This window comes from Gossypium raimondii, chromosome 3, assembly GCF_025698545.1.
Source record: "Gossypium raimondii isolate GPD5lz chromosome 3, ASM2569854v1, whole genome shotgun sequence".
Taxonomy (NCBI): domain Eukaryota; kingdom Viridiplantae; phylum Streptophyta; class Magnoliopsida; order Malvales; family Malvaceae; genus Gossypium; species Gossypium raimondii.
Window position 1 is genome coordinate 39124899 of NC_068567.1, and position 72089 is coordinate 39196987.

At 32.7% G+C, this 72089-nt stretch overlaps 2 protein-coding genes across 2 annotated transcripts in view; both read left to right on the forward strand.

Moving 5' to 3' along the window:
* The window catches only part of LOC105794247 (cytochrome P450 78A5), a 2091-nt gene extending 316 nt beyond the window's left edge, over positions 1–1775 (forward strand). Inside the window, exons 1-2 of the mRNA XM_012623327.2 lie at positions 1–771; positions 873–1775. The exon at positions 1–771 is cut by the window's left edge and continues 316 nt beyond it. Coding sequence (XP_012478781.1) covers positions 1–771; positions 873–1478 — 1377 coding nt within the window. The 3' untranslated portion in view covers positions 1479–1775. The remainder of the gene's footprint in view (positions 772–872) is intronic.
* A 12177-nt stretch (positions 1776–13952) lies between these two features.
* Positions 13953–45683, forward strand: LOC105794245 (serine/threonine-protein kinase 1). The gene is made up of 18 exons (XM_012623326.2): positions 13953–14819; positions 14987–15075; positions 15168–15275; positions 15428–15535; positions 15890–15980; positions 16875–16927; positions 17483–17545; positions 18284–18328; positions 18691–18726; positions 20738–20793; positions 38960–39041; positions 42646–42774; positions 42938–43088; positions 43855–44011; positions 44190–44394; positions 44817–45017; positions 45108–45193; positions 45283–45683. Exons 1-18 carry the CDS (start codon positions 14081–14083, stop codon positions 45380–45382), a joined length of 2499 nt encoding a protein of 832 aa, XP_012478780.1. The 5' UTR covers positions 13953–14080; the 3' UTR covers positions 45383–45683.
* Positions 45684–72089: the final 26406 nt, after the last annotated feature.

Below are 72089 nucleotides of genomic sequence, written 5' to 3' on the forward strand. Positions count from 1 at the left end.
CTGGGGTTACTCACAGTGTTCAATGGCTCCACTCCTCACCGTATCCTTGCTAAGCTTGCTAAAACCCTCAACGCTGTGAAGTTGATGGCTTTTTCTGTCGGATTCACTCGGTTTATCATTTCTAGTGACCCTGAAACTGCAAGGGATATTCTCCACAACTCAGCTTTTGCTGATAGGCCAGTTAAGGAGTCAGCCTATGAGCTATTGTTTCACAGGGCAATGGGTTTTGCTCCTTTCGGAGATTATTGGAGGAATTTGAGGCGTATTTCAGCTACCCATTTGTTTAGTCCCAAGAGAATTGCTGGCTTTGAAGGGTATAGGCGTGAGATTGGTATCAAGATGATGGATGAAATAAACGGTATAATGAAAGCAGGCGATGAGGTCCAGATTAAAAAGGTTCTGCATTTTGGGTCGTTGAACAATGTGATGGCGACTGTGTTTGGTAAGAAGTACGACTTTGAGAAGGTTGGCGAAGGGTACGAACTTGAGGAGCTGGTGAGTGAAGGGTATGAATTGTTGGGGATATTTAACTGGAGTGATCATTTCCCTCTAATTTGTTGGCTAGATTTGCAAGGTGTAAGGAAACGGTGCAGGAATTTGGTTTCAAGAGTTAATGTTTTTGTCGGGAAAATCATAGAAGAGCATAGGCTGAAAAGGCTTAGTGAAGGCTTGAACGATGATAATTGTAATGTTGGGGAATTCGTTGATGTTTTGCTTGATTTGGAGAAACATGAGAAACTGGCTGACTCCGATATGATTGCTGTTTTATGGGTAAGATAAGAATACAACACTTGCCTGCCTCTTAAATGAATTAGCTTTTGCTTTATTTTGTCGCGAGCTTTGCATTTTCATCACTCTGCATGGTTTTGCAGGAGATGATTTTCAGGGGTACTGACACTGTGGCGGTCTTGCTTGAATGGATTTTGGCGAGAATGGTTCTACACCCAGAAGTTCAAGCAAAGGCTCAAGCTGAGATTGAATCTGTTGTTGGGAAATCAAAGCATGTCTCAGACTCGGACATTCCTAATCTGCCTTACCTTCAGGCCATTGTGAAAGAGACTCTTAGGGTGCATCCACCAGGGCCTCTTCTCTCATGGGCTCGCCTTGCCATCCATGATGTTCATGTTGGTGATTATTTCGTTCCAGCAGGAACTACAGCAATGGTGAACATGTGGGCAATCACTCATGATGAAAAACTGTGGGAGGAGCCAGAAAGGTTCAAGCCAGAGCGCTTCATGGAAGAAGATATTAGCATTTTGGGGTGTGATCTTAGGTTGGCCCCTTTTGGTTCTGGTAGGAGGGTTTGCCCGGGGAAAGCCATGGGTTTGGCCACTGCTCATCTCTGGTTGGCTCAGTTGCTTCAACGTTTCAAATGGATTCCAACTGAAGACAGAAACGTGGACTTGACTGAACATTTGAAACTGTCCTTGGAAATGAAGAACCCACTGGTTTGCAGGGCAATACCAAGGGTTCCCTGAACTCACTTTTGGTTTGCTTTGGCTTGGTGTTTACTTTTATGCTGTGTGATGTTTCGTGACAGGATAGATGTTTGTTGCATTTAGGGTTTCCTGTTTTAGCTCTAGATAAGTTTTCCTGGAAGTGGACTTGAAACAAGGTGTACGATCTCGTAGTGGCAGCTACTATTTTATCTTTTTTATGAACGTCGTTTGGTGTGAAAGCTAATGAACAATCTTCTGCTGTTGTACACGTCCGTTGTTATGTTGCTTGTTTCACGTTGTAGAATGTTAATATATATGCACATTGCTAGTTTGCTACTGGTTTTTGAAAGGAATTAATATCCATGCATCTAAGTTTCGAGGACCTTGAACCATAAATAAAATATGAAATGGTGGTCTCTTAATATCTATTTATATTTATTCTATCATAGACATTAATGAAGTTTTTTATTTGTTGTAACTTCCCTTGGTGACTCTTTCTTTGGATTGCATTAGTTGAATTAAAAACATTTATACTAGCACAGAGAAATAGCGTGTTCCATGTTCTTTTAGATTACATTAATAATATAATATAATAACAAACATCAAATCAACTTTTATTACTTTTTATTGATTTTCGAAAATTTGAAAATTTATTGTTTTTATTATTTAATTGAGTTTATTTTATATTTATTAAATTTATATTTTACATTGTTTTTACATATTGTAATAATTTATTTATAAATAAATACATCAAATTAAATATATAATAGTACTTAATTATTAAGCTAGAATATTAACAGTCATAAATTAAAAACAACCAAAGCGAATAGATATTTCTAATTGTGTTATAAAAAGAAAAAAACAAATATTGAATAATGATAAATTAGCTTCCAAACCACAATTAGTACTACAAACTAATAATATTATCCAAGTGCATAATTAGTAGTACACACATGATGACTACAATATTGTCCAAGTGCATTACTAGCATTACTAGTATTACACCATATAATTAGTATCACACCACATTAAAACATCAATATCTTTAACCTTGAGAAAATTTTTGAAGCCAATTTTTTCTATACTTCGTACTTTTAGCAAAGAAAACTTTGACCTCGAATTCACAATCCACAAGATAATCAAACACACTACAAAGGAAGTCGTTAACAAATCCTTCCACCTCCATTGACACCACTTCTCCGTAAAGATATGGTGTCTTATCCTCAGTAAATTGTTCCAATGCATTAGCAATCTTATCAAGTTGTTCACTCACAAATTTAATTTTTTTCATCAATGACACTTTCTTGAATATTTTTTCTTTTATTTTTAGATGTGCCAAATGAAGATACTTTTGTTCTTACCTCCTCAACCTCTTCATTATCGTAGTTTACAAGCATTGAATCTCGGTTACCATCATCCAAGTCTGTGTCAGCAAATGTTCTGGCAAAACTCCCTGTTTCCATATCTTTGCCAACAACCAAATCCATTTCATCATAATGATCAATGCTTTTATTCAAAAATGGTTCATACTTCTTGTGTGCTTGCTAGATATTATACACAATTAGAATAATAAGTAAAAAATAACTAAAATATATTTAAAATATATATGTATATTACCATCACTATTTTGAAAGTGTTAGAAAACTTATTTACTTTCTGGACCTTCTCTGCAAGAATTTCGAGAAAAAGATGTTCCATTGGTTTTGTCCACCCTAATTACTTTATTGTCCCTTCTTTGTTGCCCTTACCCATTCTACATCAATAATCTATATTATCAATAATTTCAATATCCAACAAGCTAATTTCAATATCAATATCTAACCAACATTAAAAAAAAAAATACTAAAACATACATAACATTGAAACGTTAACCTTAAGCCCTAAACCTACCTAATGTTTTTAGCCATATAATCAGTCCACATAGTTTGTGCAATTTCCTCTCTCTTAGTAGACCATTCTCTTGCTTCTTCTCTTTCTTCTTTCTCCGTAAGAGTTGGTATTATCAAATCCGACTCAGGCTTATCAATAATCCTTGATTAAGTAAATCATTAGGATCAACTCTCATTATATGGTTATGAATGATACAAAAAGCCAACACCATATCTACTTGGGTTTGAAAATTCCAAAATGGTTTAGCATCTAACACACAAAACTGTTTATTCAAAATCTCAAAAACATGTTCAACAATGATTCACAATGATGAATGACGAAGATTAAATAGTTCCTTTGCATTTTCTGGCCCTTAGTCACTGAACTCTTTTAAATGATATCGAACACCACAATCTGGAGTAATATATCCATTTTGGATGCCATATTTAGCATCAGCAAGATGATATTTACCTACAATTTTACAAAACATAATTATTACTAATAAATTATGAGCTTACTTGAACTATTTGGTATTTAATGTTAATTCTTACATTCTGGAATTCTTAATCCTCCTGGGTGTGCAAGTGTATCACTTAAAATATGAGAATCATGTTCACTACCTTCCTAACCAGCTAGAACATAGGAAAATTTCAAATCAAATGTAATGACAGCCAATACATTTTGCGCCGTCCCCCCTTTACGGCTACAAAATCTTCCTTGAATGCTAAGTGAAACATATGCACAAACATGAGTTCCATCTAATGCCCTAATACTATCTTTAAAATAAGGATAAAACCTTGGATTGTTTCTGATATCACTAGGAGTTGATTCATTAGGTAATCTAATAACTAGTTTATACAATTTCAAAATCACTCTTAATACAACTAAAGTAATAACGAATTGTTTCAGTTGATCTATTATTGATCCAATCACTCGAAACCTTACATTATGACCAATCATATGTAAAAATATAACTTCTTGCTCCCTAATATTCACCAATTTAGTTTATTGTAACAAATTGTTTGGACTAAAAATGTCTCACAAATTTAAAAAAAAAACAATCAGTCTCATCCTTATCACATCAATACAATGTTGATCACCTCTATATAAAATACTATTAATATAATTTTATCTTTCATAATCTCGATTTACATGAGGGTGAGAAGAGATTTCCTTCCTAGTTTTTAATTTTTTAATCCAAAGAGCCCCAAAAGCTAAAACTGAAGTCACAACCCCAACAATTGCATTATGACCTTAATTACAGTCTATCTACACAAAATAATGTGACACAAATATTTAATTATTACAAAAAATAATGTCAAGTTGTGTTTAAGCTCAATAACTAACAAAGCCAACATCAACAATAAGCAATACAAACCGAATAGATTTTTGAGCTCTGCAACGAGTTAAAACTTCATAAAAACATAAGTGAGAAACTAAAAACAAACATTCAACTGAAAAAGAATGATAGCAAATCATTCAACTAAAAAATAATCATAAAACGGTAAAAGAATTAAGCAACAAAAATAAAAACTTGGGAACAATCGACAACTAACAAAGATATGTTTAGAACATTAGCCAAATGTCATCTTACTATGTGCGAGATACCTCAAAAGTAGGATTTTCATCAGAGTGATCTAATTTCATGCTAATGGGTAACCATAAATCTCTAAACTGATTTTTATATTATTTATCGTGATGTGAAGTTCTCATAGTTATCATTAATTGATTGAGCCTTAAACAATTTAGATTTTTTCTGGCTATAACAGTACAACATCATGTATTGTTATTGTATGATGCCCTTTTTTTGAGAGAAATTGTTCCTTAAACCCCAGTGTCGTCAGAAAACTACTAAAAAAATAACCACAAACTTCGGTTGTTTTTTTGCCAAAATTGTTTTATGTTACTTGTATATACTGATAAATGATATGGGTAAAAAGTTGAACATATTACTGGCAAAACCATAGACTTAGACAGGCCTAAGATCCCTTGATTTTAAGACTTAAATATTAAAGGATAAACAAGTGGATTCACAAGTTGATTCAGAAATAGATTCATAGAAGGCAACTAATTCAGAAATGAATCAAATGATGCAATTGTCAAACAGAAGAGAGATGAGTTGCCTTGGATGGGGGAATCCTTTGAATTAGAGGGATTATAAGCAATGATGGAACAATAAGCAATGAACTTGGGACAAAATATTTTTTAACATATTTTCTTGTTGTTCTTCCTAATTGTTGCTTTTCTTTTTCTTTCTGCTGCTTGAGAAACAACTTTTACGTGAGAGTAAATTTTACTTCACATATTTTTTCAGCCAAGCTTAATTAGAACTTACAACAGGTCTTTTGTTCTTCTACCTTGAATCTATAGATGAAACTAGAATCTTTATATAATTTTCAAAACAAACACTAAGCTACTCAAACAATATTTTTTTTATAGATACTTATAATCTCTAAATCTTGATAAAGATGAAATTTTTAACCTTATTAAGTATAATTTGATAATTATTCCAAGTTGTCAAGTTTATAGAATGCAATTCATTTAAGAATCTTCTTGTACTAGATATGAATTTATAAATTGGTATATCTCATTGTACTCATTTTGACATCTCCTTCTAAAGTGGTTATTTCATAACTAAACTTGTGAAAACAGAAAGGTTTATGACCGGCTCTCTAGAATATAAGACTAAGCATCTTCTTTTATAAGATATGAAAATAAGTAATATTTGAAATATGTTTATTATATGCACAAAACTATTGGGTAAGTCCAAAAGAATTAGCAACCTTTTAGCACCTAATTTGAGGAAAAATGTTGGGAACGATTAGTTTCAACTCAAAAATTAATTCATCATAATATGAGAAAAGTGATACTTTGAATAACAGGTCTAAAATCCCTAAGCTTAGACACAAACAACTAAAAAGTTAAATCAAACTGCATCAAATTTCCCATTTCCTCATTATCCTAATTTGATCATTCTATAATCAAGCTTAGGGTTTTATAAAATTCCAAAAGCTAAAACAAAAAGGCATGATCTTTTTCAATTCTAACCCTCCAAACCATACTAAAAACCAAAACTTGAAACAACCCAAATTAGAGACCATAAACAAAAACCAAAGCAATGGATCAAAAAGGGATTTTTGATTAAACATGGACCCAATATAAAAAACATTGCAAATTAGAGGTAAAGTAAAACTAACCTATAAAATAAACAAGGAAAGAGAGTGAGCTGCTGAAGAGTGGAACCAGTAAAAGACCAGCGAGAAAATCGAAAATAGAAAAATGTCTTCTCCCTCAACTTCTTGTCGAATAAACTTGTTTTGAGACGATGGGATACTAAATCACGACACAGGCAAAGGTGTGTTTGATACAGAGATGAATCTTGGGTCAAGGTAGCAACGAAGGAGGAAGGGGAAGGGGAATGGGAATGGGAAGAGGGTTTAACAAAGTGTTGGGATAAAAAGAGGAGAAAGATTGGAAAATATCTTACGGAAACAAAAGGGTCAGACATTTTCCTAAAAAAAGGCACCATTTTCTCGTGTTTTGGAGAATATTTTATGGTAGGAATTCACTTTTCACTAAACAAACATCTGAAAATGCTGAAAATATTTTCCGTAAAAGCTTTTACAGGTACACGAAAGGACCATTAATATATTTTTATATAAAATTTTAAAATAGGTTAAACTACATTTTGGGTTTTAAACTTGACAAATTTTTTTATATTAGGGCTGAACTTTTTTTTTTGTTTAAGTTAAGCCTTAAACTTGACAATTGTTTTCACATTGGAGCTTAATTTTTTTTTGTCCAAGTTAGGGCATGAACTTGGCAGATGTTTCCACATTGAGACTTGAACATTTTTTTGTCCAAGTTAATACTTAAAAACCTTAAAGTTCATGCTCCAATATGAGAACAATTGTCAAGTTCAAACCCCAAAGTAAAAAAAATTGCCAAATTCAAGCCCCAAATAGTGATTTAATCATTCTAAAATTATAAACCCTAAAATCCTAAACTGTTAAAATTTAAATATTATTAAATCCCAAACCCTAATCTAACACTTTCCATAAAATTATAAATTTTAAATTTTAAAATTTAAAATTATAACTCATCATACCATAAATAAATAAATATAGTTGAATGGAAAGAAAACCATAAACCTTACGTTACTATTACTATTAGTTAATTTTATTTAATTAATCAATAAGATTGAAATATTATTAAGGAGAATTGATCTTGTGTTAGAAATCCTATAATATTAATTTGATTTAAAAAATATATAAAATGACACAATTTTTTAAGAAAAGTGACTTTATGATCATATTAATATAATTAAAATCTGATATTTATATCTTAAATAATTCACATACAATTAAAGATAAAAATATCAATAAAAAAGATTATATATATTTTCTATAGTAGAGTATTTGATACATTAACAATGTACTCTTTTTTATTCCACAAGTAAATTTGGAAAATTGTCATGTATCTCTTTTCTTAAATATTCATTGTTTTAATATTATACTATATTTGTAACCACTCGATAGTTGGGGGTGTTAGAAAACATATTTTCGGGACTCTGTTTTCGTAAACTGGATTTGTAAATATTTAATTAAATATTTACGAAGTTAGTTGGGTAGCTAATTAATTTTTGGATTAGTGAATTTTGTGAAATTAGGAGTTCTTAAGGTATAGGGACTAAGTCGCGTAAGGGATAAAAGTTGAATTATAAATTGAAATAAACTAAAGGGGCTAAAATAACAATTAAGCCATTTAATAAATGGTTGTTTATAGGTGGCCGAATATGGCTAAGTAAAATGCATGTATATATATTATATATATATATTATAATAATAATTAAAATTAAAGTTATAGTAAAAGAAAAGAAAGTGGAGACATGCAAATTAAACAAAAGAAAAAAAGAAACAGAAAGAAAGAAAAAGGAGAAGAGAACGCACGGTACTAGGGGTTTGGAACTTCAAGCTCAAATTGGTTAGTGCAATTTAGTCTCTACACTTGTAAATTTTACATTTTTTGAATCTCAGTATTTTAGACTACCCGACTCATATTATAATTTTTAGTATTGTTCAAGATTTTATATGTTGACATTGTTGAATAGTTTAAGTATTAGGGATTAAATAGATAGATTTTAAGTTAGAAATGGAAAATGACTAAATTGTGAAATAAATTGTTGATTTTGAGCAATAGAGACTAAATTGTGAAAAATTAAAAATTAAGGAGTCGAATTAGAAAAGAGGAAGCTAAATGTGGTCTAGAGTGAAATTAGTATTAAAATATGAAGTCAAATGTGATGATTAAAATTAGTCTCGGTTTAGGAACTAAATTGAAGAATAAGCAAAATATAGTGTGAAAATTGAAATTTAATGTGAAATTGAAATGTGTAATATTAATGTGATTTAATTGTTTTATCCCGTAGCTAACGTCGTACCGAAATCTTTGAGTAAAAAGGGGACGGATAAAATCGACGTCAAATAGCTCAAAAATCATGGTTTGTGTTTCTATAATCCGAATTAAATAGTAGATTATTGCAAATATAATTGTTTGCATATGGTAAGCATTTGAGGTGACTATTTTGGTACTTGGGAATTGAATTAAATTCATAATTGAAATGAAATGGATTGATTTTGTATATTATGAAATATATTGATTATGAATATATGTGTATTGAGAAAAATGTGATTATTAAAAATTTAATATATGGTTATATGTGATGATGTATATTCATGAAATTGGATATTGGTTGTATTTGAAAAGTGAAATGAAACTCTATTAATTGTATCGGGCTGAGTCGGATATAGATGGCATACCATAGGATAGAAAGAGTTCAGGGATTACTTCGACCTCGAGTCGATGAGGCACTAGGTGTCAATTTGCTTCGGTTTAACCGATGAGATACTGGGTGTCAATTTATATAGCGTTGGGCGCAGTTATTACTTCAGATTTATCCGATGAGGCACTGCGTGCCAAATTGGTGTAATTGTTGGATCCGTGTATCCGTCCGAGTCCGTGTCGTGTTAATAGGGGAAAGTAAAATAATAATTTATGTGATTGATATTGAAATGGCAAAGATGAGAAATGAATATGAGATGAGAAAATATTGAAATGGCAAATATGAGAAATGATTATGAGATGAGAAATGAAATATGAAATGATGAATTGAGATGTGAAACTTGAATGAATTCAAGTATTGACAAAAGATATGAATCATGCCATTGTATGAGATGATGTATTCAAATGTTAAATGAAATGCCATTGATATATGCTTTTATATTTGAACATGTGAAAATCTTAGTAGTTGTGAATAAGGAATAAGCAAAAATTATACTATTGAATTGAAACACATGAACATAGCTTACTTGTTGCATTTTGCATTTTAAATACTTATATCAAGTTTATGTTATTCGGATTATAGAAATACCATTGAGTTTTACTTAGCGTGCGGTTTTGTTTTCCGTGCGCAGGCTAGGTACTGTTCGAATTATTGCCAACTCAGCATCAAATCACAAATCCCGAGCTCAAGTGTGTTGATATTTTATTTTGTAATGACATGTATCTGGGGAGTCATTTGTTGATATCGTTTATAAGATGTTGTTAACTTAGTTGCTAGTGAAATGATGGTTAAATGTGTATATGGTTGTGGTTGAGGCTATGTTGGTATGGTAGCCTAGTTTATATTTTGGTATGTGATAGTTTAAAGTTTGGTAGCTTAGCATAATGTTTGGTATGTGCTTAGCTTCATATTTGGCAGCTTTAGTAGTTTGAAAGTTAGTTCAAATATGGCAAGTGTGATATGAATGAAAGTCTTGAATGTTTGATGTGTTGTTGATGTATTTGAACATATAAAATGTGGTACCAATGAGGGTACATTGCTTAGACATATTAGGTGATGAATTTGATGTATTTTGGGCATGTTTAATCGTGTTTTGAATAGGTTAAACGATTGGTAATTGAGTTGCTTATTGTCCAAGTAAATAGGAAATGGTAAACTTGAGTTTTAAGGTACTTTTGGGTGCACACGGCCTGACCACATGGGCATGTGTCACACACGGGCAACACGCATAAGCGTATGACCCAATTTAGAGAGTTACACGGCTTGAGACATGGGTGTGTGTCTCAGTCGTGTGAGGCACACGGCCTGGCCACACGAGTGTGTGACCCCTGAAATCAAAATTTTTGTAATTATTTCCTAAACTTCCAAAATTGTTTCAAATTAGTCCTTGCCTATTTTTAAACTCCTTTTAGGGTCCCGTAGACTCGTAATAGAGGTTATAAGAGTAACTTTTACTATGAATTGGGGTGGATTAGCAAACCTAAATTAAGTGCATTCCACTAACATCATCGAAGATAAATTAAAAAGATAATAGTAGACGAAGTATAGACCAATACTGTGATGCTAATAATTGGAATAATCTTGTATGTATCCTAATTCTGACATTCAAGAAGGGATAAATAGTGATAAGAGTGTAGACAGTGAAAGACTAAGTTTAGCAATGTATAAATAGTGATAAGAGTGTAGACAGTGGAAGACCAAGTTTAGAAATGCATAGCATAATTTATTATTCGAATGTATAAGAATCTAGCATGAAAGTATTAGATTGTCGTGACTTGCCCCTGCATATTATAATGTTATTAGTTCGTTTATATGTTGGTTATGATTGAATTAATTGTTTGATTCGTTAGTAATGCCCGTGACCTAATCCAGCAACAGAGAGGGGTTAGGGGTGTTACAATATTATTTGTAGAGTCTAAAAACTCCACCCACAGTGTACTAAATATTTTCTTTTTTCTATTGATATTAAGATTTGAATGTTATCTTGTTTTATTTATATTTTGAATTTATATTTATAATTTTATATTAATATAATATAATAAAAAAGTATTTTAATTATATTCAATACAAATTATTGAATTAAATTATATATTAGGATTAAAACTAGTATATATATATTCATCTCCTCCATTCCATCAAAGCCCATTCACCTTAATTTATTCCTCGGATTGTCTATTTATTTTGTGCTTCATATGGTCAAAAGCATAGTTCCAACACCTTGCCCTTTCACGAATCATATCATTTAACTAATAAAAATTCTCCTTAATTTCCCTAATTAAGCAAAATTGTTAATGCAAGTCTTTCAGTTGCTCCTGGAGGATCTTTCTTCACTATTCCGGCAGCAAAAGGCTTTGGTGCCTTGGTTATTAAAATTTTTATTTTATTTTTGTCTTTATCAAAATTAATAAATATAATTCAAAATTTTAGTTATAACTCTCTGAAAGTTTATAAATTTATTTATATTGATTTTCTAACACAAAAAATCTGGAAAGAAAACAAGATTTGGTGGCTATAGATGTGCATCATAAAAAGATTTGAGCTCAATTTTTTTCATATAGTTAAAGTTGAATGAGGAGGGAAGGGGGGTCCATATTTTATTGTTCAATTCTTTCATGGGATTCATATATTCTTTTTATCTTCTACAGGGTTTATGCTTGTAAAAAAGCTTTCTACCTTTGTAAAGGGAGATGCAAATGGGTTTTGGATGTCCAAACCAACACTATTCTCATCTCTGTTATATTCTCCCACAAGGCCAGCAGCCATGGGCCATCTTCTTTTCCCTTTCAAAAATGTAAGAAGATATCAGCATCTTTTTAGTGGATGTTAAGATTGATTGGGACGTGCATACATCCATATATATATATATATCAATCATTTTTCCCTCATCCAACCTTGTGTTATCGACGTTGTATGGCAATAATTTCCACCAAAACCAGCAGAATGGGATGATAGAAGTGGACCCCCTCACCATTCAACTCCTTGTGCCGAAAGTTTCATTCACCCTATTGCCAAATTTAATCTGATTGAAATGTACACTTGAACCCCTGTTGTATCCTAGCTAACTCTCTCGTTTATATATCAAAAACAAGTTTTCATGAGTGATAATAAATATATTACTGCAGGAGATGATGACTAACATGGTGAAACCGCACGTATTTGGTATGCAAATCAATTAAGTTGGTTCGAATCTTATTAATTAAAGGTGGTGTTATAAAATATTCCTAATAATAATAATATATAAGGTATTCCATGATCACCAATGATCATTCAGAAATTATAGTGATTCAGTAAACAAGGGATAAAGAGAATGTATAGTGGCATATAATCATCTTTAATAAGTTTACTGTTTTGTTGATTTGAAAAGCAAATAGAAAATTTTGCTTTCATTAGGGTTTTATTTTCCAAAATATTTATCTTTTGTCATTAAGATCTCCAATATTTGTTTTAAAGCTCGTCTTCTACAACCATTGATATTGAGGTATTTGGGGATTTCGTACCCTTAACCTCTTGCTTAAAAAATTCAATATGGATATTTATTCTCCAAACTCTAAAACAAATCTTTTATTTTATTTGTATTTAACAATTAGTAGTCAAGTTATGAATTTAGTCAATTTTACTCTTATACTTTTTAAATTTTGAAATTTTAGTCCTCCTAATTTAAGAAATAGCAATTAAATTTGTTAGGTCAAATTTAGTAAGTGGTGTATTTAGTCTATATTCAATTTGATCATTTTAGTCCCTATACTTTTTGAATTTTCAAATTTTAGTCTTGGCTCAATTAGTGGCCGTTAAATCCATTAACTAAAATAACATGACTTTTTTATGAGTATTATGTGAAAATAGCTAGTTGACATATTACTACACATGTGATAATGTTTGCCGATGAGATTTTAGAAATAACAAAATATAATTTAATAAATTGTTAGTCTACCATTTGGGTCAGGATTAGACCTGATCATGGGTCGGACCATCTTCCCAAACCCAAAGGTCCGCCCGAAAAATGGGAGGGTTTAGTCAAAAATATAATCCCGAAAATAGGCTTGAACAAAAAATAAGACTCATTTTCTAAACAGGCCGTGTCTCGGGTAAGATTTTTTTTGCCTGGGCCCAACCTGACCCAAATTTGCCTAAATATTTTCACTATTGTTTGCTATTGTTTTGTTGTTGTTTACTGTCATTTTGAATCTTGATGTTGTTTTGCTACCATTTTGCTATTATATTACTACTATTTTGTTGTTACTATTTGGATATTGTATAAATATTGTTTTATTATTAATTTTGCTACTATTTTGGAGGCATTTGCTTGTTAAGTTGCAACTATCTTAATGTTATTTAAGTATAAAGACATTCTTTTAATGTTTTTTCAATTTGTTGGAGAAGATTTATTTTAATGTTTTTAGTGTATTTGATGTATTATATTTTTTAAATTTGTTTTTAAGTAAAAATAATATAAAAAAATTTAATACCGGCGGGCCAGGCTGGGCTCGGGTTTAACACTTTTATCTGGTCCAAGCTTAGACAAAATTTTAGTTCCATTTTTTGGGCCAGGCCTGAGTAGAAAACAAGTCTAAATTTTTGTATTGGCCCGGCCCGACCCATGATCAGGATTAGTCAACGACTAACATTTCAAAATCTGAAAAGCAAAATGCCAAAAATTAAAGAATAGAGGCTAAACGCAACTTAGACATTGTAGGACTAGTAGCAAAAATTGACCAGTATTCAAACTTATTTCATTTTTATTGCCAGAAACGGCTTATTTGGTATTCTTAGGGCCAATGTATATATAATAGGCCCAAAAATTACAATCCAGTATACGACACATGGCGGGGCCCATTAAATTTCCGATTTAACAAATTACAGTTATTCTTCTTCGGCGCCGACGGCTATCTGCGAATTCTGCGTTCACTGCTCTGAGCTCTCTGACTTTTTCATGCACTCACACTCTCCTACCGGAGACAGGAAAAAGAAAATGGAGCAACCGCCGACGTCTCGAAGGACCCGTAAATCTCAAGCGAAATCCGAGCTATACTCTACCTTTGTCATTCATTCCGGTTCTGAATCCGATTCCGATTCTGGCAAATCTAAACCGAAACCGCAACCATCTCGTGAACCGGACCTTTACGCCACAATGGTTTACAAAGACGTTGACGAAGAAGGTGAAGATGGATCTTCCATCCCTCCTCCCTTCAAATGTGCGCCGAAACTCTTTGGCGGCGGAGGCGGCACTCCTTCCGACGCCGACGATGGCAGTGGCGATGCGGGAGATTTAGGAACCATGATCGTGAAAAAGGATCATGTTCGTGAAGCTCGCGGTGGAACGCCGTCTTCGTTTAATCCACCGGCCTTAGCGGGGGTGATCCCAATTAGAGCAAGGGGAAATAAAATGGACGTTGAAGAGGAAGAGGATGATGAAGGTGAAGGTTTTGGGACGTTCGTGGTGAGATCAACGGCGAGGAACGAGAGAGAAGGGAGCGGGACGGTGGTGAACAGAGCGGTGGCGAGTACGGGAGAGCTAGGTTTTGGGAAACAAAAGACATCTACTTCGACGACGCCTTTGCAAGGGGAAGAGAGTCGGTTCTTGCAAAATAATAAGGTTTTGTCGAGTTCAGTTCCCGACTGCGTTATCAGAGAAGATCCTTCCACAAAATATGAGTTACTCAATGAGCTCGGTGAGTTTAATCGCAGTGATAATCATTATTATTCTCATTCTCATATAATTGTGTTTTTCCATGCTAATGCTAAATGAACTATATTTTTCTTTTAAGGAAAGGGATTTAATTGATTTTAGTGCCATTAAGACCAAAAGAAAACCTGATATTGAATTTTTGGGTGGCAGGGAAAGGATCTTATGGGGCAGTTTATAAGGCTAGAAATATAAGAACTTCCGAGCTTGTTGCCGTTAAAGTTATATCATTAAGTGAAGGGGTGCGCATGATTTTCTTGTTTGTATTTGATGTACTTGATGGCATTGGCTTGATTAATCAGTAGTCGTGATTGATCAAGTAATTTTTTTTTAGGAAGAAGAGTATGAAGAAATTCGTGGTGAAATTGAGATGTTGCAGCAATGTAGTCATTCAAATGTTGTCCGGTACTTCGGGAGCTACCCTGGGGAAGAATATCTTTGGGTTGGTGTTATAAGCATTTTTCTCCATCAAAATTTAGTTTCAATTTGGAGTTAATTTCAGTTTCTAGATTACATTGGTTTGTTAGTTTTTCATCTTTTGGAAATTTCCCTGATATTTTGTTTTTAGGGTAACTTATTTCAATGTTTGGGCAGATAGTAATGGAATACTGTGGAGGTGGAAGTGTAGCTGATTTGATGAATGATACAGAGGAGCCTTTAGAGGAGAATCAGATAGCATATATCTGTCGCGAAGCTTTAAAGGTTTTACTCATTCCGTTTAGTTTGGAATATATAAACTGGTTACAAGGAACCTTCGTATCCTATGTTTGTAGAGTTTATTTTTACAGCATCTAGATAACCTAAGTTACATTCGTCCTTGTAATCATTTTGCCATGCTTGATTTTCAATGGTCATGGGATATTAACAGCACTTACATGTGAATCCGTACATGCTCGCGTGCCATATTTTTGTGCTTATTTGTTTTCAAACTTGCCTTTTAGGTATGGGACCCTAGACAATAACAATTAACGTCTCCCGTAAGGATGTTCATGCATTGTCTAATTTGTATTTGCTTTCTAATTAACATGTTGTCTCTTTTGATTTCTTATTATGCAGGGCCTTGATTATTTGCACTCAATTTTCAAAGTTCATAGAGATATTAAGGGTGGTAACATCTTGTTAACAGAACAAGGAGAAGTGAAGTTGGGTGAGTACATTTGTCCTATATTTATTTAATCATACTCCGATACTCGGGACTCTACTGTAGGAAGTTCAAATTCTTGAAATTGGTGTACCCATGCTAATTTTAGTTGGATTGGTAACTATATTGTTTCACTTGAAAGATGTTATCAATATCATAATGAAGTTTCTACTTGGTTCACCTGTGCCTTTAGTGTTTACAAAAGAACGTACCCTAGAATACTTGTCAGACCCTTCATATGCAAGATAATGCTGTACAAACAACAGTGTTTCTCATTAAAAAAATGTTTTGAGATTCCTTAAGGTTGCTTCTTTCCTTATTGGTTGAAAAAGTTTCAATAAAATCTTTTAACGCTAATGCTCCTTGGGTTATCATTGATAGAAAACAAGCTTTCTTAGGTAATTGTTGCTTCTTGTATGCTTGTTAATTTGGACGTGAATTTTCCAAATATAAAATTTAAGAAAATCCCAACTACTTTGCTTCTTTCGTGGTATGGTTCTGCACATATGTCCTCCCCTAGACTCTGCAGTGCAGGAACCACTTGCCATAGGTTGTTCTTTCATTGCACTTGGCAAAGTGCTGAAGTATATCCTTGCTTAGTATATTAAATAAAAGGACCCTGCTAGTCATTTATGGTCCTACCAAAAGTGATTTCCTTGCAGGGTTTATAGGGAAGTGGTGCCACCCTTAAATTTTTTGCATGAAGTGGCTTCTCTTATGACTTGATCTGCCCTTGCACTTGTTGGCCTGAAAGTTGTCATATTCTGACAAGCATTTTGAACCATTGTGCCTCTCTTTAGTTGCATACTCTGAAACCCCAGAACTAACGAGACCAAAAGCCCGCATTTTTATGCTTGTAATTCATGCCTATATTTGTCTGTTATTTTGATTATCGAACAGGTGATTTTGGAGTAGCGGCACAGCTTACTAGGACCATGTCAAAGCGCAATACAGTATGTAGTATTCCCACTGCTTTGCTATGTCTGCAACTGTTTCTCTTCTTTCAAGTTATAGTTACTTTGATGAAGCTCAGTCATTCTGCAAATCTAGGCTAGAATACCTCAGGAAGAGTTTTTGAATGACATAACAGAAATAAGTGTCATCTTACAATTTCTTATCGATGTCAAAGTGATCAGCTGAAAAAATTGTTTACAGGGTCAGCGCTTTAGATATAATGTTAAATAACCAAACAAGGAAAACTCTGCATCTAGTTTACTCATCAGCCAATGTTTCAAGTCTGATAAGTTATACATAACAAGCAAACACAAAGTCTCCTTTAACTTCCTTTATTGTAGAACGTATGGTGTGTGGCACTTTTCTGGTAGCAGGGATAACTGTCCAGCAGATGAATTCTGCAGCCAACTTAGTAGTAGCTATCTTTTGCCTTCTTCATATTAAATGACATTGATGGATGTTTTTTGACTTGCATCATAATTATTTTAATCTCAATTACTGGAACTCTGTGTGTTGCCATGTGTTTTATTGTAGTATTCTTATTCTGTTTTCAGTTTATTGGCACTCCGCATTGGATGGCTCCAGAAGTTATTCAGGAAAGTCGGTATGATGGAAAGGTACCATTTTTGTTAATCTGCGTGGATTGATTGCCTTTTATGCTTTGTTTTTAGCACTTCGGCCTTTTTCTGTGATAGAACTGGAGAACAGATAAGTGCTTCTGTTTACGTTTGATTTTTTTTATCCATTGGAAGATGTGTTGGTTGGCAGTTGCATATACTTTTCTTAGAACTATCAATTTTTAAATAACAAGGAAAGTAATAGTTTCCTAAGTGCTTCTAAGATTAGTTACTAAAGCATTAATAGTACTTAGTGTGAAAGCAGACTTTTAGATATCTTATAAAACAAAAAGTATAAATTACTTTGCTCTCCACACGGTGGTCTAATCCTGAAGTATGACACCTAAAGTGGAGATATTAGTACTTGGAAGATGGGGCTTCCATGAAAGATCATGACAAGCTTTCTTGCACTGCTTTTTGTGTGTTCGGGGTATTTCATTTGTAGGGATGCATATGAATGAGTAAAAGTTTGAAAGTTTTGAAATTGCATGAATTGCTTGGAATATGAAACACATTAGAAAAATTATGTAAACGCCCAAATTTCAAGAAGATCTGTGGAAGACTGTGCCCTGTCAGAACATCTATTAAAAGATTTTCCTGCTAGCAAACATTGTTTAGATTTCTGGAAATTTTACTACAAAACGTTTATTGGATTCTTATGTGGATTTTAAATTTTACTACAAGTGGTAAAGTTGTCTGTTGTCTAACATCTTGCATTTTAAATTCTTTTACTTCCAGGTTGATGTGTGGGCACTTGGTATATCTGCAATTGAAATGGCTGAGGTATTACTATTAGTTCTGTTACTGTCTCTGTAGCTCCCAAAAAAAGCTGGAAATTAATGCATCATTTTGGTTCTCTTTGAACTTCTAAAAGAAGATATTCGGCCTTGTTGGGTCTGTTACTTGAATTGAACATATAACGCCAAGTAATTAGGATTTTTCATTTTTAGCTCTACTTGTTTTACTGAGGTGTTATACCCATTGAGGACAAAAAGGGGGAAACTCCCATTAAATGGTTGTTGTAACTCCTACTAGTAGTACTCAGGCTTGGCTGATTGACTTTTGAGAAAGATGGAAATATTGAATGTGAATGAAAATGATAGCCACCCTTAGCATCCTATTGACATCTTCCATTTGTTTTCCAGGGGGTTCCCCCAAGATCAGCAGTACATCCAATGAGGGTAAGTGGTGAAGGATTTGAACTTTGATCTTTTGATTGTTTTAAACTTGATGTTCATCCTGCCATAACCAGTCTCAATGTGAATTACTTATCCTTATTAAAGACATTAACTAATAATTAATAATATAGGGTAATTCTTCAAACTAGCGCCCCTAGGAATGGTCCTCTGAAATGGTACATATTAAAGCAATTCATCTTTATCTAGGGCCTAAAAAAGTTGCCTTGAGTATGATATTGTAATGCTAGCATGTTAAATTAGATGTAGATGTTATTGATGATAGAATCTTTATTTTTCTCTAGTCCCTTCGGCCAATTATTGAGTGTTTCAGGTTTATATTCTTCCTCGACTGTATTCAAACTTGTTGACACAACTGCTTTTTTATGGTCATAGGATGTGAGCGAAGTTCAAAAATAAGACCAGAGGTCAAACTGATATGGCCTCTGGTTATCAGTCAACCAGTTTGACCGGAGGGTCTGAATAAAATAATTTAAATGTTAAAAAGTAACAAATATAGTAAACAATTGATGATAGAATCTTTATTTTTCTTTAGTCCTTTCTGCAAATTATTGAGTGTTTCAGGATTATATTTTTTCTTTGACTGTATTCAAACTTGTTGACGGGGTCCTAGGATCTGAGGAAAGTTAAAAAAGATCGGAGGTCAAACTGCTATGGCCTCTGGTTATCAGTCAACCGATCTAACTGGTGGGTTTGAATAATATAATTTTAAATATTAAAAAAGTTACTTCATGTTAAATAAGTAACAAATGTAGTAAACAATTGATAAGAACTTACATATTCTTTAGATGTAAATCTTTAGATAAATCTTAAGAGGTTATGAGTTCAAATCATATCACTTTACAAAATTATTTTTGGGTGGAATCCGTTAGGGGTGAGCAAAACTCGATTTGATTCCAAAAAAATTGAAAAATATTCGAATTTCGAGTTAATCGGATTGAGTTATTCGAATAATTCGAATTATTCGAGTCAACTCGAATAACTTGAGTCGAGTTTCAAGTTCGAGTTGAGTTGAATTTCACAATTTGAATACTTCGAATAATTTGAATAACAGATTGGTGTAAATACCTTTTGGTTATTGTCAACTTTGAAAATAAGCAAATTGGTCTCTCCCAATAAAAATTACAAAAAAAATTCAAAATAATTTTTAAAATTCAAAATTTTTATAAAAATTCTAAAAAATATATAAAAAGTCAAAGATTTAAAAAAAAATTTAAAATAATAATTTTGGGACCTAATTAATGATTCAAATTTATCATACTTAAGTATATATATATTATTATTTTGGTTTTGATTTTTTTCAAATATATATGGTTTCAAATTAATGTACTCTAATATAGAATTAGTTATACTGTAACAATATTTTTATTTGACATGTTTAATTTTTTTAATTTAATTCGAACAATTTCACTCAATTTGACTCTACTCGAATTTCATTTCACTCGATTCGAAAAAAATTTCAAATTGAGTTAGTATGATAAAATAAGACTTGTGAACTCGATTAACTCAAAATTTTTTCACTCGATCGAACGCTGACCCCTAGAAAACTGTTTTAGGTCAGTTTAAGTAGGACCTATAATACATAGCATCAGATTGGACAGGCCTTCTGTTCCCAATTGAACTAGTTGGACCTTGGTACTGTTCGGTTTTTATTACTGGATGTGTGTCAATTTCACTTGTGGTGCCACATTACTGTGTTCTTTGAAAGGACATCCACTACCATTTTGGACATGTGGGTGCAGGATAAAATGTGAAAGCTTTGGCTCTGTTTATTGTGATAGGAATAGCCCCTGAAAATGAGTATTTGGGCGCATAAAGGGGAAGCATGTACCCCATTGAGAATATTTCTGTGATTGGCTCTTGTAGCTTCTATAAGATGTCATGTTTGCTGCTTCTGGATCACAAGTCATTGTCGTTAATTATGTTTTTTTTTTCTTTTCTTTTTACACTGTTGTCAATCATTCTTTGGAAATAACATACCTGTTGTCTGCAATAGGTTTTATTTATGATATCGATTGAGCCTGCCCCAATGCTTGAGGACAAAGAAAAATGGTTTGTCTTCTATTCCCTTTTTTTAAAGCAATATTTGTTTTAGCAGCTTAAAGAATGGTAGCTTACAAAGTCTAAGAAACTGTGAAACTAATGACCTGATTCAAAATATTCTTATTTGTGCTGTGCTGCTTCATCTACATGAATTTCTGGCCATTAAAGTCATGCTCTAAATATTGTGTTGAACCATCTAGCACAATGCTCTATCTGTTGCCTTATCCTGACTTTGCCCTCCATTTTACTTTCTCTTGTTATCATTTGCTTAATAGCAAATAATAACTTTGTGTTCCTTCCAAAAAATAAAAACAAAGAAGAAGCTGTGTTTAGCACTTCTCATGACTCCATTAGTTCAATCCTTCCACAATTTTTGGAGTTTGGACTCATTGTTCAAAATCCATATATGTGCAATACCATGACTTTATTAAACTTTGCTACATCATTTTACCTATTGAAGAAACTTGAAAGAATTTTAGAGAATTCTTTTTATTATTTCTGAATAATTCAACTTACACATATATATAGGAGTGGTTGCTGTTAAACTGAACCACAAACTAGGGTATAATGGAGGAAAATCCTCCACTAACAAAGGAAAAATAAAGGAGAGATCTGGAATATATTACCAGATTCTCTTTGTTACAGCATACCAAAAATAAGAAAATAAAATCATTGGAAACTCCTTGCAATATCTCCGTTGTTAACGGAAATAAAGAACATATACGAGAGTAGATTGATGAAAAACTAGTATTTCATCTCTAAACGAAATACTAAAAGCGAAATAATGGAACACAAGGAGAAAGAGAATGAATTTCTATATCTTTACATACTACTGAGTAATACGTATATATACAGGTTTAAGGAAAGAAAATTAAAATAAAATAAAATCACTAAAAATCAGCTATTTGATCTTCTTACGAACATATCTACACATCCCTTAAACCCTTGCTCCTCAAGGTAGAGTATAGATATCAATAATGCTCAACTTGTTACAAATATAATTAATTTGAGGTCCATTAAGAGATTTCGTAAAGATATCTCCTAATTGAACTCTTGTTGTGACATAGCCTGTTGATATAAGATTTTGTTAAATCTTCTCATGAATGAAATGGCAGTCAACTTCAATATGCTTGGTTTGTTCGTGAAATATTGGGTTGGAAGATATATGAAGAATAACTTGATTGTTACATCATAGTTTTGTCGGTAATGACATTTGAAATCTTAGTTTATTTAGTAATTGTTATAACCACATAATCTCACATAGAGATTGTGCCATAACTCTGTATTTGAATTTTGCACTAGATCGCGAAACTACTCTCTGTTTGTTTTTCCATGAAATTAGATTTCCTCCAATAAAAACACAGTAACCTGTAGTTGTCCTCCTATCCATCTTTGATCCTGCCCAATTTGCAACTGTGAACCATTCAATGCCTTTTCCTCCATAATTTTGATATAGAAGACCTGACCTGGAGCCCCCTTTTAGGTAACACAAAATAAGTCCATTAGGTTTACCAAGTGTTTACCAACAACCTGAGTCATCTGCATTAACCTTAACGGTGAGTACCTATTTGCAACCAATAGCATGTTTACCTATAGGTAAATCCATTAGGTTTCATATAACCATTTGTCTCTGTACTCTTTAATTGCATCCCTAGATTTCGTTTCTAATCTAAGTACCATTTTTGTCCAATGCATGTATTTCCTCCAACATTGCATCATGCCAATTAGGATGACTCAAAGCTTCTCGAACTGTCTTAGGAACAAAAATGAAATATAGAGATGCAATTAAAGAGCAAGAATGAGACAAATCAGAAATAGGATAGGTACATTGACGTTTACCTTTACATATAGTAATGGGAAGGTCAAGGTCACTTAGGGTTGGATCATACGACGAAGATATTGGTCTGGAGGTTGAAGACACTAGTATAGGACATGTATCATGAATCTCTTTTTGTCTAGAATAAACTTGAGTGATCAGTGGCCTTTTCGAAGAAGGAAATGGAGAATTAGAATTCCTTGGTTGATTATTAATAGTGTAAATTAACCAGTCATCTTCCTCCCTTATTTCGGAAGATTTCAAGGTGTCTCTTCTGAAATGAATAGTACTTGTTTTGAGAATGCAATTTTGATAAACCCCAAATATTTGTTGAGGTTTAGACTATAACACCTATACCCTCTTTGAAGGCAAGAATACTCCAAAAACACACTTTAAGGATTTTGGATCCAACTTAGTGACACGAGGCTGAACATCTCGAGTAAAACAGGGGCATCCTAAAACTTTTGGTTCCACTAAAAATAATGGTTTAAGTGGACATAGAACATTGTATGTGTTATCACCATCAAGTACAAAAAAAGGCATGTGATTGATTAAAAGGCAATCGTCGAAACAATATCAATCCAAAATTGTTTAGGAACTTTCATTTGAAATAAAAGAGCTTTAGTGGTCTTAAGGAGATGTCTGTTCTTTCATTCTGCTACTCCATTCTAAGATGACATGTCAACATAAGAGGATGGATGAAAAATCTCATTTTGGCTCATAAAAGCCTTGCAAAAAAGGAAAAAGTATTCTTTAGCATTATCACTTCACAGATTTGGATAGCCATATCAAATTGAGTTCTTATCTCAGTACAAAAAATACAAAAATGAGAAACACCTCTGTGATTTTTCATAAAATATATTCATGTAATTCGAGAATAATCATCCACAAATTTAACAAAATATCTAAATCTAAGTTTAGATACGGACATGGTCCTCAAACATCCAAGTGTACTAACTCAAAAATGGAACTAGCTTGCTTGTTAGCTCTTGATCTCAAGAGGCTTCGACAGTGCTTTGCAAAGTGACATACTTCACATCCCAAAGAAGGTAGGTTTTGAAATTGTGGACATAACTTCTTCAATAAAGAGAGAGAAGGATGTCCCAATTGACAATGTCATTTGATTAAAGAGAACAATAGGACAATCCACGGATCGAGGAACCCATGAATCGAAAATATAAAAATCATCAAATACATGTCTTTTACCAATGGTGTGCTTCATCACAAGATCATGTAAAATACAATGATTGGGAAAAAAGATAGAGCAATTTAGGTCACAGGTAAATTAACTAATAGTGATTAAATTAAATACAAGGTTAGATAAAATTAATACTGATAATAAGGTGATAGATGAAGTTAGATTAATACTTTTAGAACCACAAACTTTATAGGTGGATCCATTATCAATATTAACAAGAGAAGGTGAATTATTTGCCCGAAAGATAGAGAAAAGGTTAGGATTACCTATCATATGATTTGTAGCTCCTAAATCAATAACCCATTTGGATAAAGAGGAAATAAAACATGCGTTGAATTTACCTATATCTGCAAATGAAGCAAAGTGACCAATGATGTGATAAACAACAACACATCCCACAAAAAGAAGATTACAAGCTATTAATCAATCTTATCTAATTTCAACACCCGAAGTAGAACCTAAAATAGTATTGAAATAGTGCCCAAATAGTGCCCAAATAGTACCCAAACATGAAAAGTATCCAAACACGCAAACCATGCCCAAACAGTTTGAAATAATACTCAAACACCGCTTAAATAGTGCAAAAAACCAAAACCACCCTTAATTGGTCTTTCGACCAATAAGATTGGGTCAGAATCAAGAGTCGTCGTCAGAGCCATAATTTGGTGATCAGGCGATGTCATATGTGCCCTTACGTGTCGCCGCATGACAGTGAAGCGCAACCTTTGTGGTAGTGTATGTGCTTCACACGTGGCTATTCTTGTTGCTAAACTTTCCAAAACCACCAAAGAGACCCTCACGCTTCTCCTTGTGCCAATGGTGCACACCGATGATCAGTCGAAACATGATTTTAAAAAACCCAAATGTTTCGTGTTTTAGGTCAACGAAACACAAGCTCAAAAAATTGAGCAAGCAAGCTCTGATACCATGTTAACAAAAATAAAGAAAATAATATATACGAGTAGACTAATGAAAAGTTATTTGTATTTCATCTGTAGAGTTAGCGCAAGGATTTGTAATATCTCTAAATAAGCTCCTTAAAATATCTCCTTATAATCTCTAATTGATTATAGATGAGAATTTCACTCCCCATAAAATTGGGTGGTACATGTTGTACATATGTTACGAGACTAGAACTCAAGTTTGTTAAATCGCACGGGCTTAGGTGATTTCTTTACTTCAAATCCACCTAAATCAACTTAACTTTCAAAAAATAAGAATTCACAAATGAAATTTTTGAAGTTACCAAAACAAAGTAAAAGTAAAATTCAAAACGACAAAGGAACTTTAATCGAATAGAAAAGTCACAAGTAAATAATAGCATACCAAGTGTTTGAGTAAGTACTCTCAAAAATACTTTTTTTTACTTAAGAATGAAGCCATTATAAATGAAAATGGAGGACTCTATTTATAATTGAACTCCTTTTGATTTAACGGTATAGATTGAGTTACATCAATGACTGTAATTAATGTTTATTACAAAATAAAAGTATTAAGGGATTTAAACTTTATACTTTATTATATCTTAGGATTACAAATATTAACCATAGTGACTCTAGTTTTACTAGAGTATTTCACTAAATCACCAAGGCTTCAGGTAGATGAGTTTTTCCATATGTTTCACGAATCGGGCTAGTTCAAATGGGTCAAATAAGCCACATTTAATCAATTGACCTCCATAGAATGCTTTGTGTGCATTTGTCACGATCTTTGGCATGCGACCTGTGACATAATTCCTCAAAATTAATTCATGGAAGAGCTTTGGTAAGGATGTCTATCATTTGAAACCTTGTAGATGGGTACATGAGTTGCTTAATTGAGTTTTCAATTTTCTCATAAATAAAGTGTTGATTTATCTCAATGTGTTTTGTTTGATCATGGTGCACTAGATTCTGTGCAACGCTAATTGTTGCTTGATTATCAAATAACATATTGATAGGCTTCTTGCTATTAACTTTCAATTCACTAAGTTATCTTTTAACCACATCCTTTGAAAAATTCTTAGAGCTAGAGTTCTTAACTTTGCCTTTGCATTGCTTCTTGAAACCACATGTTTCTTGCTTCTCCAAGTCACACTCCCTATAATCTCTAATTGGTTATAGATGAGAATTTCACATTCCTCGTAAAATTGGGTTGTAAATGTTGTACTTGCACAGCTTGTGACATAATTCTTCAAAATTAATATGTGGAAGAGCTTTGGTAAGGATGTCAGTTGTTTGATACCTTGTAAACGTGTATATGAGTTGCACAATTAAGTTTTTCAACTTTCTCATAATTGAGCATCTATCTATCTCAATGTGTTTTGTTTTATCACAATGCACTAGATTATTTGCAATGCTCATTGCCGCTTGGTTATCAAATAACATCTTGATAGGCTTCTTCCTATTAACTCCTATTTCACTAAGCAATGTTAGGGTTAGAGGTCTGAAATTTTCCCTTGCATTGCTTCTTGAAATCGCAAGATGTTTATTGTTTCATTAAGTCATGAGATTTCTACATATAAAAGAGTAATACCTTGATATGGAATGCCTTTTTGATACATCTCCTATTGATGTGGAAATCAAGACCCAAATATCGAATAATGAGTTAGATTGAAATTGGTTTGAAAAGAATGGATATTGAATAATTTTTTGAATTTTGAAGAGAGCTAGAATTAAACAAACAAATAAGATATTAGAATCAAGAACTACAAGATAATGAATTAAATAAAAAAATTGAAAAGGAGATTAAATTAAGAAGGCGAGAACATTCGACAAAAGTACTTGTTTTAATTGAATAGACCAAAGGCTTTTTTATTCTCTCACCAAGTTGAAGGTAGGAACAATGAAATGAAAGTTAGAGCTAATATAAATCATAAAATAAGGAAAAGAAATTGAATTAAAATGAAGAATAAGGAAAAATAAATTTTCCTTGTGGAACCTTTGATCAATTTGTGATAAAGAAACGTCAATGATTGAGTGTTCTTTCTACAAAACCCTTAATTGTCTTACAGCTAGAAACGTTGATAATTGAGACATGAAAAATTGAAGACGCTACAACTCCATGAAGAGTTGATAAGTAACAAAAGTTTCGAAAGTAAGAATTGAATCTCTCCAAACTTAAAAGAATGCACAAAAGTAAAAATTTATTCAAGTGTACCTCGTATGGTTAACCAATCATAGTTAGAGGTGTAATTAAGTAGAGCCAAACCCAAATAGTAGCAAGCTTGAACTCGAAGTTGACCTCGACCCAAAATTCAAGGATTGCTTCTTGTCTCAAGCTCAATTGAATGTTAATTTTTAAGCTTGAACTTAATTGAGATTTAATCAAGCTACTTGAGTTTTAACTTGATTAAGCTCGCTTAACAATTTTCATACTTGAGCTTGAATTCAATCTTGATTATACATAAGCTCTTTTTATATAATAAGAATAAAATGTAATTATAAATATATTAAAAAAGCTTGATTATCCTCGTGTGCTGTTCAATTGAAGTTCTATAATGCTCGAGTTTGACTGTATCAGTAGCTTGAGTTGCTCAAGTTTGAGCTTGACTCGATAATTATCAAATAGAATTTAACTTTTTTAATCTAACTCGAATAGCTTGTAAGCACTAGTGTCTCATTTACACTCTTGAGCATGGTATATATAAGACTCCAACTAATAAAGTTTAAAGAAAACATAACCTCCTAATAAAACTTTATAAAATTTAGTCTTAAGAATTTAATTTGTAGTTGTACACTATTTAGTGAATAAATAAGTAATTAAAAACTCGTAAAACTAAATAAATATTTGATTTTACTAGTTTTATATAACTGGATATCTAATTAAATGAATAAATAAGTATACAATCTCTTAAAAAGAACTTCTAAATAACATAAAACTTTAAAACTTAGGTCTAAAGAATAACAATGGACAACTAAAGAGATTTTCAAAAGATGTTGCCCACTAGAGTTCTAAATCAAGTTGGACTCCCCATCAACTTTTGAAAATTGATCCAATGAGTTTCTTTCCCATGAGCTTCTTCAAAATAACCATAGATGAATTCTTGCACAAAAGAATTCAACTTTAATTTCAACTTCAATTGATAGACTTTATTATTCATAATTAAACCAATCAGAAAATAATGATCTTGATGCTTTAATTCCTTGTCCATGTAGTTCTTATTATTCTATCCTCAAAAAGGGATAAGTTAGAAACATTGAAAGTAGCACAAATTCCATACTTATGTGGTCAATCAATCTTGAAAGTATTACCATTGATCTTCTCCAAAATTTGGAAAAGATCATCTCCATTAACAAGTTTTGTTTTCCTTTTAGAAGGAAACCTCTCTTTTCTCTTATGCACTCAAATTCAATCTCTAGGCTTGAACAAGACTTGTGCCCTTAATTGGCTCTTTTTTTGCATTGGATGCATTTCTCTTTTCAACTTGTTTTTTAGCTTTCTCATGCATTTCTCACCACCTAGGTTAGTAATCTCATTAAAAGGTAAATTAACTACATCTAAAATAGTAAGTGGGCTAAATCCATAAACAATTTTAGATAGGCTCAATCAAGTAGAAGAATGGATTGATCATTATATGCAAATTCCATAAATTGTAAGCATTCTTTGTAGGATTTAGTGTTCCTAACTACAATAGCTCGGAGTAAAGCTACTAAAATTCTATTAATTAACTTAGTTTGTCCATCAAATTGTGGATAACAAGTAGTAGAATGAAAAAGTTTAGTATAAAGTTTACCCCTACAGTAAGGAACTTTACATTTCTGTCAAGAAGCGATGGTCTTAGGGACTATGTAGTTGAACTACTGCCCAAAGGAATAAATAAACTATATGTGTTGTATCATCAATTTTTGGCATAGAATGAAGTGAGCCATCTCACTAAACATGTGAACACCAAATATACTATCTCTATTCCTTTTAGTTCTTGGCAATGTTAAAAGAAGTCTATAGAAATATCAATACAAGGATGGTTAGGAACTAGAAAATGAAAATATAAACCATGTGGCTTTACCTTAGACGTAGCATGTACATACAAGACACTTAAAACAAATTTTCTCAACAAGTTTCTTCATGTTAGGCTAATAAAAATGTTCACGCAATATTTCAAAAATCTTAGTAACACCAAAATAACCCATCAAGCCACCACGATGGGCCTATCTAACAAGTAACTCACATGCCTAAAACAATTAGATAGAGGTAGTCTATGGTTTTGAAATGAGTATCCGTCTTGTCAAACCATGAAAAGAAATCACCTTAGACACTTTTTTTTTTGAGTTGGCCACTCGTTATTGGCTTTTACCTTATCTACATCAACTTCAATTCCTTGGAACTTATCATAAAACTTAGAAACACAAGTTTTTCAACACAAAATGTTCACTTAACTAGAACTAATTTAAAATGTTCAATATGATCATTTATAAAGAAAATTCACTTATCTAGAACTAATTTAACATGTTCAATATGATCATTTATAAAGAAAAATATTATCATAGTAAACAACTAATTTGCCTAATTATTAATATTCACTAATGTTCTCCCACTGAACTGAAGGTTTGGGATAATATGTTTGATGTTCAAAAAATGTAACATCTATGGAGTTATATATTTTATTGGGGATAGGAGAGTAGCATTTATAGCCTTTTTGGTTGAAAAAAATATCCAAGGAACACATTTAACAGATTTGTGGTTCAATTTGTTTTGATTGTGTTAATGTATATGAACAAATGCTAGCATTTGAAAATTTTAGACTTTAAAGAAGTTATCACTTTGGTATTTGGAAATACAAAAAGGAGAGTGTGGTAAGGTGCTTGGAATTTGAGGATAGCACTATTAACCTCGAAGGAGGGTTGAGTAGCATGCCCGAAAAAAGCCGGTGGAGCAACGGGCTTGGGTGCCGGAACATCGTCAAAAGCAACATTGACATCGTCATCTTCATTATCAGTCGGATGGTCATGTTTAATTCAAGTGTTGGTGACAGCATCGAAATGATATCCCGCATGATGTAGGGCTCCATAATTAATAGGTTGGTTAGAAGAAATGGGGGTGTATCAATAGGGCCCCATAATTAATAGCTAAGTGTAAGTTTAAGATGCCTATCGGATTTAAAATAATCAAGCCGCCAATAATCGGTGTTTTAAAGCTTGACATGCTTTTTTATGAGCCTTAGGTTCCAAGTGAGAATTAAATGAAAGATACGATCATGGAGATTGAGTTTGGATGCCGATCCAAACTGGATAAAAAGAGGGATCAAAATGCCTTTTTTCATTGGAGGAACCTCTACCTTTTAATCCCTCCATTTTTATTTAGTTTGGATCGGCATCCGAACTCAATCTCCATGGTTGTGTCTTTCATTTAATTCTCACTTGGAACCCAAGACCCATAAAAAAGTATGTCAAGATTTGAAACACCGATTATTGGTAGCTTGATTATTTTAAATCCGATAGGCATTTTAAACTTGCACTTAACTATTAATTATGGGGCCCTATTGATACACCCCCGTTTCTTCTAACCAACCTATTAATTATGGGGCCCTACATCATGCGGGATATCATTTCGATGCTGCCACCAACACCTTAATTAAACATGACCATTCGACGGATAATGAAGATGACGATGTTAACGTTGCTCCGCCGGCTTCTTTTTTGCATGCTGCTCAACCCTCCTTCGAGGTTAATAGTGCTATTCTCGATGCTATTCATTCCTTGAGCAATGACGTTCGAGGTATTAGGGAAGATGTTAAGTTTCATCTCTCGACTTTAGAGACGCAAATGACCTCTCTCTTAGCCCGTTTCCCTTCGAGGCCTCCTTTCTCCCCTCATCATGATGATTATATCAACTTTAGAACATACATTTCATTTTTATAACATTTGCACATTTATTTCTATATTTATGCCTATATCTTATTATTACACTTTATTGTTTTCTTTGTATTTTAAGATATATATTTTAATTGCTCATTTAATTTTTATCTATTTTTGATGAGTTAACTTATTTTCTCCTTGAGTTTTATTTGTCTTTTGATATAACAAAAGGAGAGAAAAAGGTAAATTGATTGATTACTTCTTGATGATAACTAAATGCTAATTTTGTGACCAAATTTTTAAAGTAAAATGAATGCCAACTTCAATAACAAATTTTATTTTGGCCTCAAATTTAAAATGTCTTTTATTAAGGGGAGCAATTATTCAAAACAAATATACTAAATGTTTTGTTGTATCAAAAATGGGGAGATTGTTAAACTAAGCTTTATTTGATAAAAGATTTTGATATAAAAATTGAAAGTGTTTTTGAATATAAATTAAAATTGACAAAATAATTTTTAAAATTGAAGTCTAGTGATAAAACTTTGAAATAATTTTTAAATGAAGTGCAAATGATTTTAACCAAATTAAAATGATTTTCAAACAAGTAAAATTTGCTCTAAGACAAAAGGTATCGATACCTTATGGACAGGTATCGATAATTTTGGAACTATTGATACCCTTAGAAAAATCGAGACTAAAAAGATATTTTGTTTAAGGAAGCCCTAAAAATTTTCGATAACATGTTTCTGGTATCGATATTTTTTCAAAAATAATTGATACATTCCTTAAAAACGATGCCAAAATAAAATTTTGTTTTTAATAAGTTATACGAAGTATCAATCTCGTATTGATACCTATTTCAGGAAGTATCGATAAAATATTTTTTAAGTATCGATTATTTCATTACAGCGGTTATTGAATTAGCATTTATGACAAAAAAATCGATGCTCTTTTCGGAAATATCGATACTCGCAGTTGCAGGTGAAATAAATGCTCTGGTTTTACATCTTCAACGGCCGGATTAACTTCATCAACAACCGCAACGGTTGGAAATTTATTAGGAGATATAAATACCATCTTTCAAAGTCCTGCAACATCCAAGAAATCACTTTCAAGCAAAATTTATCAATCAACCTTAAAGCTTAAATTTTCATATTCTTCTTACATACACTTGTGAGTTTTATCTTTATTCTTTTTTTCAAGTGTATCTCATTGTATTTGTGCTTCAATTTGCAAATAATTTTATCTTATGAGGATTGTTTCTTTATTTGCTCATTTATATCTCTTTGAGAGGGTTTAAAACTTAAGATTTAGGGTAAAAATCTTAAGGAGTTGTAAGGTTAAACCTTATCCTTAAATGTTGAACAGATTAGTGAAGTTGGAAAAATACTTAGTGATGGAAAGCTAAGGTAGTAGAGTAGACAATTGGGGTCGAACCACTCTAAATTCTTTGTGTTCATTGTTTCATTCTTACCTTTGCTTTGACCAAATTTTTAAAAGTCAATTCACCCTTTTTTGACATTTTCAGTTTGCTTCATTGAGGTAACAAATAAGTACAACCTCTCCCTTAAAAATGTTCAAGACGTGTGGAGAACATATGGGATTGGACTATTTCTAGTAAGCATCTGTTTTTTCTCTCGGCAATAACATATTCTTGGTGCATGTCAATGCATGAGGTTAGGTAGACTATGGCTTGACTTAATAGATATGAGCCTATAAAAAACTTGAAATATTCCTAACATAGCTTTTAGGTCTTGAATCTTTGTTTGAAATTAGGCTTGTATCATAGTATTGAAATTTTGGATAAATGACCCATTTCATTTTTTTTTATTTCATCAAGAATTTTCGAATCAACCTAGTGTGATTATCAACAAATAACACAATCCATTGTGTTCTTGTTACAATTTTTACTCTTGATGAGCCATATAGATCATTATGAATCATGGCAAGTGGGTGTGCTAGTTTGTATGAGAGTTTGAGATTATTGGTATGGGTATGTTTGGCTAACTGACATTATTATTAATAAAATTTTTGGATTTTTATTAATAAAGATAGAAAGAAACAATTTTTTAATATAACTAAAATTTAGATGACCAAGATGAAAATGTCATAACAAAACATTATTATTTATTGGTACAAGAATCGGAAGTAGACTAAATCTTAAAAGACACACAATTTGTAGTTTGAGTTTGTCTTACAAAAGGATTATGATCTTTGAGGAGATAGAGTTTAGGGTTTTAGAGCAAATCTTAGCAGTTCCAATCATCTTCCCTAAATCCAAATCTTGAAATTTATGCAAGTTATGGAAAAATTTAGACACGCAATTAAGATTATTAGTCAATTTGCTAATAGATAATAAGTTACAATCCAACTTAGGAACATAAAGATCAAAGCTTACGGTTAAGTCCTTTGAGATGATGATATAGACCCATCTTCAATTTGAATTGTGTAATTTCCTTTACATGGATTGAACTCATAAAACATATTAATATAGCTTATCATATGGTTTGATGCTCTTGGGTCAATGATTTATGGGCTTAAGGGTTGTTTATTAACAACAATGCCATTTCCAAAAATGAAGGTAACAAATTGAGTTATAAAGCTTTGCTTGCCCAATTTCTTTAGCATCTCAACTTGTTCATTATTGAAAGGGCTAGTCTTTGAAGATGAAGGCATGTTGTTGATTGTAGTAGTGACATTGGCACAAGTTTCCCAATTGTTGATAGTTTGTGAGGTCTTTCATTTTGTTGGTTCTCCATGTATATTCCAACAAATTTCTCTAAGGTGCCTAGGTTTGCCACAATGGTCACACAAAGGCCTTATCTTTCTTTGTCAATTGTCACTAGTGTTATTATTCCTATGGTCACGAGTAGCAAGTGTAGACCTTTCTAGGGTTGGCTAGAGTTTTGGGATCGCGTCATCACTTTCTTTATGTTTTCTCGTGATGAACTTCATAAAAGGCTTCTCGAGGACTTGGAAGTGGCTTGCTTCGCATCACTCTCCTAACATCATCAAGGTTTTTTTTGAGGTTGAATAAAAACTTGAGTTTTCGATTCTACTCTACAATTTTTCAAGGTAACATTGTGTCTTTCAAACATTTCTAGTTGTGGACTTTAAACATGCCACATTGATGCCAAAGACAAGCAAGACTATTGAAGCATTGGGTTATTGTAAGGTCACATTGGTGTAAATTGTGTAGGTTTGTAATCTCGAACAATTTATTATGTTTTCAATTTATTGAATTTGTAAATCGATACAATATACTACCTAATACATCACATATTCATACCAATAAACATGTATACAAAAAAGGAAAGTCAAATATTGTCAACAGTTATATACACCCTAATTATATGTTAATAAATTCCTAAAATCTTTATACATTAATAATAATATTATCAACACTCACCCTTTAGCTGGAGCATATAAGTCTTAGACTCCTAGCTTATTACATATGTATTTGATTTGAGATTTTTGAAACGTGTTTGTTAAAACATTTGCTAACTGATCATTCATGTTGCGAATATAATATCAGACAAATTATGTTAAAGTTTATATTAAGTTCTACTTATTTCTTGTATATATGTATGATATTCCCATGTGTAAATCAATGAGGTTTTTCTCCCAATTTCTACTTACGTTAAGTGGTATCAGAGTTAAGGGCTCAATTTTAGAATTTGAGTTTCATCGAATTTATCTCAAAACTGTTGGTTTTGGAGGGTATTTTCGTTGACCACAAATGGGTGTCTTTTTTATCTCACTGTTGGCTTAGGGAGGTGTACGAGACTATTTTCGACCAACCCTAGAAAACCAATGGCCAAATTCTATGCACGTGGCCCTCAAGCATTGCGAAAACGTTCTGGAGCCTCTACTACGCGTCGAAATCAACAATGCACCACAAATAAAGGTGATGAACTAGAATAAGTAATGGATTTCAGCACTTTTGTATCAAGAACATAAAGACCTTCAGATAAGTGACTGTTGCCAATAATCTGCTTCGTCAGAGGATCCAGCCTTAAGTGCTTCTGACTCAAGTCTTGATCTTTCTATTGCCTCCAGAAAGGCCAACGTTAGTGTACTTGCCCTATTTGTTTTTTTTATATCTTATGACCATTTGTCTCCTCGTGCTTTCATTGTCTTCTTAGATACTATTACAATCTTGAAAACTATTCATTAAGTCTTGTCTCATCCTAGTTGGTGAGATGCAATGGTAGAGGAGATGGTAGCTTTGGATAAAATTGGCACTTGGGATTTGATTGATTTACTTACAAAAAAAAAGGCAATCAGATGTAAATGGGTGTTTGAAGTTAAAGTAAACCTTGACGGGTTAGTATCTTTCCTTAAAGCTCGACTTCTTGTTAAAGGGTATGTCCAAACATATGGACTTGACTACTTGGATACCTTTTTTTTAATAGCTAAACTAGCTTTTGTTCGATTATTCATTTTTATGGCAGCCACTTATGAGTAGCATTTGCATCAACTTTGATATTAAAAATGCTTTCTTACATAGCGATCTTCAAGAGGGGGTATATATGGAGCAACCATTTAGGTTTGTTGCTCAGGGGAGTGTGAGAAGATAGTATGTCGACTTTGAAAATCTTTGTGTGGAATCAAAGTCCTCGCGCTTAGTTTGACAGGTTTAGTGAGGGAATCTAAAAATTTGGGTTTGACAGTAATAATAGTAGGAGAATTAAATAATGTCTAAAAGGGTTTGGTGGAATTTAAGCATCCATAGCAAGGGATGAAGAAAACTAATAAAAAAAATAGAGGTTGAGGTCAAATCAACATGAAGATAGCACCATTGTGGCTAGGCAGACAATGGGAAGACTTGCAGGGGTTGACGATGGCTTACGTGCTTTCACACGTCGACGTGTAGGAGATGAGCAGAAAACTTGTGATGGCATGTATGGGCTATAGATGCCGATTGTGGCGGCAAGGTTTCAACCGAAGGGTCATCGAGGACTGGATAAGTCAATGGTAGGGGCAATGAGATCGTTTGGCTTTGATATCATGTAATTTGAGAAGAAATTGAAAAAGGAAAAAAAGAGAAAGTTGTTTATAGAATAATATTTTTATTATTTGCGATACAATATACAACTTAATACATCACCTATTTTACTGTTAAACATGCATACAAAGAATGAACGTCAATAGTTGTCAAGATTATATACATCCTAATTATATATCAATCAATTTTTTATACACTAAGAATAATATTACTATCAACATAATTAATTAGCCACAACATCACCTTGTGATTTTTATCCTTCCAACTTCTACATTTGAGATCTTTTAATGATTCATAATCATCTCTCTTTTTTAGGATTTAGTTAATGTGATATAATTCAATTTTTTATATGGTAGTTCCTATGATGTAGTTGTTTGGTATGTGTCAACTCTAAAAATTGAGTACAATTGGTCATTAATATGATGAGTTCCATTTTCCCACATCCTTCAGCTTTCTTAGGATTATCCTTCTTTTGGATTTCATCTTCACCTGTAAGATAGTCATACTAGCATTTATCGCAAATATACATCATGATGGAGACCATTGAAGGTGGTTCATATTTATTGAGTTTGTGGTTGGTGATAAGAAGTGTTTTCTATTCCTCCAGGATTATTTCCAGTTGGTGGTAGTTATGGATTGGAGGTTACTTCAAGTGAGGAGTTTCATTTCTCATTAGCCATGCTATATTTTGTCATGGTTAAATGAGGGTTTCCAAGTTTGGCTCTAATACCATGAAAAAATTATTTTTGAATAATTCAACTTACATTTATATAGGAGTGACTACTTATAGCAAACCACAAATTGGGGCATGATGAAGGAAAATGCTCCACGAAAAAAAGTAAAGGAGAGATTTTGCATATATTAATAGATTCTCTTTATTACATCATACAAAAAATAAGAAAATATTCACCTTACAATATTTTCATAGATAAAATCTCTAATTAATTATAAATGACAAATCCACACCTATCAAGTCATGAAATCCTTTAGTGTCATGGGGATCATTATTTTTCTATGCTATCTGAGTAGTGATTTTTCCTTTAGCCCTCAGTAATGAACTTTTTAGTCATTTATTGTTAGGTAACATCACATTCTACATTTTTGAAGTTCTTCTCTTGTAAATATGTAACTCTTCTAATGCATTTACGTGAAACTATTCCTCTAAAAGAAAGTTTTAGCATTACATAAACTTAGGTTTTATTATGCTGTCATTCAAAGGTATGAGAGCTAATGTTAACAAGTAGAGGTAGGGGCGAAACTAGGGGACTGACAGGAACCTCCCTTAAATGAAAAATTTTCTATTTAGGCTCTTTAAAATTTTTAAAATTTTAAATTATTAAAGGTAAAATTGTACTTTGGCCCTTTTAAAAGTATAAAAATTGATTTAATTCTTTAAAATTATAAATATATAAACTATTAAAATGGTGAAATTATATTTTTATTATTGTAAAAATTACAATTTAATTTTGACCCCTAAAAAATTTTATGGTTTCACCCTTAGGTAAAGGGAACTATCTTATTATTCAGCCTGGGAACATATGCAGTTGGTATAATTTGCCATTTTCGTGAAAATAAACAAATATGCATTTAGTAAATTTTCTTTACATGATTTATTATATTTATGTATTGAAAGATTAAGAATTTTAAAAATATTATTTGTTATTCTCTTATATTTTTTAAGCAAACACCATGACTTAAAAATGATAGAAGCTTATTTATCACTTCGTAAATTTTCAATTTGAATAAAGATAATGGAAAAAGAGAAACTAAAAAGAAAATAATGTTAAATATTCTATTTTTATTATCACTTTCTTGTTTCGAGTTTTTATTTTCATAATTGATTTTATTGAAAGAAGGTATCTTAAAGAGGAGACTGAATTGGTTGATTATTATTAATTTTTTTTGTTCAGAGGCTAGTAATGATTATCCGTTCACCAAATTAGTTGTATACATATCCTTAAGCATCAAGATAACAACTTGTGCTTTCTCTATACATGCCATAACTCATCTTTTAACTACTATTTAGGGGTGAGCAAAACTCGATTCGACTCGAAAAAATCAAAAAAAAAAATTGAATTTCGAGTTAAACAAATCTAGTTATTCGAGTTAATCGAGTTATTTGAATCAACTCGATTTTTTTTCAAATTTCGAGTTCGAATCGAGTTAAGTTTTCGAATTCAAATAATTCGAATATCAAACTGTAATATTTTACTTTTTTACTTTTCTCTCAAAACTTTTACTCCCCTTCCCTCCCAACCCCCAAATCTACCCAAAATTCATTTCCCACCAAAATTTTACTTGACCATTTACTATTTCTCAAAATTTTACTCCCAAAACCCTCAAAACCTTTTATTTTCCCCCAAAATTTTTATTCCCTCTCACTTTTTCCCTAAAACTTTTATTCCCTTCCCATTCCACCTCTCATCTACCCCAAACCCTCCCCCTCCAATTTTTTTTAATATTTTTCCTCCAAAATTTTACTCCCCCTATTTACTTTCCCTCAAACTTTTATTTTTCAAAACTTTTTATTTTCTCCCTAAAATTTTACTTCTTACTCTTTACTCTTAAATAAAAATCAAAATTATCCAAAAGAAAATCACTAAACATAAATAGTAATAATTTTATTTATATCTACTATTTATATTATTAAATTAAATTTCACATTTTATATTATTTATATTATTGAATTGTTTAGTCATATTGAATATTTATATTAAAATTGAATTATTAATTATGCTATAAAATATTCGTGTTAAAATTTTATATTGGTATCAATTTCACATTTTATTTTAAAATAATTTTATTAAAATTCATATTTTTACATTTAATATATTTTTAATTCCAAAATATATAGTGACAAGAATATGAAGATAATTGAAACAACTAAGCATGCAAAAAAATTAACCAAGATATAAAAATTAATAAATAAATTATGAGGTGATGAAAGTTAATAAAAAATTTGATTAAGGTGGACAAATTTTATTACGATGGGTGACAGTGGTTACAAGGAGCCAAAATTATTTTTTAAAATTTAACTCGAACAAATATATTCGATTCGATTCGAATTCTATCTCACTCGACTCGATTCGAGAAAAGTTCAAATAAAGTTAGAATGATAAAATGAGATTCGAAAATTTGATTAACTCGAAAATTTTCGATTCGATTCAATCGAATGCTCATTCCTACTATTTGTAAAATATTTGTTGTGGGTAGCCTTCTCCAGTGGTTCTACCTGTTACCATAAGGTATTGACACTAATACTTTCCAAATTTATTTGATGGGCATTCAAGTTATAGGTTTCTTTCTCATAATAGGTTTAGTTTGTTAAAAGCATCATAGATTTGTGTTCTCACTTAGGTTATTTTGACATGCAGGTCTCTTGTCTTTCATGATTTCGTCGCTAAGACCCTTACAAAGGATCCAAGCCTACGCCCTACTGCATCTGAGATGGTGAAAGTACGGTAACATTTCTCTACCATTATTATAGGAATTTCATAACTTTGGGAATTTTCATCTCATTGTTCCTTATAGATTTATTACATATCTTGTTATTTGGAGGTGTTCGCATGTTAAATATGTTTAAATTCTTTTTTGCTACTTTTCAGTTCTCATATGTGCTAGTAAGTGTTAAAATATCTTACACTTTGACATTAGTGGGGAGGATTGACAACAAAAAATCCCTAAAAACAAGTGCTCTTGGATTATGACAATACCTCTCCCCCACTTTTGTTTTTTATTTGTAATTTAATTGAATAGGGACGTCCGTGTCCTTTTCACTCTAGTCATCTACCCCATTGTTGGGGATTGACCCGATTAAGCAACGAAAAAATAAAAAAAGACGAAAGAATTGAGAAAGTTAACACACAAATTTAACGTGGAAAAATTCCTCCAAAGAGGATAAAAAATCACGGGTAAAGATAATTTTACTATAATGGCAAAAAAACGAAAAGTACAAAAGATAGATATAAAAAGTAAACCTTGAAAACAAAAACCTTCAAAATGTAAATATAAAATTCTCTAAAAGTGTTATGAGTTTTAATCTCTAATGAGTGTATTTTCTAATATTATAAAAGAGCCTATTTATATAGGCTACATTAATAGGTCAAATAATAATAAAATAATTTATACTAATCAGAGTTTGATCGAAACAAATAAACAGAGTTTAACTGGAAGATTATTTCTTAAATTTGACTGAAATATGAGTTATATTTAACAAATCTCCACATTGACTCATATTTTCATAACGCAATCTTTTCCCCAGTCTGCCACAGACTTATCTTGAACTATGCCGGGAATTAATTAAGTCGAATCTATGCTTAAAAACTGGAAGACTTCTAGCCTTCGACTTGTACACTGCCAAATTGAAATTAACCCAGGTTAAATTTTCACGAACACAGTGTCCTAACTTTTCAAAACCTTCATCCAAAAGAGAACCTCTTTTTAACGAAACAGTCATACTTTTTCCCTCCTATAACCAAGTTGCCTTCACTCCAAACGAGTTGCCTTCGAATTCGTAACAGACGAGGGACGTCTAATTTCACCGGTCATTGTAGAACCTTTTAAAATATAAAAACTGTCAGTTCTTTTACCTTTTAATAAAATGAGTGCTCCACGAAATAATATAATTCTGCTCGACTTGATGTTGGTTTTGCATCCTTTTGAGTCTAAAATGCTTAAGGAAATGAGATTCTTTCGTAAATTAGGTACATACTTGACATCTGAGAGTGCCCTAATCGTCCCATCGTGCATCCTAATTTTAACAGTACTAATATTAATTACCTTCTGGATGAATCGTTTTTCATGTATACAACTCCACCTTCAACTGAACTGTATGTGGAGAATCGTTCTCTATTGGGGGACATATAGAAAGAACATCCCGAATCTAAGATCTACTCGGACTTAAGCTTGGAATTATTGCTCGTTGACAATAACAAGAAATCATCACTATTTTCAATTAGCACTAGTTACTTCTTTCTCGTTAATCTTAGCAACTCTTTTATTTTGTAGTTTATAACAATTTGCTTTGACGTGACTTAACTTTTTACAATAGCGACATCTTTTGTCTCGTTTTTTTGATGCTATCAAAACGGAAGCTTGTCTATTTACCTTGTTATCTGAATCAAATTTATTGTCGAGTTTATCTTTACTCAACAAATGATCCTTCACATCTTCGAACGAGAGTTTGTCTCAGCCATAAATTTGGGTCTCCCTAAAAGACTTGTATGAGGGAGGTAAAGAGCACAATAATAGCATAGCCTGAACCTCAACGTTTTTTAAATTATTTAAAAGAGTAATGAATTAACTGATATGATCTCTAAGAAGCTCACATTCGTTCATGCGAAACGTAAATAGACGTTTCAACACTAAACGGTTAGCAAGAGACTTAGTCACATAAATAGTTTCTAAACTTTTTCACAAGGCGGATGAGGTCTTTTCCATCAATACCTCCTACAATACCGTATTCGTGAGACACAACTGGATTGTAAATAAGGTTTTTTCATCAATCTCTTCTCATTCTGACTGATTTAAATTTTTAGGCTTTTTACTAGTAACTACCTTTTTCAGGTCGGTCTGACCTTGTCACAGATTGAAATTTTTGACACTATCGAACTTCTTAATGTCAAACCTTTTTGTTATTTCTGAATGGGCTGATCTACGAATTGAACTAGCTTTGATACCACTTTTTGAGGATCGACCTAATTAGGCAACGAACAACTAAAAGAGGTAGAAGAATTGAAAAATTGAACATAAAAATTTAACGTAAAAAAATCCCTCCAAAGAGGATAAAAAATCACGAGTAAAGATAATTTTATTATAATTGAAATTATAGATGACATAATAATCCTTCTCAGTATTTGAATCAAATGCTCATTTTGATTTTTTTACTGGACTACAGATTTATTTAGATTATCTACTATAGTAAATTGTCATTCTCGCAATTTAAACGTTCTTAAGATGCCACTTATTTTCAGTTTGAACATAGACAATCAATGAGCTAATATTTGCTTGTCACAATGTCGCTATGCATGTAAAATGTGAAAGGAAAAAAATACAAAAGATATAATAGTGAAATGTGAAATAAATTTTTTTATTTATTTATCGTTCAAATAAATAAAAAAACAGTTAGCTTACTACAATATGAGCACGTTTCCTAACATGCAAATGTTCACATCTCTTCAATCTATGAGGTGAGTTTTATGGTCAAAACAATGATGTCTGATAGGTCGAAGTTACCTTGCTGGTTGTCATGGGATGAAGCAAATGGGATATTAATATTTCAAATTCATCTTAGAGGGAAGAATAGAAAATTTCCGTGGAGCAAGTATGATTTGCCTACCCTTGAATTGAATGATATTTTAAAAGGCACTATATGTATTTCTTTGGATTTGTAAGCTGCAAAGTCGAATCCTCTTCCTGAAGCTCTGTGTGGCTATAATTGTTATATTTAGCATGGGAGGAGTTGAGTTGTGAGCCTGCAGTGTCAGACTATAATGAAAAGAATTAGTCTGTGCCAGCTCCATCTACCATTGCTTCCTGCATATTAATGGCAATCTCATGCTTACTGCTTTGCTCAAAACAACTATGCGCAAAATCCAAATCTTTTGGGTTTGGGTTGGGACCTTTTACATAGTACTAATCGGGTTAGTTTGTTTTTTGCCCTTGGTCTATTATTGTAGGGGTTAAAGTAACTGTCTAGAGTTCAGGTACCGATCATTACATGTAATGAACTGCATAGAGTTGAAATGAGGCTTTGCCAATAACCCAAAGGAGCAAGTGATTAAAGCTTTATGTTGGCACCTTAAAGTCCAGGGTTAAAGTCCTGTCGTCCCCTCCCCTTAAATTGTAATGTAAGCTTTGATTGTAACCCCAAAAAAAAAAAAGAAATGAGGCTTTTTATTTTTAATTTTGTTTTTAATAGCTAGGGGGAATGTTCCTTTTTCAATATATTTAATTACTTGTTTCTTCTCCACTTGCCTTTTCCAATGGCCTTTTTTTTGTTTGTTTGTTTCTTATAGTTTATGCTTTTGACATTAAATCATCATCTCTGTCTGAAACTTAGCACAAATTCATTGAGAAATGCAAATGTGGAGCTTCAGTAATGCTTCCAAAGATTGAGAAGGCGAAGCGAATAAGGGCTGCAATGGCTCAACAGGCACAAACTACTGCTCCCACCATTCCAGGACTTAATGTATGAATTTCTTGTTCTAAATGTGTATAGTCAATTTCTCTCTTTCTATACATGTCCATATAATTGTGATCATAGACCACACATGCGGAAACACAAACTTTTGTTCTGTGTTATGCATGCATATTTTTTCCACCTGGTTCTGACTACTCCCAACTTGGAGCAGCCACCGGAAGGTTCAAACTTGAATGGGGATTATGGATATACTGTTCCATCAAAGCCTCAGAATATGGGTCTTCAAGTTGCAAATCAGACTCCTGCAACTGGCACTTTGAAGAAGCCTCGCACATTGGATGGCGTGGAAGTGACAGGTGAAGGTATGGAATTCTTTTTTGAATGTCGTATCTAATAATCTGGTTAGATTTAAGTGGTGGAGCAAATGGTAGTCAATGCTTGTGCAATTGTATGTTTAGGGAAAGGGGAAAAGGAGGGATGAAAGGGGCATGCTGGAGAGATCTTTAGTTAAACTCATGGAATGTACTTTACACAATAATACTGGTTTATCATATTAACAGGGCTTGGAATCCATACTTTATGTCATATTCATGTGGATAATTGCGAGGTAAATGGTGAACTTTAGAAGATAGATAGAAGTGTACTCATTTTTCCAATGGATATCTTCCATTTCATAAATCTTATACAGAATAGAAGGGAAAATGGACAATGTTACCACCTCTTTTAATTGCTGTATTGACAGTTTTGTACACTTAAGAATGCTTAGATAGCTGACTACTCCAGGATGCTTGTTATGGACCTGATCTTAAAGTGAATGGTAGAACTACGACAATAATGATTCTATCTTTTACTTACAGAGTTGGAAATAATACCGAAAGATTTGCTGCTGAATATCTTTAATTAGATAATATCTGGTCATTCTGGTGGTATCAAACATATTGGGGATGCTACTAAAATGCATTTAGTCAAAATGGGGAAGAAAAGAAGCAATCTCTTTGGAGGCAGTATCAACTAGCCAGTTCTAAGATTTTCTTTGCTGTTTGTCATCTTAAATGGGGCAGACTGGAACTAACGTACTTTTATCTGATTTTATGAGCTTGTTTTCTCTTTATCTGATTTTATGTTCAGTGGGGGAGTTTGGCACTGTAATAGTTCATCCCGGGGATGAGTTGCAGAAGTCATTTGCTCAAAGTCAACCTCACAATGGTAAAGAAGCTTCAACTGCTATTGAACATGCTGAAAGAGCAGTGATTAATGGCTCAAGGCGCCAGTTAATTGAATCGCAGTAATTTCCCCCCTATACTCTTCAAAGTCAACCTCTAATTCTCTTGCGTTCATGCTTGGTTAATGTGAAAAAGGAAAAAAAATATTGCGAGTCTGTATCACACAAGTAGTGAAGTCTTAAATCCAGTTGCTAGTTTAGCATTCAATTCATTGGGCTTGTTTTCTGCTGTGGATAACAGAAGGGGTGCCTCAGCAACTGTAACTATGGAAGAATTACAATTAACGGCAAAGGGATCTTCTCCTTCAATATTTGTCTATCCTGAACAGAAACTAAGGTCAGACAGTGTTCCAGAGGCAAGGGGAAAAGGCAGCAATCAAATCAGTAGCGGCACATTGAAGAACGAAACTGTCAGCAAGAAAAAAGCTTTTGCTCTGCAAGATAAGGTTATTTTCATTCTCTAATCTATGTTTGCATCAATCAAAAGGTAAATGGTCCTTTAATTTCTCTATGGGAAAACAAGGTTTGACTTGTGGTCTTCCTGGAAAACAAGTTAACCTTGTTTGCTGAAATTAGTAACCTTGATTTTGAATTTGTTCTGCTTTTAGAATCCTCTACCCTCTTAGTCAGAGTTCTTAGCTTGAATGCAGGCATTAGGAACTTGGGTTTGTTTGTCGTGATATTTATAATTAATCAGTGCCTTTCGTTTCACAAGGCTTTCCTCGTTCCCCCATTTGTTAATTATCAAGTAATTGTGAGCTAACCGCTTGTTCCAGCCTGCTACCCATCACAACAAATGGTTTATGTGCTCCCATATTATTCTATTTTTACCTGTTGCTGCAGCTAAGGCGCCTGATTGGTTTTGCAGCTCTCTTCTATATATGCAGCAGGTAATACAGTACCCATTCCATTCTTGAGGGCCACGGATATATCCCCTATTGCCCTTCTGTCAGATAATTTCCTTGTGGGCATGTATCGGGATTTTAGTGGAACCATGGCACTGGAAGCACTTCAGGAACTTTTTGCTGGTGATGGACAATCAAAAAAAGGTCGAAGGGCACAAAATGAGGTCAATTCATCCTCTTCCCTTTCTTTTCTTTTCCTTGTCTATCTCTCTGTCAGAGGTTTATCAACTATTTTCCAGTTTATCATTCTGCAGATGCAATTTCCTCCAAGCGTTTACAAAAGACTCGCTTCAAGTCCTACACTGATGAATTTGGCGCAGGCCCTAGCTTACCACAAAATGTAATTCTTGCTAAATTTAACAACTACCAGCTACTGTTTTTTTTTTCCTTTTCTTTATATTAACTACTTTTGTCATCTATTCATTGCAGGTGCTATGATGAGATGCCTCTTCAAGAGTTGCAGGCAACTCAGGAGCAGCAAACCATACAAAACTTATGTGACAGTTTACGAACCATTCTCCGATTATAGATAGTTGACTACTGCCTTCTGTTCTATGCTTCCTTTCTTATCCTCTTGGATTTAAGATTTTGCAGGGTTATGCTGTGTCGGTTAACATTAGATGATGGCAAAAATGAAATGCAATCAAATTTTCTTCCATAGTGTGTCTCCTCCAACATATGTGATAAGAAATAAACTATGTTTTGTCTATTTCCGTACTAAAGTTCTGTCACTTACTAGTCTGTGCAAATATTGACAAACGATAAATCAAAGCTTTAGTTGACCAAAATGAGAAATATAAGTTAAAATAAACATGATTTTAGATCAGCAAGAGCTGGAGAGTGTTTTATACCATTTTACTTATTATTGTTCAGAGTGTTTTTGTAGGGCGACTGAGTCAGAAAAGTGAAAACCATCCAATCCAGCGGTTGAAGAATATAGCAAAATCCTTAAGAGTTTTTATTTAATTATTATTTTGTATTTTGTATTTTCCATTTTCCATTTTCCATTTTGGGAATGGCCTGGGAAATTATTTGATTAGTTATTTTGTAATTTTAATATTTATAATGACCATATTATTTTGTATTAGCATTTCCATGCATTTGGATTTTGGGCACGCAGACCGAACTGTTGAATCTTATACCAGAGCCATGGTTCCAGAAGCAGAAACTCTGGAAGCAAAGAGAGTGAAAAGTGAAACCATTCACTTTGTGTCCTCACAGCAATAGAGAAGATTGTCTAAGAGTAGAAATATACGGTACCTATTGTTGTATAAAATATAATAATATATATTGTATAAAGTATTTTCAAATAAAATATATACTAATAAAATTTTACATTATTTGTAATATTACATCAATCATACATAAAATGGAAAAAAGAAAGAAAGAATGTAATTGATAACTATTCATAAACCTTTTAAAGGAAACTTTGTGCTCTTTCAAAAAGGCATAGGCACCAAAAATGAGAATCGAGTTTTGAGAGAAAGATAGTATTAAAATTATATATTTTTTTCTTTCTTGTATGTGTCTTTGAATTTCATTTTAGTTTAAAACAATTCGTAGCGCAATACGAATTGTTCCGTTCGAGTAAAGGTGTTATATCTTAAGAATAGTATTTTTTTATTATTCAGGTGAAATAACTATTCTTAATATAGTTTTCTAAAACCCCTTACCTTTATAAAATATCAATTTCAAATCCAATCAAAATTTTGTTATATAACAATTAAAAATAGTTATTTATCCTATATGGGTCTTGAAATTGTGAAGGCACAAACTATCAATGTTGGGAGACTCAAATGATTGAATGGATGAGTATAAAACAGTATCGGTGTCAAGTTGGATACTTGTTATCTAGTATACATCTAGGTAACATCTCATATTATTTAGTGTTACTAGAATTTACATGTACACTAATTGCGACAAGTGGTGCAACTATGTTTTTTCTATAATTTTTTTTAGTTTTTAATTATCCATTAATTAAATAGAATAAAATAAATAATAAAATTATTAATGATTTTTAAAATTTGAAATTGAAACGTAAATGAATATTTTAAAAAATTAAATTTGAAAGTAATGGTAAATGATCATTAAACTTTTAATATAATTAAATAGAAAACTAAAGATTAAATCATATTATTTGTTATAAAATAAAAAGACAGAGAGTAAAGAATAAAGAAAATGGAAGAACAAAAGATAAAGCGTATTTTATTGATTAATGAGAATAATCTACAATGTTTCTCCAAAGTTTATGTTTATAAGCATAAGGTGTATAAAAGAAATGAACTCTACTTTTAATTATTATTAGAATTTAAAACACATCAAAACCTATCTTAATCTTGACAGACATCCACTTAATAATAAAATATTCATAATACTCCTCATTGGATGTCTATTGATAGATAATGTGTTTTATTAAAACTTTACTAAGATAAAAACCCTGTGGGAAAAAAACTTCTAGTGAAGAAAAAATAATACACATATCTATAATACGCATAATATGCTGCCTCATTAAAAACCTTACCAGAAAAATTCAATTGGACAAAACCTCGGTTAAGAAAAAAAGAGTACATTGCGTATTTACTGCCTCTCATGAAAACATCACATAATATCTCATGTTCTACTTATGCAATCTTGAATTCTAGCTTTTCAAATGACTATTTGAATGTATTGCTAAGTATTTATATCACCATTTTTTGAAAGTCACGAGTGAGGAAAATTTTGGAGAAATATATTTTGATTTCTTCATGAGTTTCAACAATAATCGTAGCAAAATTTAATCAAGATTCTTCTATAAAATATAAATATGTATTTTGGATCATTTTATAATCCTCCAACTACCACTCAATCAGTCAAATTTACCACATATGTTTAAATTATTTCAATTCATATAAATGAACAATTCCCCAATAATTTCAATATGCTTCTAGCATCCACCACAAAAGAATATTATATCTTTTTACAATCAATGTCAAGAGTTAACGAAAAACTTTATATTTTTATTTTGTTTTTGCAAAACTATATTTGTACCTTCCCACTGGCTTTGTACTTTTTGATATTTGGACTACTGGTCCAAAAACTCCACGAATTTAATTGTACTTGAGTTACGTCTTTCTATTTTGAACAATCTATTTCATATCTATATTTATCAATAGATTTATTCAAGATTCTCCTTTTATTTCATTATTTCAAAAATAATATTGCGTGCAAAACTATTGTCGACCACTTTTATTATCGGTTCTATATTTTCTCGAATTGACATAACGTATTGAGATTTCTTTATTTTCACTATTTTAATCTTCAGTTTCAGGTACCTTAATCTCTTCTAGAGTTTTAGTTATGTCTTGGGTCTCTTCTGGAGCACCTGCCTCCACTATATAACCATCTAGAAGAATTTTTATCTTTGGAATCGATCAATCTATCATTTATTTTAACTGATTGTCCTACTAGGATTTTGATCCAAATTAAAATATTAGATGGTATATAACACTTGGTTATTCTCATCAAGTTTATAAATACATCTGACAGTTAACTTGTAATAAAGTGAGTTATCCTTTTTAAACTTCTGGTTCAAATTACTCTCTATAAGGATCTAGATAATGATAACTTGTTACAAGCAATGATTTCATTCAGCTAATATTTTCGGTCCTTAATGTCGGGAAAACCATCAAATCAAAATAGTAAACACGGATCATGTCATAATTGAATCTTCAATACATTCAAAACATCAAATAATACAAGGAGACTCGTGATTAATATATATTCCCAACTTTCTTTGAGGACTCACTCATCTTTGTGTGTTGTAGTGGATCAATTGAAATATATACACACAAACAAAAGTTCAAAGATGGGAAATATTTAGCTTTTGACCAAAAACCAATTGTAATGGGGAGTATTTATAACTTATTGGTTTAATGCGTACAACACGTAAATCAATATAATATCATGTTAAAAAAGTAAGCTTAGTTCTCATAAGTAACGGTTTAGATATTAATCGAGACTTTCAATCAATAATTTTCTAAACCATTATGTGCATTAATAATAAGCTTTTACAAAAGTTTTCAAACTCAATCAATAAAAGACTAAGATATAAACTCATTAGCTTTATCAATATGAATTGTTTTAATTGTATAATTTAAAATTAATCATTTAAACAATTAATCTTGTAAACAACAAAGTTGTAAATTGATAACACATATGTGATTATTTTGTAGATGCATCTACCGAAATCATATAATATCAAAATCATCCACATGGTGGATAAATGAGCCCATATTTATTTGAAATGTAAGAAATTAAATCTCAACTTCACTAGTGAATTTCTAATAATCAATTTTCATTGAGAACAAGCAACAAATGTGAACTATTTAAAATAAAGAATCTACTAGTTTTTAATGAATATCCATATGAATTCTTAATTACTTTTCGCATCATATATGATCCAGATGGTCTAACTGGTCACGCCAAGTACTAAATGTATTTGTATCAAGAAACTTATGGTTTAGTTTAATATGCATTTCAATTGTACTAACAATGTCAACATAAATTGTAACAATTAGATACTTTTATTGTCATTCCTTTTACTTTGTATCTACATATAAGTACTATTGTGACATTTACTACTGGAAAGTTTAAATCAATGTGAAGTCTATAATGTCACTAAATCAACAAAATAAATATAATTTACAAACAATTATATGCAATATTCGCTTTAGAGAATATGCCAAAATCTTCAACTATCCAAAAAATGATTATAAAATTTATTATATTTATTGCGACATTCACTTCCAAGAATGTACAAAAAGTAATTCGACAATAATGTAAGCATATATCATATTTCTTACTAATAAAATTATATAGATATCACTGCTTCAATGAATGATAAATTAGTACGAATCATAGAGTTTTCTATACTAAGAATAAACATTTGACAACATTTTGAACCATCCATCTTCTTCTTAGCTATTTGTCAATAATGATAATAAGTTAAATTTTCATAATTTTTATGTATTACTACATTCATTTCGGGAATAAAGAAGAACTAGTGGAACAAATAACTCGTTGTTTTGTTTAGCCATAAGGAGATATGAGATCAATTCAAATAACTTTTAAAGCCTTTTTAACAAGAGTTTTGCATAATCAATTAACTACCAAGAATAATTGCCTAGGTCATGTATAGAAACAAACCTAAATTAAATATATAAAAAAGGTCACATCTCAAACATAAAAATATGACATAATGAAAAACTAACAATTTTTTCTTTAATAATCATCATCATAAACATGCGTGAAATTTAATTTAAAATTCAACCATTCATGCACATAGAACTTTTCATTTACAATTGCTTATGTCATTTCTCTAAATAATTAACACATGGAATAATATAAAATATATGAACTACTACCTTTAACAATTATTTGAACTAAATTAAATCCGAATAACCATAAAATTCATTGGTTTATTAACACAAATTTGCATACTAGATATCTTTTAATAAAATATATTATTTAATTATAAAACCTACTATAAACATAAATAAATCAATTAATATTCATTTTCATTAACAAATGAGATGCTTAAAACAATATGAATCCATGTAATCAAAACTTAAAAAAAGGATCATTTCAAATATTTAAACCATTTATCAAGTCGATTTAATATTTAAAGATGTACCTCTTTTTTTTTCTTCTACGTTGAGTCTTGACAATTTTATCAAGAAGTAAGCAAATTAAACTCCAGTAACAGACTTTGGATCCAATTAAAATTTATTAATAGCAAACTTTGAGAGTGGATCTTATTTTCCAGGTGTACAACAGGTACATAACCAATGACTTTTCATATAGAAGTTGTCTCTCTTTTTAAAGAGCTTTTGGGAATTCTTGTTCTTTTTTTTTTACTTTCTTCATTTTTCCAGTTCTGGTGGTGAGAAATTTTATTACGACCATCCCCAATAACTATTGTTATAGTCTAACTTACAACATCTATGTCCAAGATTATGTCTTTCGAATTTATTTCATATTGTTACATTATCTTCAGGGAATGGTTAGATCGTGATTAAAAACTTTTGTTCAATCATAAGTAAACATGATATAATGTTCAATCATAAGTAAACATGATATTAACTTTTGAAAAATTTTCACTATATTACTACTGTAGGAGCACATTTGAAACATGAAAAGTTGAATAAATTTTCTCTTGCAAGTTCTTATCAGTAATATTTTTTCCACGTAATTTTAATTGAGAACTTATTCTGAATACTGTAGAATTATACTCACAGTTTTAAAAACTTGCAGCTTCAGGTGCATCCAACCATAACAAGCTACAGATGGAATTACCATATTCTATTTTTAAATCATTTCACAATTTAAGTAAATCTTTCACAGTCGAATATTTTGCTTTCAACCCCTTAATGGGGATGATGACAAAAGAATATCACAAAGATAATCACAATCAATTCAATATAATAACAAGAGTAATAAATATAAATTAGTAACTCAATCCTCTTTTGATTCATATAAAATATAATCTTTTCCTAATTCACAATCTCAATATGAGATCCATTACAATGAATATCTTTTAAAACCAATGTATTAACCATCACAAATTTTGTTCTTTTGAGATATTGATATTTTAGCTCTTCGGAGCTTTTATCTAATTTTGTACTACCAAATATTGATATAATATCGGTTTAAATTTTCTTTTATGTTTGCGTTCACTTGTGGAATGCATCGATTTAGTAGGATGAATTTATAAACGTCCCAATAGATTATTTATTTCATAATCACCTTGGTTATTATCTCAAGAACTACTACAAGTACTAAAATAACTATGTCTTCATAAGAACATACTACATATAAGTTATAGAATCATATGATGTTCTAATAAATTATTTGTACTTTATAATCCAATTTAAAAGGTATAATCCAATCATTCAACAATAACAAATTAATGAGTCAATTAGATCCTATTGAATTTCCTTTTTCCCTTTAATCAAACACAATTGTTTAGTAATACTCTCTCTCAAATTTAATCAAATTTCAAGCATATTTAATAACAATAATTTAATCATAAAAATTTTTAATCATCCAAAGTCATGCATACTATAATGTAATAAAAGATTCTTAGTTTAAAAGTAACCTTAAAGTAATAATATTTTTTTCATAAAATAATTTTACCAAAAATCAATCAAAAAAGGAGAAAAACATACCACGTAAAGATTATATAATTTTTTTTGCATAATGATTACCTATAGTGTGCAGGCCTCAATTAAAGATTGAAATAGTAGTATCTCTAGAAGGTAATCGACAACAACTTGAGCAGAAAATTTGGAGTGACCGGCTATTGCATTGGTTGCTGCTTGAAAGGGATAAGGATGGTGAAAGGAAATAAATGTAAAAATTAGTGGTTAAGGATCCTTGATAAAGTGGCCAACGATTGATGATAAGTCTCTGTATGATTTGGGGATATTTTTGTATGTGTAATCTTTTTAAATAAAACTTATGGAGAAAAACAATTAAAAGATACTTGTGCTTGTAACGTGTTATAAAATAAAAAGATAGAGAGTAAAGAAGAAAGAAAACGAGAGAGCAAAAGAAAGAGCGTATTTTATTAATCAATGGAAATAATCTACAATGTTTCTCCAAAATCTATATTTATGGGCATAAGAAATAGAAAAGAAATAGAACTCTACTTCTAGTTACTATTAGAATTTAAAGTACATCAAAACTTATCTTGATTTTGGTAGACATCCACTTAATAATAAAATATTAATAACATTATTGAAATTTTAATATTATTAATTTGAAAAAAAAATAATTCATATATTTTAACTTAAATAATTATTTATTTAATTATACATTATTTATAATTAATTTATAAGTTAAATTTAAATTTATAATTTTGTTCTTATTTCTTAACGCTAGGTAATAAAAAAGCTAAAATTAGGGGGAAATGCGGATAGAATCAAGGGTCAACTCAATTGATTGGCTAGTGCCAATTAAAAAATAATTATGTATTTCAACATTCATGATTTCCTTTTCCGTGGAGGCTTCAGCATAATCGGCTTAACAACTTCTATGGTCGACAATGGCATGGAGTTAATATTTTCATTGTCAAGAAGACCATAAGGCCTCCACGTAGGTTAAAGAAATTAGAGAAAGGAAGTGGCGTCAAGTTTGGGTTTTGAAAAACCCTAAAATTTTAGAGTATATTTACATGGTTAGTGTCTGAATTGAATTGCAATAAACCCCTCACTTACTTTTTCATCATTTTTAATTTATTCCTTTTATGTAAATTAAATCATTCTTGTCTAATTCTTATGCTATTTTCCATAATTTAGCATCCACATATATATATATATAACATATTTAACGAGTTTTTAAATTTAATTTATTTAATCATTTATGTTAGTTTTGGTAAATTATGATTTCTTTAACAAAATTCTCCACCCAGATTTTTTTAGTGAAATTAAAAATATAACTAAACTAAATTACCTAAAAAAGACTAAGGAATACGAATACTCCTTTCCTTATCCGCTTCAAGAAACTCAAGTACTTCTTTTGGAGGGATGTCAATCAATTGTAAATCCTCCTTTTTTTGCAAAGGCTAATTTGGCTAAATGATCCGCACTTTGATTGTGTTCCCTAAGAATGTGGTGTAAAATCCATTGTCCTTCTTGAGACAGAATTCGGTGTATTTTCCTAATCATAATAGAATTTGAAGTCTTCGAAACACTTTTATGTATAGCTTTAATAACCTCCAAGTTGTCCGATTCAATTATCACCTTGTCATGATCTCTTTGTTGGATGAGTTTTAGGCCATCTAAGATGCCCCACAATTCGGCATAAAAAATTGAGCATTTTCCTATGAATCGGTTGTATCCAAAGACCCAATCTCCCTTTTCATCGCACATAATTCTCCCAACAGTTGCATCCCCTGATTCCATTTGAACAGCACCATCAGTATTAAGGAAAGTCCATCCCCTTGTCAATTGTTCCTCAATAGAGAATTCATAGCCTTCAATCAACTCATTTCTAAAAACTAAAAGAAATTGTTTGGCCCAGTTAATCGATACCTTGATTATCTCGTTTGAACTCCAAGTTTTCCTTTGAAAGATGGAGAGATTACAGTTCTTCCATAAGCTCCAAGCAAATAGACTGAAGAAGCACACCCAACTAGCTCCCCCTATTAAAATTCGAAGTGTTCTGCAAGTTAAGAGAGATCAATTCGAGCAAATTATTACAGAAAAAAATTTAATTGTTGATTACCTGGTACGACCTATTTCTAGACTTCCTTAGTTGCTGTGCAATCTCTAATAATATGTAATATATCCTCTGAATCATGTCCACAGATTGGGCAAGAAGGATCCACCGCTAAACCACGCCTGACTCTTTCTGCATTTGTGAGTAATCTTTGCTTAAGAATAGTCCAGAAAAAGAATCGAACTCCTTGTGGTCCCAGGAACTTCCACACCTTCTTCCATGTCTCGTCTCTAGAATTCCATGAATCATTCATCATCTTATAAGCACTTTTAATGGAGAATGCTCCTGTCGAAGTGTGATGCCAAGAAAGTCTATCAAATCCCTCAAAAGGGTGTCGAGGTGGAATGCCCACAATAAGTTGAATAAGATCATCAGGTAGCCAAACCTGCAAAAGGTCAAGGTTCCATGTACCCTCTTTTGTAATCAACTCACTAAGCAAAGATTTAGAATCAATATTAACATTAGCAAAGATATAACTAATCAAAATACCTATATTTGGTATCCAAGAGTCCTTCCAACAACAGATTTTATTGCCATTAATGACTGACCAAATAAGATTTTCTCGTAGAAGAGTCCAAACTTTTGAGAGCGGCTTCTAGAGGAAAGAGCTCTTATACCTCGTAATGTAATCTGGAATAGATTCATTCAAACCATATTTTGATCTGAGAACACGAACCCATAAGGCTTCATCATCAGCCACCATTTTATATCAAAGATTCAATAGAAAAGAGATATTATGATCACGTAATTGTCTCATACCAAGACCTCCACACCACTTGGGTTCGCATATAGAATCCCAACCCATTAAGGACATCTTGTTTTTGATATAAGAATCTCCTCAAATAAACTTCCTCACCAGGCTTGCAATTTCATCACAGATTTTCTTAGGGATCATTATGGATTGCATGAAGTATCTAGGAATTAAAAGTAGCATTGACGACACTAAAGTAGCTTGAACCGTAATAGATAACTGCCTAGCATCCCAACTTCGTAGCTTTATGCGGATTTTTTCAACCAAAAAATACATAGTATTATTTGTAACCCTTTGATGAAAAAGAGGAACCCCAACATAATTTTCAAGATTTTGTACTTTTTGGAAGCCAGGCAAGTTGCTGAGCATATTGGTCATAGACTCTTCAACGCCTTTAGAAAAGAACATATTGGTTTTCCTAGCATTGACCTTGTGTCCAGAGACATCGCAAAAATTATCTAGAATTTCCTTTAACAATTTGCCATGCTTCACATCCGTTTTGCTGAAAATAATTTGGTCATCAGGGAAAAACAAATGAGAGAGGGTCGGTCTTGAATGGGACAATCGTATTGGGCTCCACTCTCCATTTAATAAATTCAAATTAATAGAGTGACCTAGAGCCATTCCATACAGAGCACAAATTGTAATAACCCATTTTTAGTTGTGCCAGAAACAGTGGTTTTGAGACCATAATTTCGACGAGTGAGTAAACATTTTAATAGAGTCGTATTAAAATTTCGTTAAGAAATTTTAAAGTTTAAATGGTTAATTAGGTAAAAAGCACTAAATTGAAAAAGGTGCAAAAGTTAAATTCTATTAATTGAATGGCCTTGGAAATGTAAGTTGGTAGATCTATTAGCTAATTATGCCATTTATATTGGTGGTGGACAATGATGGACATGGGTTGGTTATTTTATAAGTGTTAATTAAAGGGTAAAGTAGTAAAACAAAAAATAAAAGTATGTACAAGTAAAATAATGTTATCATCTTTTTCCATTTTCTTGTGTTTGCTGAAAATCACTATTGTTGAGCTTGAGAAAATTCATCCAAGTTTCCTTTGGTCCATGGTGAGGTTTTTGAACCCCGTTTTTAATGATTTTTATGTTTTTGAACTCGTTTTAACTTAATCTACTTAGCTCAGGGTTGAATTGTGAAGTTATAAAAAATTTAGGGTTTTGCCATGAATGATTTAATAATATTTTTGAGTTTGTTTGATAGATTATTAAGTTTAATTGTTAGATAAACATGTTTTGTTAAGTAATTTTGATGAATTTAAAGTTTAAAGACTTAATGATGAAAATAGTCAAATTCATGGTTAATGTTGTGAATTAGAGAAAGATAGGGCTGTTTGGAACCTTAAGAATATTTGGGTATTATGATATTTTATTTTATTGGTTAAATTATAAGATTTAGATTTAGGGCTAAATGATAAAAAGTTAGAATGTTAGGGTAATTTTATAATTTGACGTTAATATGGATTATAGGTTTGAATTGGATAATTCTAGTCAATTGAAATATTTAATTGAGTTAAATTATTATTTAGATCAACAAAAGAATCAACCGGACTTGAATTGAGGAAAAGTGAAAGTCTCGGATTAATTCTCGACTTTTGTTGATACAACCGTTGTGGTCGAGGTAAGTTTGTATGAATTTTATATTTATTAAATGTTATTTTGGTTGATTATTTGTTAATATTATATTTTTTACAATTGATTCGGTAATAATTCAATAATTGAATACTTGACGACAAAAGTCCCGTTTGAACCCAGAGAATGCTTAGGATACAAATGACATGTCATTAGGGATTATATGTTCGGGTGTTGGTCTTGGATGTCTTACCGATGGTTGAGGTCCAACATTTATTGCAGATTCTCCACAACTTGTGTGAGCAGCATTGTGTAGCTAACATCCCGACTTACAGCTCGTGTGAGCATTATTGAAAAGATTATGGTTAAATAGAAAGGTGTTCCTGAGTATCTGATGTTATTCTATACTGTTCAATGAGTAAGTAAAGTAACGGAAAGGTTTAGATATGAAATTATAGATATCGATGATTTTATGAAATGGTAAGATGAACTATGAAAACGAATGAATAAGGGCATTAGTCACATATGTGAAGTAATATGAGTAAATGTAACTCATTTCATGTTGTATCCTATGTTTCATAGATGATGAATTGTTAAGTTATTTACTAATGATGTGAATTGTGGTGTTTAGGAAAGTCAAGTACTATATGATTTAATGAGCATGATTGAATGATTAAATATTAATGAACAGTAAGTTTAAGTTTATCTTCTATGAACTTACTAAGCATTAAATGCTTACGTAGTTGTTTTCCTTTGTTTTATAGATCATCGAAAAGCTCAATCGGTTGGAATCTTGTCGGAGTCTATCACACTATCCGGCGATCATTTTGGTAGTTTTTGAACGTTTTGGTTATGGTTATAAATGGCATGTATAAGGCTCATATGTAATAGGTGTATTGTATATTCTTGGATACTTATTACAAATGTTATGTATTAAGCTTGGTATAGGCTTACTTGTGTATGTGCCTTTAATCTTGGTGTGAATATGTTTATATAAAGTTGTTTTGGTCTTTTGATATAAACCTTATTTAAAGTGTTTGAATCATGGTAGGAATGAATGTGAATGAATAAGAAGAATTGATAAGTTTGGTATGATTTTTATATATGAGCTTATAAATTTGACTGCAAATTAGTTGATGTGTCATGTAAATTGAGGTTGATAATTGAATTGTGGTGTCAATGAAGACACATTGATTAGGTACTTAGGTTTATTGTTTTGGCATATTTTAGGCTTATTTAAATGTGTTTTTAAAGTGTGGAAATGGTTGATTTTGATTTGGCTTGGTATGTAAGTTTTGGATGAAAGTATGTATTGTTTTTTAAGCTTTTTAAGGTACACATGACCTGGGCTTATCCACACAGCCGTGTGTGACACAAGGCCATGTGCCTTATTAATTTTAAGTGCAAGATTTTTCACACGGTCATAATGAGTTACACAGTCATAGTGATTGAAAGTTTAGGGTTTTTCCATGAGAGTATTTTAGTTGTTCTTGAAGTTTAATAGAAGAAAATGAACCCTTGTTGTTAAATAAACAACTTTTGTTAAATGAGTTTTGATGAAATTGTTAATTAGGGGTTTAATTGAGAAACATGATAATTATGTGTTAAATGTGTGAATTTGTGGAATATATGGGCTACTATAAGCACATATAAAATTCAGTTAGGCTTAGGTGTAGTGAAATTGCATGAATTTCATTTTACGAGCCTTGGGACTAAATTGTAAAGAAGTCAAATATTTAGGGGAAAAATGGTAATTTTGCCATAACATAAATTTTGGATTGAATTGAATAGATTAAGAATTAAATTAGTTAAATTTGATTATATAGATCAAGAAAAGCAACCTTCGGAGTTAAATCAAGGAAAAGACAAAGTAGTGGACTAATTGATCGATTTTCTCTGTATTAATTCGAGGTAAGTTTGTATGTTAATAAACATTAAATTATATGTGTTTTAAATGCTTTCTTATTATAATTGTGAAGATACAACTCCACGAAAATGCTCGACGAAGTATCGACGATGTAGATATCCCAGTTGAACCTTAGGAATAGATAGGATACAAATGACATGTCATTAGGGGTTACCGTGTTTTGGGTGCTGGTCTCGTACTTCCTACCAGTGGCTGAGTTTTCGGCTTGTGTTGCGGTTACTTTACAGCTTGTGTGAGCAGCACCGTGTAGTTACGTCTTGACTGACAACTTGTGTGAGCAGACCTAGTGATAGCTCGAGAATGAGAATCTATATGAGATATGAGATAGAGGTGGTTTTAACCACGTATTGGCATTTCGTGTGAGAGATACCCGAGTATCTGATAGTATTCCAAATGGTTCAATGAGCACAAATGATGATACGAGGTTATAAGAGTTGATACATACCAGTACAGGTATTCGTGTGAAGTACCGAAAGTAATTCATAGTTCATGTATTCATACATGACTAACATGATTGTGATTATGTGTTAGGCTTTGGGCCAATTGAAATTTACCTATGTCTTAATTATGCTTATCTAAATTGTGGATGAATGGTAAGTTGTATTTATTAGTCATACAAACTTACTAAGCTTAATTGCTTACTCTGTTTTAATTTATGTGTTTTATAGTGATTCGGAAGCTCGCTCGGTTTGGAAGTTCTCAGAGATCACGTCATACTATCAAACTCTCGTTTTGGTTTTTTGGACTTTGTATATTTTGGTTAAATGACATGTATAGGTGTTTTGGCTAATGTGGCCTATATGTCTTGTTGTGTTTTGGCCATTTAAGATGGCTTGTAAGTTGGTCACATATTTTGATATGTATATATGTTCAAATGACCCTTTGATATGTGGTGTATAGTTGCTATATAAATGCGTTGCTTGGGAAATTGTGTTTGGTTTTATTTGGTTGAAATGGAGATGATTATGTATGCTAAGTTTTAGGCACAGTATCTCATATATGTAATTGACCATTTAGGTAACCTTTAAAATATGTTTGGTATGTTTAAAGTGGTCAAATGAATGTGTTTATAGATGTCATGTTATGGTGTGAATGTACATGTTATAAACTTGATATTGGTTGGACTTGAATGCTTATTTATGCCATGGTTGTATGTGCATTGTTGAGCTTAGGTTGGTACCACATTCGGTGAGATATATGGCTTGGAAAAGAGCCTATTTTTGTTCACACGGGCAGAGATACGGGCGTGTGTCTCAGCCGTGTGTGACACATGACCAGGTGACATGGCCGTGTGTCCCCTGATACTTCCATAGAAATCAAGTCAGTAGCTTCACACGGCCTAGCACATGAGCGTGTGGCTTGGCCGTGTGGCAAAAGTCAGTATACCCTCTAGTTTTCACACGGCTTGGCACATGGGTGTGTGAGGCCATTTCGAAGGGTACATGGCCTGGCACCCGGGCGTGTGGTCTGGCTGTGTGACCCAAGTTAGTGAGTTACACAGGGTAGGACATGGGCTGGGACACGGCCGTGTGTCCCCATTTTAAATGCCCAGACGGCCTGAGACACGAACGTGTGTCCTTTGCACTTTGAAAATTTTCCATGTTTTTCTAAAATTTCCTTTAGTACTTGGTTTAGTCCCAAACCACTTTTAATGACTATTTAGGGCCTCGAGGGCTCGTATTAGAGACTATATGAATGAATTTGAATGCCTTTTTTTTGGAATGAGAAATGAATATGAAATGTATAATTGTTTGAGTTGTAAGTTCGATAATGCTCTGTAACCCTGTTCCGGCGTAGTATACGAGTTAGGGGTGTTACACTCCATTCCACAGAACCTATATGGTAGAATTAGAAATAATAGATACAATAACATTTCTAAGGTAATTTGGGATACCTGCCACCTGAAGTGAAGCATCGATGAAGTCTCATTTCACTCGGTCATAGGCTTTTTCCAAATCAATTTTGATCGCCATCCACTTCCTTTTATTATTAACTTTCATGGAATGAATAACTTATTGTGCATTTACTATATTATAGGTAATATTTCTACCTGTAATAAATCATGCCTGCTTTTGTGCAATAATTTTCAGAAAGATGAGCTTAAAATGATTAGCTATTACCTTCATCACCAATTTGTAAAGAATTGAGCAAAGACTTATGGGCCAAAACTGAGTAAACTCCTTTGGACTCTAAACTTTGGGAATGAGAACGATCAGTGTATTATTCAACTTAGCATCAATAAAACCTCCATTAAAGACTTTTTTAACCCATTCACAAATAGTTGTCCCAACAATAGCCCACAGCTTCTGAAAGAAAACAGTGTGAAAGCCATCATTACTTGGAGCTTTGAGAGGTGCCATGTCAAATAGTGCAGTCTTAATCTCATCATCCGTGACCAATTTTCCCAAAATATTAATATCACAAGGATCAAGTTGAGGGAATCTATTTGGAGGCAAGTTCCCCAAGGACCCATGATTCTCCCCATATAATTTCCAATAGAACTCTGCCGCCTCCGATTCAATGGCCTCTAGGTAAAAAATCATTCACTAGAGGAATTAACAATAGTGGTTATGCGATTATATTTTCCTCCGTTGTAAGTAGGAGTGTAAATGAACAGAACATTCGATGAACTGTTCATGAACCGTTCATATAACGTTCGTTTACTAAGCTAAATAAACGAGTATGAACAAAATTTTTATGTTCGTTTAATAAATGAACAAACACGAATAGAGGTATGTTCGATTCGTTTATGTTCACGAACAAGCTCGTTTATTAACTTGTTTATTTATTAATGATATTTTCTTATAGAAATATTAAAATAATATCTGTGTGTATGTATTTATTATTTGTTTTATTATTATTATTCATTAACATTGTTTGTGAACATGTTCAATTATATGTTCATGAACATGTTCGTTTAATGTTCGTGAACATATTCAATTAAGTTAAATGAAAATGTTTGTGAACATTAAATAAACGAAAATAAACACACATAATTTTAAATAAACGAACATGAACAAAAAATTTGAAATTCTTAACGAACACAAACTGAACACGAACAAGCTTAAAAATAAACAAACGAACATGAATAGAGGTTTGTTCGTTCAAGATCGGTTCATTTACAGTCCTAGTTGTAAGGTGTGAGCATGAAAAAACTTAGTGTTGTGATCTTCCATGATTAACCAGTCACATCTTGCCTTTTGTTTCCAAAGGATTTATTCATGATATAGCACATCCTCCAATTCTTATCTGACCCTCATTTCTAACTGAGCTAACCAATTTGAACCAAAAAATTCCATTCGTTGTTGAATATCCGTCAATTGGTGTAACAACTTCCTCTTACAAGTGGTGATATGTCCATAAACTGATTTATTTCACTACTTTAAACACTCGGTAAATTTTGCTAAAGCTTCTGACATAGTCCCACTAAAACGCCATTTATCATTCACAAAATCCCCAAGCTCAGGGTGTTCGACCCATCCAACCAAAAACCTAAATGGCCTTCCTCTAGGCAAGGAAATCTCTGTATTAAGGCTGAAAAGTAAAGGTTTATGGATATAATTAATCTTGGGAAGATGGGCAATCAAGCTGTTCAGAAAATATTTGATCCATGTTTCATTCCTCAGCGCACGATCCAATCTCTCGAAGAGCCTACCTCTGTGCCATGTAAAGGGGGGACCTTTAAATCCCAAATCATGTAGCTTGGCCATATCCACAAAATCACCAAATTGGGAACATCTCCTACCAAGAGAAAGACTACCCATTTTCTCAATAGGTGACAAGATTGCATTGAAATCACTTGATGCGAGTCTCAAGACACAATTTTAAGCCCATGAATGTGATGGACTCACACTACCTCAAGGCCCAACAACAATGTCAAAGGTTAAGCAAATCAAATCAGGATTCGATCAAAGACAATATTTGAGGATGAATATTTTTGAGGAAAGGGAGAATGATACATACACGGATGGGGTGAAATTTATTAAATTCTAATCACCAAAATTGCCAATTTTCAGGCTTGGAAAATCAGTAGACTTGCAATGACTTTTTGGATAGGATTCTGACATTTCTGGGTTGATATGTCCCATGGCATTTGAAGAACTATCACTTAGCTTCGAAACGTATTTTAAATCACTCAATTTTTAGTTCAGGAACTCAAGTTATGACCGTCTTAGTGAAGACTGCGCGAGCAACATTTCTGAACGTGATTATGATGGGAATTACAAGTTTCGGGCTTTTAATTCGAGTTTGAATCATATTGGGTTTGGATTTTAAGCTTAATTTTTATTATATATAAGCCTAATATTATATTTATCATCTCTTATTATTTTATTATTATTTTATTCCTATTTTTTTATAATTATTAAGTATTTTAAGTTATTTAGGAATTTTATGTTAACAAGAAAGTTTAGTTTAAAACTACTTATTGTTTAGATTAAAGTATAGCCGCTTGAAGGGGGGTTGTGGATTCTTCATGTTTCCAAGGCTTCTTAGGACTTCTACACACCACGTTCTATCCTTCCATTTATCTTCTTTATTCGCTTCCTTATTAATGTAATCTTTGATTTATTATTTTATTTTAGTTATTTATTTTAATTGTTTTATCTGACTTGGATTCAATTTCATTTCAGGTTGTGTCGAAATCTAAGTTTTTTTTCCGAATGTCTAGAGCCATAAGTCAAATCTGTGACTTTGACAAACTTTACGATCCGCTTTCGCGGTCATCCTTCTCATCCTTTAGCATTTGGGCGTTTTTTGTGTTCTTTTTGTTTTCATAAACTAATTTCTAGCAAACAACCTCAAAATAATTTTTTTTCCTCTATCAGTTTTCAAAAATAAATATTTTTCAGTGGGTAAATATTTTTTAAATAATTTGAAATTTTACATACTATTTCTTGGCACTATTTTAGAGTATAAAAAATATTTCTCACAAAAAAAATGATAAATAAAGTATAGAAAAAAAGAAAAAAAATATTATGTGGGTTGAATTTTGTGCCGAAACTTTTCAGATCAGATCTACATTATTTGAGGAGGCTCCAGTTAAAATTTCGTGATTTTTGAAAATAAAGAACACCTCGAACGAAGTTTGTCAAGTTGCTTTGCAATTTTTCAGGTTTTCGAGTTTCAGCAATTTTCATTGGCTCTTAGCCTTAGGTTTTCATTTTTTTGCTTTTTTATTGTTCCTTTATGCATTCTAACACTTCATTATTTCTTGTCTTAGTAGGTTAAAGCACGTTGCACATTCCTTCCTCTATGCAACAAAATTCTTTGATGTTTAGTCGATTTTGGACTCATAATGCTCTTAGGTTTGCTTTGTTAGTTTGATTCTAATACATTCTGATTGATTGATATCGACACTTTTGAAAAGGCTCACAAGATTAATTCTTACCTCATTGAGAATTTGATTTTTATTTTTGAGTGCATAACAGTAAGGTTTGCTTAATTTTTCTTTTCTTGAGTGTTGTGTTCTTTTCAGACTTTCATAATAATGCACAATACTATGATTGGGAAGTTGAGAAAGGATCAAGAGGTTCGAAATGCTCGAGATTAGCAATGTGACACTATTCTAGACACGATCAATAAAAATTTAGAGCGTCTAAGTACAAAAATTGAGCGTCGAGATCGTAATTGGGGAGATAAGATTGATCAGCCTCATCTTCGTGGAAATAATGCTCAACGTGTCTCTCATGCAAATGATGAGACTTTGGTTAATAATGACTGTAGACAACATTTTTAGCCAAACCAAAGTTCAACATTCCACCATTTCGAGGGAAGTATGATCTAGAAGTATATTGTGAGTGAGAATCAAAAATTGAACTTATGTTTTGTTACTGTAAATGCCGGGAAGAGGAAAAAGTCCAATTGGCGACCCTTGGATTTTTAGATTATGCATTGAGTTGGTGGATTCAATTTGGAATTAATCGTCAAATAAACCACGAAAAGGTAATTAAAACATGAGACGAGTTGAAGCAAGTGATGCGAAAGCGTTACGTTCCTTCTCATTACTATAAAGAGGTCTCAACGAGACTTCAATGCCTTGTTCAAGGTAATCCATCTGTTGATAAGTACTTTAAGGAGATGGAGATGCTTATGCAAATAGAAAATATACGAGAGGATGAAGAAACTACCATGGCGCGATTTGTAGATGGCTTGAACGTTTCGATAGCCAATGCTCTTAATCTTCAAACCTATATTGATCTTGAGGAGATGGTACACAAGGCAATTGAGATTGAGCAACAATTTTAGCAACATCAATCTCGTCCTTTGGGCGTATCAAACTATTATCAATGTATAAGTTCTAATTCTACTTTCAAAAATTCGAAACCTTCTTATGCTATTAATAAGTTGCTGCCAAAACATGCTGAGAGTAAACCTTTTGAGTGGAAAAGTGGAATTCTTACAAAATATTTTTCTACATCTTTCAAGCAGCTCATTTCTACTAATTTTTCACCAAAATAAAAAGAACTCGTGACATTAAATGTTTTACGTGTAAAGGGCATGGACACTGTAGTCATGATTGTGCCAACACGAGACTTTTGTTGATCAAAGAAGATAGCAAAGTTTGTGAACCGAAAAAAATGATAATGAGAATTTTTTTTTCCTTGAATCTATAGAGCTAGATGAAATAGAAACACCATGTTCTCCTATTGAGATATATTGTACTGAATTGAATATTCATAATACTTGTGAGGGGGATATGGGAAGTGAGGAAGATATGGGAAGTCAGAAAGAATCATGTGAAAAGACAGAGAGAAAAGAGACTTTGAGTGATAAAAGTCTACTTGATGGTCCAAATTGGATGAGTGAAAATCCATTTAAGTTAAAATTGGAGAGTTCTCAAGTGGAAAAAGAAAATAAAAAGTAAGAAAATACCTATACAAAAGTGAGGAGTGATTCTGTTTTAACTAACCCTAACTCGAATTTGTTTAGTGGTGTTTCTTCATTACAGGACTTCAAGGATCCATTGACGAACTTTCAATTATATTACTCTACCATTGATAGACAATTTTACTTGTGAGAAAGAGGTAAGTTGAACATCGATAATTCTCCACAAGTACTAGAAGGTAAGAAAAGTAATGATACATCAGAAATTGAAATATGTAGGCATACCTTGAATGTTTTTGATAAGAATGTTACTGATTTTGTTTTTCCTTCCAACATGCTTTCTCATTGGTCAAGTTTCCATAAACAATGGCCTGAAAGTTCAATTGATTTTATAAGTTTATCTAGGTATTTAAAGTTTACTTTTGTTGCATTCGACAGGTTTATTAAAAAACCTCATGCATTTGATCTTGCAACAAAATTTTCTACCTTAAACTCTAAATATGAATTTTTACATAATAATATCAAACTACTTGATTTTTATAATTATTTGAAATTCTTAACTCATCGTTGGAAATTCTTATGGATGACCATGCATATTCAAAGAAAGTTACAAGTTATTTTTTACTTGAACACTCATGTGCCTAATATTTCTTTGTCTAGTGTTGATGGTTTGTTTTTGAAGGAGAGATACTTGATCCATGCTTCAAAAATCATATATTTGGTTCTGGAGATAGTTTTGGCACACAAGAAAGCTTAGGTAAGTATTTTATTCATTTTATTGTTATTTATTCTAATCCATTTTCTTACTGTGTAGCTAAAGATTTGGGGACGAATCTTCTTGAGGAAGGAGGGAATGATGCGAGTTCCAAGGCACAATTTCAAACCCATGAATGTGATGGACTCACACTAGCTCAAGGTCCAACAACAATGTCAAAGGTTAAGTAAATCAAATCAGGATTCGATCAAAGACAAGATTTGAGAACGAATCTTTTTAAGGAAAGGGAGAATGATATATGCATGGATAGGGTGAAATTTATTAAATTCCAATCACCAAAACTGCCAATTTTCAGGCTTGGAAAATCAGCAGACTTGCAACGACTTTTTGGATAGGATCTTGGTGTTTCTGGGTTGATATGTCCTCATGGCGTTTGAATATCTATCTCTTAGCTTCGAAACGCATTTTAAATCACTCGATTTTGAGTTTGGGAGATCAAGTTATGACTGTTTTAGTGAAGACTGGACGAGTAGAATTTTTGAACATGATTATGACGGGAATTACGAGTTTCGGGCTTTTAATTCGAGTTTAAATCATATTGGGTTTGGATTTTAGGCTTAATTTTTATTATATATGAGCCCAATATTATATTTATCATCTCTTATTATTTTATTCCAAATTTTTTTATAATTATTAAGTATTTTAAGTTATTTAGGAGTTTTATGTTAACAAGAAAGTTTAGTTTAAAACTACTTATTATTTAGATTAAATTAGAGACGCTTGAAAGGGGTTGTGGATTCTTCATGTTTCCAAGGCTTCTTAGGACTTCTACACATCACGTTCTATCTTTCCATTTATCTTATTTATTCGCTTTCTTATTATTCTAATCTTTGATTTATTATTTTATTTTAGTTATTTATTTTAATTGTTTTATCTGACTTGTATTCAATTTCATTTCAGGTTGTGTCAAAATCCAAGTTTCTTTCCGAACGTCTAGAGCCATAAGTCAAATCCGCGACTTTGGCAAACTTTACGATCTGCTTTTGCATTCATCCTTCTCATCGTTTATCATCACTGATAGCCATCCATAGAATATTCCCCTCAGGAATTGCTAAACTTATATCCTTCCATAGGTCCTTATGCTTCTGACGATTTGGGCTCCCATACACGAAAGAAACAAAATCGGCACTGATGAAGAAACAGACCAAACCCGAGTTAGAATAAAATGAGGGTGATTGCGAACTACCTCAACCAACGCTGAATTCTTCCAACCAATCCAAATACCCCCAGAGCCTCCTATTGCCTCCACGCGATGAGAAAACTAGAAACCCAACTGTGCAATAATTTTACATGCTTTAGTCCCACTTACTCTGGGGTTAAGCAAACTAATGATGTTTGGCTTGTATTCTATATTATATTATTAGAAAACACGAAGAAATCTGGCACTAGCACAATCTTGACAGTTCCAAAAAAAATTTGAGAAATTCATAGGAAATAAAAAGAAAATTAGGGTCATACCATTATTGTCTAGAATCAGCAACACCATCTAATTTGGAAGCTGCCTCTTCTTGCACTTCATTTCCTGTTTCGTTCACCATTTGGGACGAAATAAGATTCACCATCGCCTTTATAGATTCAACTAGAGGTATACGAGAATTCCCAGTAGATTTGAAATAGCTTTCGCGTCCCCTTAAAGAATTATTTAATTTCTGGCTTCCCCGATCAGATCCAGCCTTACTACTATTTTTTCTGTCTATATTCCCTCAGTTTCCCGCTTCCACGGCTTTAGTGTTTCATTCTACAATAGAGTGACTAGCAGGATCTAAAATGTCATTGGTCAGTTGAACTCCAACTCCAATAAGACTTTCAAATACTGGATTAAAGTGCGCTTTAATTCCATCAAAATCCTTGGCCTGCATGGTTTGTTCTAGTCCTGACACATCTGCATCTGCAGGAGAAAAAGTAGAAATATTTTCAGAATTAAAATCAGAAGTGGAACGAACCTGGATGTGGTTGACTTGGGTTGGCGTAAGATGGATCCGCCCAGCAATTTCAAGTCTAGAGTTCGCAACTTAAAAGGCTCGTTTCCCTAAATACCATTTCGTGTTTTAGTATGTTGAAGTGGACCTGTCAATGTCCTATTAGCAACCTTAAGCGCTAAGGCACTCTTAATAACCTAGGCCTGGGCATTATTAAAATTAGGAAAATTAGGATCCTCCACCACGTTTTCATTTATTTTCAAAAACAATTCTATTTCCATTCGATTTTGGATCTAGTCCAATTTTTGATCCAGTATTTAAACAAGTGGCTAACCCAATATCAGCTTCCAAAGACCCGCAATTCCCTCTAGATTTTCCAACCGTGACTTGGCCCACAATTTTTTAAGGAGTAGGCCCTGAAGTTGTCGACCCATGAAAATGGGAATTATCCCTGCTGCTAACCCAATTTTTATTCCTTAAAAATTCTCCCTTTTTAAAATTAACCCTCGAAAAATTTGCTACCATATCCCTAATTTCAGAATTTTCAGCTTGTACTGAAGATAGGGCATTAAATCGTGAGCCTCCATTTTTTCCATGAGATTTCGTAGTCAAATTACCGTTGGAGCTTTGATTACGTCGTGATTTTCTTTCGACAAACATCCTTGGTCCGAAGGGGTCTAGTGCTGCCATTGACTTTACCTTCTCTGGTATGACCACTTTAATGCCCTCTTTATCCTCGTCGCGACACTTCTCAGATTCGTCGGAAGGGCAGAGATCACGCACATGTCCATACTTGCCACACAAGAAACAAACTGCATGTAAAAATTCATATTCAATTCTCTGTAACTTAGCATTCACTAGGATTTTAGAGATTAGGAGTATGTCCAAGTTACAAAAATCGCCATTCAAAAATCGCCATTCGGGCGAATTGTCCCCTCGATCCACTATCCGCCTTGAAGTCAAACTTCATAACTTTGCCCACTAGGCCTCCTATTTCCTTCAATATTCGCCATTTATAAAGGACTCCTGGTAGACTGGGCAGTTGGATCCAAGCCAAAACAGTACTAGGAAACAGTTGATCAGGATTAAATTTCGGTGTCTATGGCTGAACTGTGAGGTATATGCCGAAAACCACCCATGGTCCCTGAGAAAGAACCCTTTCGTATTCTTCCCTGCCTTGAAATTTAACCAGGAAGTAGTTGTTTTCAACATCCATAGGATGAAACAGAAAAGATGGTTTTCATAGGTTAAAAATTCTGTTTTGAAAGATGTTGTAAGCCAAATTCCTTCCCAGTAATTTCACAACTACTGTAGTTTCCATATCCTTAACCAATAGTTGTTTTATCTGCTTAGAAAAATTTATCGCTGGTATATTGTTCACAAGCCACTAGTCCTTTCTTTACCTGTTTTGGATTCGAATTAGCTCCAAATTCTCTTTGAAAATTACTGCTAACTGTCGTTTGGAATCCAAAAAATTAATATTTAAATCCACCACCGATTCCAGTGATCCTTCAAAGGTGCATTGAAATGCAATGAGGGATGTTTTCCTTGATTTCTTGAAATTGGGCCCACTAATACCGTCTGCTACTTTTCCCCAAATTCTACCGAACTCTATTATGTTGTATACGGGCATTGGGCTTCTAGGTCTTAAATTTCCCCTTAAAGGTGGGTTGTCCCGCACATGCCTTTAATTCAAATTTGTAGATCCCTGCCTAATTTTATTCCCCAACAACCCACTTGACCGTTCAACAGGCCCTTCAATATTACCTTGGCCTACCACTTTTTTTTATCTTTATTCCCTTCCACCAATTGTTCAACATTCGACTTATTATTTTTAATTTTCCTAATGAACTCTCCCTGCTTAAACCTACTTCCTTTCAAGTCCGAATTATCAGCCAACAATCCTGCCGCTTATTCTTCCAGAGAAGATAACGTCACAAATCTGGTTCCGACCGAATTTTCCTCCGAAGATCTCGCATGCTGATTTTGTTTTCTAGTTTGGTTGCGCCTAGATTTGTGCTTAACTACCATCCATGGGCCGAAGGTATCTTCCATCACCACCGACATTGATTCATTGTTTATCACGTTGGTCGAATCGTCTTTTCCACCGTGAGTACTCCGATCTGTCAAAGAGGAAGAACAATCATTTTTTAGATGGCCATATTTACCGCAAAAAAAAATAAAATACTGTGGGTAAGGCTTCAGACTAAACTCAATGCACTTTGCCGTTGATCAACACTTGCGAGGTAAGCAGTTTCTCTAGATCTACAAACACCTCCATTTTAGCGAACTGCCCTCTCGCTCCACTGCCTGTTTTTATGTCCAGTTTTGCCACTGTGCCCACCAAGCTTCTGATCTCCTCTAACACTTTTTTTTTGTACAGAAATCCTAGCAGGCCCAGAAAGCAGATCCAAGCCATAACCGCACTTGGAAAAGGTCTTGAGGGTCAAAATCAACCGTCCATGGCTGGACCGTGAGATAGTGCCTAAACACTATCCAAGGGCCTTGGGACAGAGCCATATCAGAATCATCTCTATTTTGGAATTGGACTAGATAGTAACCATTTTCCACATCCATTAGATGAAAGGGTTGAGAGGGTATCAAAAGGCTGTAGATCCGATTGTGCAAGACTCCATACCCTATGTTGCATCCCAACAGCTTGACAACAACGGTAGTTTCCATGTCTTTAACCATGATTTTTTTAGCCGTTTCAAGAAATCAATAGCAGGGATACCATTGATTGTGGATCGAAGAATGTCACCATCTTCGATTTCAAGATTCATATCATTAGCACCATCTAAAGGTCCTGAGCCTCTCCTTCCCAAAAGTTTATCCTTCCATGAAACACCACTCACTGGAGGTGTTAGAGTAGTTAGTAAAATTGTTAGTAGTTGTTAAAGCTGCTGTATGATTAGTTTAACAGTTGAGCAGTTAGTTATGCTTACGTTTGTGTATAAAACTATGAGAAGTCTGTACTTAAGGATATGACTTTTACAATGAAATAATTTCTAAGTCTGTGTTGTTTCTCTAAGCTGTTAGTATAGCTTAACATGGTATCAGAAGTTGGTTCTTTCCTGGTGTCTTCTTAAGTTTTTTTTTCTCTCTCTTTCATGGACCCTCCATCCAGTCCGTCTACTGTGCGATCTCCTTCCTCAGTGCCAGTATCCAGTGCTACTGATGGAGTTGTTGATGGTCGATTTTTCTCTACAAAGAAAATTGGTGTTTTTCTTGATGATAGCAATTATCTTCTCTGGCGTCAACAGGTTCCCTTGGCTGTCAAAACATATAAGCTTCAAAGCTTCTTGGATTCAAGAACGACTCCTCCCATTCAGTTTTTATCTGATGACAGTGGTGCACTTCATGAAAATCCAGATTTTGCCCGTTTTGAGCAGCAGGATAGTGCCCTAGCCTCTTGGCTGTTGTTTTCCATTAGTCAAGCAGTTCTCCCGCATCTTATTGGCAAGGACACGAGTGCTCAAATCTGGACTGCTCTTCTCAACTTGTATGGCAGTCAAACCACCTCCAGACTGATGTCCTATAGACGAGCCTTGCATTCTCAGCGCAAAGGTGATCTGAGCATGAAAGAGTTCTTGATGAAAATAAAAGGATGCTGTGACAACCTTGTTAGTTGTGGTGAGATTATTAGTGAACAAGAACATGTGACTGCCATTCTCAATGGTCTCACCTGAGTACGAATCAGTGATTGCTATTATTACAGCAAGCCAAGTTCCATACACTGTTTAAGGAGTAGCAACTATGCTTGTCGATGCTGAAGCTAGACAACAGGTTATTCTTGGTGACTCTTCTAGTTCTGCAAATGTGGTTACTGATCAATCGTCTGAGCGTACTACTGGTTATGCTCCGTCTTATCCCCTTCCTCAGTATATAGCGGGCGTGGGAGAGGACGCTCGTCTGCCTCGTGAATTTAGTGTCAATTGTGTGGCAAGCCTGGGCATCTTGTTGACCGCTGCTATCATCGTTTTAATGCTTCCTACAAGAGTGCCAATTATAGACCTCATTCTCAGGCAAATATCTGCATGGTGTTGGTGCAGGATCTCAAGTTGCACCATGGTGTTTACCTTTGCTCGTAACACAGCTAAATGCAGTATGGTGTCCACCAGGTTGGTTTTCTCCAACTCCTTTTTCATCTAGTTGGCCTAGTATGTTTGCTGGAAGTCCTACTCAGCAGGTCAGC

What these genes read in the sequence shown, in the direction of transcription:
- LOC105794245 (XM_012623326.2), top strand. Translation starts at nt 14,081, where the DNA reads ATGCACTCACACTCTCCTACCGGAGACAGGAAAAAGAAAATGGAGCAA. An exon ending in CTGGGGAAGAATATCTTTGG is followed by an intron (nt 15,276 to 15,427) that starts GTTGGTGTTATA and finishes ATGTTTGGGCAG; the next exon opens with ATAGTAATGGAATACTGTGG. An exon ending in CGCCAGTTAATTGAATCGCA is followed by an intron (nt 44,012 to 44,189) that starts GTAATTTCCCCC and finishes TGTGGATAACAG; the next exon opens with AAGGGGTGCCTCAGCAACTG.